The sequence below is a fragment of the Melanostigma gelatinosum genome, assembly GCF_949748355.1.
Source record: "Melanostigma gelatinosum genome assembly, chromosome: 13".
Taxonomy (NCBI): domain Eukaryota; kingdom Metazoa; phylum Chordata; class Actinopteri; order Perciformes; family Zoarcidae; genus Melanostigma; species Melanostigma gelatinosum.
The window spans coordinates 672,803-744,891 of record NC_136646.1 but is presented as its reverse complement, the minus strand read 5'-3'; the positions used below and the strand labels follow the sequence as shown (position 1 = coordinate 744,891).

General features: G+C 42.9%; 2 protein-coding genes across 2 annotated transcripts; both read left to right on the top strand.

Moving 5' to 3' along the window:
* Positions 1-49,263: 49,263 nt before the first annotated feature.
* Positions 49,264-64,878, top strand: LOC306787295 (uncharacterized protein; the record flags this gene model as incomplete). The annotated part of the gene is made up of 9 exons (XM_079282411.1): positions 49,264-49,363; positions 49,475-49,573; positions 50,169-50,365; positions 51,988-52,086; positions 52,214-52,312; positions 52,430-52,528; positions 52,637-52,861; positions 54,425-54,526; positions 64,870-64,878. The coding sequence occupies exons 4-9, from the start codon at positions 52,039-52,041 to the stop codon at positions 64,876-64,878; spliced, it is 582 nt and encodes a 193-aa protein (XP_079138537.1). The 5' UTR covers positions 49,264-49,363; positions 49,475-49,573; positions 50,169-50,365; positions 51,988-52,038.
* A 686-nt stretch (positions 64,879-65,564) lies between these two features.
* On the top strand, positions 65,565-71,880 carry LOC306787294 (apoptosis regulator BAX-like; the record flags this gene model as incomplete). Its single annotated transcript, XM_079282410.1, has 6 exons — positions 65,565-65,592; positions 67,627-67,657; positions 67,977-68,054; positions 68,927-69,065; positions 69,799-69,903; positions 71,737-71,880. 6 exons carry the CDS (start codon positions 65,565-65,567, stop codon positions 71,878-71,880), a joined length of 525 nt encoding a protein of 174 aa, XP_079138536.1.
* Positions 71,881-72,089: the final 209 nt, after the last annotated feature.

Genomic DNA, 72,089 nt, shown 5'->3' with positions numbered 1-72,089 from the left:
AGATATTGTGCAGGGCCGAGATCCTTCTTGTGGCACTGGCACCTCTGCGTCACTCGGCGTCAGTTTGTGTCACTCGGCGTCAGTTTGTGTCACTCGGCGTCAGTCTGTGGCACTCGGCGTCAGTCTGTGGCACTCGGCGTCAGTCTGTGGCACTTGGCGTCACTCAGTGGCAGTCTGTGTCAGTTCAGCGGAAAGATTCAGCTGTGGCAGGCGAGCATAGTTCGGCAATCGTCAAGAAGCTGCGGAGCTGAGGGGGCGGAGACACATTTCCTGAGAACACCCGTTGTTGTTACGACAGATCAGCTTCCATAAATCAGTTTTATGATTTTAGTTGAGTCACCGGAGCCCCCTGTTCTCTGTATGCATCCTTAGAGTAAGTACGTTGTACTTTTTTGTTTCTCATTCATTTTATTTAAGTATGATTTTGCTGGTTGTGCAACAAAATGGAACATGATACACTTTCCAAATTATTACTTTTATAGTAATTTACAACAATCGGCTAAAATAATGAAAATAAATCATCCGTTTTATAATCATTTAAAAGTATATATACAAATTAAAATTAAAATTAAAAGACATAAAATGTCCAATCCAAAAATACATGTTTGAAAATATCTTCACTCTTCCTCTGCTTATATGTACATGTATGTCAGTAGGTGCCACAAGCTGCCAGAGAGTGACGCAGGGTGACAGAGGGTGACGCAGAGTGCCACAAGCTGCCAGAGAGTGACGCAGGGTGACAGAGGGTGACGCAGAGTGACACAAGCTGCCAGAGAGTGACGCAGGGTGACGCAGAGTGACACAAGCTGCCAGAGAGTGACGCAGGGTGACAGAGGGTGACGCAGAGTGACACAAGCTGCCAGAGAGTGACGCAGGGTGACAGAGAGTGACGCAGAGTGCCAGATACGGATGTATTTAATGCAGGTTATTTCATCTGATATTTGATGTTGATGGTTAATTTGCAACCAAGTTGTATAAATCATGTATTTACTTGTTATTTGTATGTAATAGAAAAGTGAGCATGTGTAGTTCATGAAGCAATAAATAATGACAATTGAAAAATATAGAGAGATGTTTGGTTCATTCTTTTCAACCACTAAACCTAATTTACCTAAGTCATTGATTTAATTGTCACACTTAAATCCTGAATTGACTGGTGAAACAGAAGAAATTAAAAGGCCAAGATGAGAAGATATAATGTTGGTCAAATACTGTGGTCCAAATACAATTTATTCAGTTTTATTGGCATTGAGATATAGAAAGTTTGACTCTAGAATATTCAAACAATTCCGAATCTCACAAGACAAGAGCAAAAACAAGATGAATGTGTTCTCCTTTCTTCGTTGCTGTCATGTTAACTGTCTTGTGACCGCTAAGATTGATCTCTGGAGCTGTAGGTGGATGCAGACTGTCAGAAGTGTTACTATTTTGAAAACGTATCACTGATTGTGTTACTATGGTAACTAAAGCAAGGTCCACTGGAGGCTGTTTAATAATAGAGTGCAGTGATGAGATTAACGTGTTATACATTTATAATATTAGCAATTTCCTGCCACGTTTTTTATATTTTGTAATACTATATTGAACGTAATTTTCTTTTCTTTCTCGGAACTGAATCACGCTGCAAGCAATCGGTCCATTTTGTAGCCTCAGATGGCTTAATTGTTCCTGAAAGAGCACTCTTCTAACGTGCATTTATTAATATAGCTGTATAGTAGTAGTGTGATGGCCATAACATAACATAACGAAAATAATGATGTGGCCTGCTGTACATGTGTTAAGTAGTAGCCTATGTAACGTAGCCTGTAAAACAATCAATACATATGGTAACATTTACTAACAATGATAATAATATACTGTGTTGTCAAGCTTGTATTCAACTTGTTTATCTGCTTTTCATATATAGTGCTATATATTGTGATGACTTCCATAACAGGACAACTACGTTTATTTAACACAAGTACACCGCAAGACACTGCATTTTTTTTGGTCAGAATTTCTTGCCATGTTTAATTATTCATTTGTAAAATTCTCATGTTTTATGTTCAATTGGAGTTTATTCTATTTTTTGACTTGTTCAGTTTTATTTTTATTCCAATTAACATATATATAAAATAGGTTCTCTCAACCCTGTTTCCTGACTGTCTCTGCGTCTGGTTCTATTCCTCGTATGTTCCCACCCGTGACAACTGCAGCTTTATTGATTCAGCAAACACTTGTGCTTTCATTTGTAACAGAATTTTGACTATTATTGAATTGTTCACCATCACATTAATTACATCCAACAAGTTTCAACAGCACTTTTCATCGAAAACAACAAAACAGAACCTAAATCGAGCTAAACAGAACCTTACAAAAAGTATTTTTCAAATAAACTGACATCTAGTGGCAGTCCTGTGGCAGCTCTGACTACTGTCAGCAACATTATATCTTCTCATCTTGGCCTTTTAATTTCTTCTGTTTCACCAGTCAATTCAGGATTTAAGTGTGACAATTAAATCAATGACTTGGGTAAATTAGGTTTAGTGTTTGAAAAGAATGAAGCAAACATCTCTCTATATTTTTCAATTGTCATTATTTATTGCTTCATGAACTACACATGCTCACTTTTCTATTACATACAAATAACAAGTAAATTCATGATGTATACAACTTGGTTGCAAATTAACCATCAACATTAAATAGATGAAATAACCTGCATTAAATACATCCGTATCTGGCACTTATGATTTACATGATTTAATTTGATGGTTTATTCTCAACTCCTATTCTCCGTCATGTAGCGACAGAAGGCTGCAGTGTGAACCATGTCAGCAGAAGCCCATCATGTACCTCACGTTGCAGCTGATCTTTTTTCCAGAAGTTCCGTAGTTTACTAGTTTAAGGTAAAAGTGAAATGTTCAGATGGTTACTGCTGGTCTCATGTACTGTAGTCTCTGCAGTAGAAGATGATTCAGAGTGACGCACTGTTGAAGCGGTGCTGATGTGGTTTTGTCTGCCTGTAGCTGCGTGGGGGGGTCCAGAGTCCTCGCCCGGCCCGTCTCTGCCTCAGTCTTTAACAGACCTGAAGCCACAGTGGAGCAGCAGGTCAGTCCTCTGGCCTTCAATCATCCTGCACCCAATGTTTGAACAGCCTCAATACAGCTGATGCATCCTGGGGCGTGTGTGGATGGCTGAAGATGATCTGCTGCAGTCCATCTCTTGTATTGCAGTGTTGATGTAGCACAGTGTTTGGCTCAAATAGGGATAGCTGCCTCAGTCTAGAGAAACACATGTCGCTGGATATTGCATCATTTCACCCAAATCAATGTGAGAGAACTGGGCTGACCACAGATTCTGTCTAAATATCTGTAAGAAGTACTACACATGTGTGGTATAAGACTCGTCTGAGAGCAACGACTCTGTTCTCATCGTTCTAACACAGCCGGCCTGTGCGCAGCACCGTCTGGAGCTCACGGTCACAGGCAGCATTATGCTGCGTTCAAGCTCTACTCAGTAAAAACGAGTGTTAGGCAGAGGTAACTTATAACGTGTTGAATGTAATCTTAACTTCAGCTCTAAACAACCATAACACATAATTGTTGTTGAAATAGTAATTATTTTTCCTAATCGTTTTTATGCAAAGGACTACTCTTAGATGACAACATAAAAAGGTAAGACTGGTTTGATTCTTGTCTTCTCCCTGATGGTGGTGAAAGATGTTCTCTTGAGCCCTGTGTCCAGCTGCTGTAACACAACACACAATGACCGTCTCGCTCATCGGGGATCTGTATCGGCAGCAGAACTGCGATCGGCGCTTTTCTAAATGGAATGCATGAACTGCATTAAGAAAGTCAGGCAGCATATTCACTGCAGCTGTTCCTGCGCTCCCTCCTCCCAGGCTCTGTTGCCAGTCAGCCAGTCTGCAGTCCTGAGCCGGTCCTTCCAGACCAGCGCCGTCTCCCGGGACATCGACACCGCCGCCAAGTTCATCGGCGCTGGCGCTGCCACGGTGGGTGTGGCCGGCTCAGGAGCTGGAATCGGAACGGTGTTCGGCAGCCTCATCATCGGCTACGCCAGGTAAAGGTGTAACTGGTTAGCCAGGTGCAGGGTTCTATCCACAGCACCCTGAAGTGCTGCTCGTTCCAGGCGTCTATGAGAAGGAAAAGACTGTGACCGCTTTCACCACGGCGGAGTGATTCTTAGCCCGGTGCTGTATATGTCACAGGAATAAATAGGTTTTGTGATGTCAAGGAAAAAAGTCAAAAGGATGGTATGCCATTAAAACAAAAAAGTCATAGTATGTCACAGAAATGACAGTCATAAGAGTATATTATAGAAATGTTATGAAGTCATACTATCGTGTGATATGAATGTCAGAAAGTCTTAGTATGGTATGTCATTAAACATGTTACAGTATAAGATGTATAGTATGTATAATATGCCATAACAATGTCATTAAAGTCAGTCTGCCATAAAAATGTCATGTTATAGTTTGTCATAACAAAGTCATAGTATGGTTTGTTATAAAACGTTAGTGTGGTATGCCAAATGTGATAGTATAGTATGCCATACAAATGTTGCACTAGATGCTTTTTCTGCATAGTCACTAGATATGGAACAGAACATCTGTCTCGAGCAGGTGCAGTTTTTTATTTTTGCTCTATACAGTTTAGCTAAAGCTGGCCCTCAAAGTTTGCAATTACAAATACTACAAAAGGAGTTCTACCTCCTGAACGCATTTTGCTGTTAAAACTACATTTGGTGGACATATGTAAATATGATTCTTAGGTGACCATGACAAATTGGGTGCTATTTGGCCAATAGATGGCGCTTTAGCATTTTAATTCAATTTTATTTGTGTTGCCCAATATCACAAATTTGCCTCATAAGACATCCTCTGTCCTTGGACTTGTATTGGATGAGGAACAACTCCCCAAATAAAACCTTTAACGCGGAATAAAAGAAACATCAGGTCTCTGTCTATGCATATGTACGTCCTTTACATAGCAGTTCTCTCCTGAACGCAGTCACTCGAAAAGTAGGATTTCACATCCTGCTTCGCTCTTCAAGTCCCTCTAGCTTCCTCTGGAGGACAGTGCCTTAGTGGCTTTAGTGGCAACATCATTGTTCCCACTAGGTCAGTCACTTATAAAACTATTGCTGGAATAAACAAGTGCGCTGCTTTTAAACCATATTGGCTGTTCATGAAAACAAAATACATAACACACATGTGACAACACCATTGGTTTGCATCACACTCACATGTTATCTTTGTGCTAGATCAAATGCACATCTAGTGCAGATGGACACCAATTCCATACAGCACTGAACAACGAAAATAAACATTATTTTCGGTGCAGTACACGCACATTAAATGCTCTCGAACATGAAGGATAACAGAATCTATAACTGTAGGATGGTCTTAAAATGCTAAACGTTATTAGCCTTGCAGTTCTCTCCTGAACGCAGTCACTCGAACAGTAGGATTTCACATCCTGCTTCGCTCTTCACGTCCCTCTAGCTTCCTCTGGAGTACAGTACAATGAAAACAAAATACATAACACACATGTGACAACACATTGGTGGGCATCACACTCACAACATGTTATCTTTGTGCTAATCACAATTTCATCACTTGTGGGTCGCACTATCCAGTCACAAATTACTGTATGGGAACCACTAATGAAATAATCGCAGCGACAAAGCCACTAGCAAACAATCCTGCTGTCAGTAGATTTGTGGCACAGGGATACCACCAACTCCTGGTCTCAGCAGCTGGAGCCGACAGCTCGTCCCACTCGACACCATAATCATTCTGGATTGCCTGTAGACGCTGCCCAAGGTCAATAATTGTTTGCGACTTGAAATCATTGTCACGTTTCTCCTCATGTATACACAGGCAAAGGTCAATAATTTTGTCCGACTTGAGAGCACTGTCACGTTTGACGGCCTTTAGACGCTGCCCAAGGTCATCAATTTCAGCCGACTTGACATCACTGTCACGCTGGAATGCGTTTAGACTCTGCACAAGGTCATCGATTTTGTCCGACTTGAGATCACTGTCACTCTGCAACGCCTTTAGACGCTGCCCAAGGTCATCAATTTCAGCCGACTTGACGTCATTGTCATGCTGGGCCATCTCGAGACGCTTCTTATAGTAATTCGAACGGAACGAATGGTAAATATTGACATTCTTAGCCTCCTTTAGAAGCCGCTCAAGATCAAAAATTTTGGCTGACTTTACATGATTGTCATGCTTAGCCTTCTCCTCAAACTGCTTCATACGCTGCTCAAGGTCATCAATTTGGGCCTGATACATATTTATCTCTCTTCCTTCCATTGTAGGTCTACTGGTGTCTCTTGAAAGTCTGTAATAACTGTTTGGAGAAGTAAAGTGGGGTATAGAGTTTCTTTGCATTTTATCTGGACAACTGATGATGTCATGGCATTCTATAGTCTGTTCCTGAACTGATGTCATTTGGAACGCTTTGCCGTCTCTGATCTTTGTGTGACGTCATGCCATTCTATGTGCCAGCTGTGTCCCAATCCAGCGGGAGGCTCCGTTTGGAGACCGAATGCGTCACCGCGGCTGCGACGAGGCTGTCCCTATGGTTACATCCCAAGTCTCTTAATTGCATCCCCGTTTCCCTCACTTGCGTCCTTTCCTTGCGTCTTAGTCCCACCCACCAGGGATGCATGGAGGAAACCAAGCGAGGAGAGAGGAAACGAGGAATTATGTTTGAAGAGACATGAGACTTCATTTTCTCAGTTGCGTCACGTGAAGCGACGTCTTTTTCTGATGACGGCAGCACAGCTGGAGCTACTGACAGCGCACACGGGAGAAGTTTCCCTTAAAGGCTATCTGCCAGAAAGGGTGTTATTTCAGCTCAAAGCAAGCAGGTTTGTAGCTCTAACCCGTGGATACTTCTAGCAGAAATCCCTGAATGACCGCTACATTCACACACAAGCAATAGATAAATGAAGTTCTGTCAGTCATTGGAAGGGTGGCCAACTGTGCCAAAGTGCACTGTGCTTACAAGCCACTCTAGTTCATTTAAACATCAAAGTGGTTGATGTTAGCTGTTCTCACAATGCTCACCAAACATATCCAACTCTCTACCGTCACTAAACTTGGCATCGAGTGCTTCCGAGCTGTCTGCGCCCCTCCGGAGGGCTGCAGCGGGGTTGGGTTACCTTGCAGACAGCAGCGCTCAAGTCGTGGATCACGGAGTATTTTTTTCTTTTTTTTTTACAGCGTAATCATCATAGTGTGTAATGAAGTTCTACTGCTGCTGTTCCTTTTCAAGTAACAAGTCCCCGAATATCAATGCAGAGTGTCAGTGAACAGATAGAAAGCAGTAGTGTGTTCACGTGAACGCAGCAGCTTAGAAGCATTTAACGGTGACGTCATGGCGAGCGGAGGAACGTCAGAAGCCGCGGCGTCATTTAAGTCGCAAGTTTGGGAACATTTTGTCTTCCGTGTAACGTATAATGACGGATGAGGGTGGTGGACGAAACCGTTACAGTATGTAGGCGTTATTTAAAACATAAACAATAAAACATTCCGGAGCCACATGGACGACAGATACTCAATCACATTTGTAAAAAAGTAATCGGCATTTAGTGGCATGAATGTTTTCCAGATGCATGTTTTCCACACCAGGTGATCGGAGCTGTCTCTCCACAGATCAACAGTTTTTCGGAGCTGGAGGTGGCGTCCGTGCAGAGTGTGTCGTCGCTGAGCTCCCACAGCTACGGCCTCATCGTCATCTTTATCACCGGCCTGGCTCTAGGGAGCTTCATCACCTGGAGACTGACCAGATGGCACTGAGGCTCGCGTTCTCACACACGCGCACGCGCACACGCACGCACGCACGCACGCACGCACGCACACACGCACGCACACACACACACACACACACACAAAGGGAAACTGGGAATCACACCAATGCAGAACAGCAGAGGGTGGAGCAGGCAGGAGCCTTCTTCCAGATGTGTGACATTAATTTAGTTGATCCAAAACATGAACCGGTAGCTCCCACTCACTCATCACCATTGTGTGTGTGTGTTTGTGTGAAACATTCATCCTAACTTTTTAATATTCTCACACTCAGAAATGTACCTGCAAGTCGGCATTTTGTGTATAATCTGTAAGATTTGGAGAGCGAGGGAATAAAGATAAGAAAAGAAAAGAAAGGAGAATAAAATTCCCCCTCTCGAGCTTTAGGTGGAGGAGAAGATGGAGCAGAGAGGACTAAAGGGAGACAAGGTGTGTATATGAAAAAAGAAAAGGAGGGAAAGAAGAGGAGCAGAGCAGGTTATGTGAACAGCCTCCACTCTGACCCGTGGAGCTGCGCCCCTGGACTTTCATACAATACTTTCCACCGGGGAGAAGAGGGGGATACGGTGCATGGAGAGACAGAGAGAGAGAGAGAGAGGGAGAGAAAATGAAATTAAATCAGAGGAGCGGAGGAGGAGAACGAGAGGAGATGTAGGAGGACGGAAGTGGTTGATTGGGTCCCCCCAGAGATTCTTCTGTTTAGATTGTTCTGCATTTCACTTCTTTCACTCTCTCCCCTTCCACCTCCCTCTTTTCTGACATCTGAGGTAGATTACAACAGAGACCCTGGGTCACATTTATGACTTAAATCAGGAACATATGGCGTGTGTGTGTGTGTGTGCGTACACGTGTTTGTACGTCCATTTCAATGCAGTGGGATTCCCCTCCGGTCCCTGAGTGGTGGTCAAATTTATTTTCTTGTCCATTGTCTCTTGCTGGGACATCAAAGGACTATTGTTTGTTGATCAGCAAGGGTCCCGCAGGTTACTTGCAGGTCTCGGACAAGAACATTTCGCCTCTCCTTCACATCTTCCTTTGGTGAAACTGAACTTTTAAGCCTGTTGGATCTCCGCAGAAAATCCCAAACAGGGAGGATCAGCGCTTCCACAGAAACCATGTTTTGGATTTTAAGAGATTAAATTGTGGTTATGTCTCATTCGTTTCATTTAGGCCCTGGCGAGGCTTGTTTAATGCACCACTAACGCCACACTCTCTATTTGCACAGCATGGATTACTCTGTGCTTTAACACAAACCTCATGGACAAAAAACTAAATGTACCACATATTGTGGTTGCTGCCACACATAAGCCTTGAAATTCATTGTTAGAGGTTAAAAGACGAAATCTCCCCCATTAACTTCAGCACAAGAGCACGTCTGTAAAAGTGTCAGTTGACTTTATTGGGATCGGTTTCACTCAGTTGAAGAAAAAACAACTTTTGTCTTTGGAACGTTTAACTAGGAAGAAAAACAAATCTCCAAAATAAGTTGTTGGACGGACAATATACAAAACAATGGCATCAAAATATCTTTGACAAGAAAACAAAACCAAAGAAAAAAGGCTCAACATTTTTTGGATGCAGGGCATTTTACTCTTTTTGCCCTTTTGTTTACAAAACAATAACAAAAGCGGGAAAAAAATCAATAGTTATTTACAGTGCATATATTTACATTAAGGCATTTTTGCTGGGGAGAAAGACGGTTGATCTAATACAACCCCCACTTCTACACAATCAAATAAATAGTCCGATTTACCATGATACATTCCAGTGATATATTATCTTTATGCTACCTGCAGTGAATGAACAAATACAGTTATAGGTGCAGGCAAAATCACACCATCAAAACGGACATTCAAATGTATATTAAAGGACAACGTTGACATTTTTTCAAGTCGGTCTTAAACCAATCGTCTCATGCAACAAACAAAGAGTTTTTGATTGATGCAATTGTTCCTCTTGTGACGAGATGATTTCAGTGCAAGTTATGTTGAACACAATCTTTGTTTTAGTGTAGAATGACTTAAACCAATGTTACTATGCGCTAAAAATCAACTCAAATGGGTACTTTGCAAAATTAATTATTTTTAGTACTTTGAACTCCCTCATTGTGTTATTCCACACAACAGCTCAACAACAACACTACCGGTAGTCGTGTTTCCATCCAATTGTCAAGCTAATTTTAAGCTTTTTTTGAAATGTTGCAAAACAGAAATGCAAAATAATGTGTTTCCATCAACTGGTTTGGAGGGAATGAACATCAGTACTTGGCGGTATACTCGCTTTACGCATGGCCGTAATCCGCCGGTTTACAGAAGAAGTAGAGGCTGCAAACCGGAAACAAAACAAGTCGCCTTGGCTGTTTAACCGTACGGCTGAAATGCTAAATCTTACCAGTATATTTGTCCGATTACTATATAAGACAAAATCACCTATCAAATACAATTCCAGTGAGATATAGGGATCTATTTTTAGACAATGCGTATCTTGAATATCGTTTTACATCAACGTTTTTTCGACAAAGTCAAAAACCAGCTCGAGCGAGTGTCAAGTCTTTTTTGTGCAATTGAGGGAGTTTCGTCACATTTTTCTGTTTCCCTACAGATTTTCCAATGAGATACTTCAAAGTACACCTCAACATATGTTTATGGAAACACAGCCAATGTCTGGCAAAGACGGAATTTTGCACTAATGATTGAAATACGACGACACCTCACATTATGTTCCGCTTAACATAATGCATTTTTACGAGGACCGTCGATTTTCTCTCCTATCACTTCCACTGAAAACGTTTTAAACAAGGATCGCTTGAGGAACACTTGCAGGAACAAATAACTCTTGGTATGCTCACATGGGCATGTTGTTTTAAGAAAGACTGTGAAAAAATGTGAACGTATCCTTTAATAAAACATACGTCCATGTTCGACTGACTGATAGAGCCGAATTTGAAGTTAGTTGTGTACAGAGTCAGAGAGTGAAAAACATCTGAATTCTAAAAAGTTCCACATGATCTCAAGATGTCTGTGAAGTGGTCTGGCCTGTTGAATCACAATGAATGATGGGTAAACCTTGTAATTTAAAAGAAATTCACTTTTTCTGAGAGATTTCAATCGATTAAGAAATAAACACAGCACCACGTGTGTGTTTTAAAGGACTACGTTGATCACAGCTCTGCTACCACTGAACAAAACCACATGAATCAGAGAAGGAGGCACTTAATAGTGTGTTGGTGATGAAGATGGTACTTTGGTTAAAACATCTTTTAACACAGAAAAAAAATGAATCAAAAATGGATGAGATAGATTTTTACAGTAATTGGATTTTGAAGACGCTTAAAACGCAAGCATGTGCATCAAATACGGTTAATTCTGTTTAAACTGAATGAATTCTCGGATGTGTCTACAGGTTCTGCTTACACTTCTCTCGGTGGAGATCCATCGAAAGACAACATGAATAATTCATCACCTAATTGCTGCTCTTTAGCAATCCTCTGTTTTCTCAGTCGTCCTCAGATCTCCTCTCGCTAAAAACTAAAATCTCTTCATCTCCACCCCTCCCTCATTTTTTTCCTGCACTATCTTCCCTCTCTCCAGAGTATAAATGCCTTCAATTTTTTATATCTGAACAGCAATGATTTGTCTGGCGTGCACAGACATTCAGTCCAGTACTGATAATGATCGTTTCAGTAGTGAATGAGACACATGGGCCAAAAAGGCTCAGACTTACATGACCAATTCTAGTGCAAACCAAAGGATTTGGTTAAAAGAATTTAAATAAAATAAAAACTGGACATTCCAGTTATATGAACAAACTATCAAACCAAAGACTAAACAAAGATTTGGCTTGACTAGTTTGCAAACAAAAGCTTCTCTTTTATAAAAAAAAAAAGTTTTATGTTAGAGGGACGAGACAAAAGATGTACAAGTGTTGAGTGCTTTCATTCCAGTCACACAAAGTCCAATTGCACTGGAGACACATTTTGAAGCTCCCATTTCCTTTTTGTTATTTTTTTCTTCTTTGTAATTGTCCAAAGAAATATATAGCAAGTATATCTGGAGGTTAGGGGACACAGGACTTCATCTGCCTGCCCATTATCTTTCTACTTTACAACCTCCGATTTGTCCCACTTTGGAGTTAAGAGCAACACGCTTGTTAGGCTATCGTACCGTTTCAGCACAGGATAGCAGCACCAGGAGCAGCTGTGGTGTCGTCGGGCAGCTTGTAACATCGCTGCTGTGGGAGATGGAGTGAGTGCTTTGTGTGTGTGTCAAGATAGTGCTTGCGTATTTGTAGTGTGTGTGCGCGTGCAGACGCCGCTAGTTCTGGTGTCTCTTCATGTGCAGGGCGAGGTGGTCGGATCGGGAGATGGAGCGCGAGCAGACGGCGCACTGGAAGGGTTTGGCGCCTGTGTCCTTCCGGAAATGGCGCGTCAGCTCATCCGAACGTGCGAAGCGCCAGTCGCAGCCGTCCCACGTGCACCTGTACGGCTTCTCACCTGCAGGAACGGGAGGAAAGAGTCAGTGTGATTTAGTGCAGCTGCTCTCTGAATAACTGAGCATGCAGCAGCACGAGCTGAGCATTTCTTGTCCGATCACATGATCTCCGGCGCTCTATAAAAGAGCAGAGATGTGTCGATGGTTATAAGAAGTGATCATTATTAAAACAGACGTTCCCTGAGACACATGATTCATGCAGTTGGGTGGAGGAACTGGGAAAACAGGCTTTACAGAAAAGTCCAGTTGTCTGACAACATATACAGTCAGACTACTGTCAGACATTCATCAAGCACTAACGCTGCACAAGTTTCCCACGGCTGACTCATCCGCATTGTCGGGCCTTTGCCTCGGTGTATTTTTCTTTGGTGGAGGTAGTCGGCTTCTCTGTAACTCTGTCATTCCATTAATGTACAGCTGCAGCACCTGGCACTTTGTGAAAAACAACAACTTGTGTGACCTTTCCCCTTCAGCCCATGACTCAAACCCCCCAACCCAGCTTAAAGGATTTGTTCATCCGGTGGTATCCATCCATACAGATCATTTCGGTGACATTGGTCCAGGTTTTGAGATACCTGCCTTTGACATTTGTGCCACCACCCAAATACAACGAAGGTGAATGGAATGTTATTGTGACATTAAAATAATTCGACAACATGACCTCATTACACCCTAAATACAAGTCTTACAGTTTTTCTCAATTGCTAAAACACTAAAAACCCATTGGCTGAACAAAGTTCTCAGTTGCCTGAACTCATTTAGCTAATTGTGCAGTCTGTTGTCAATACCTTAAACCAGCGGTTCCCAAACTTTTTAGGCCACGCACCCCCTTCTACATCCCGACCGGGTTCACGCACCCCCAACCCCCCCCCCCCCCCCCACACACACACACACACCTTAAAAAAAAAAGCAACAGAGCCGCATAAAAATCGGACGAATGAGAGAACAGTTTGCTCGCGCGTGGCGTTTGTTTACAAGATAAAAAACACAAAAACTCTTCCTGCACCGTGCCTTCGAAAAGGTAACGGACGTAACGTTACGAAGGTAACGGACGATTGGCCAGATTGGCCACATCTGTAGGCTCGTCTACTTGCAGAGAGTAAAACTCACTCTTCTTCACGCGACCGACCAATGTAGCCAGGATGTCTTCGGACAAAGCATCGATGCGGCGACACCGTGTTGTTGGACACCGGGATCACGTCCAACTTTTCGCTTCTCTCTCTCCAATCATACATTCCACCATCTCTTTAACATTTTTCCCTCTCCACCACCGCCTCTCCTTCTCCCTGTTACGCGGTCAGAATACTACCACAACACGGCGCCTGTCTCCGGCAGAAATGCGTTCATCCACGCACGGAACAACACAGAGTTGTAATATAAACCTCCATAACACCCCGCCACTCTCGGCTCATACCTCCGCAGCAACGAGGCACATCACCCGGTCACAATACCTCCAGAATGTCCCCCGGGTGAAATCCGGGACTTGGTTTTATGGTTCCGAGTGGCGGGCGCTCACTCGTTGGCGCCGGGACGCGAGGTCTCCAGCCGCCCCCGCCGTGAGGCACCCGATCGTCAGGTCTGTCAGCCCTCGGAACAGGCCGCGGGTCAACAACTCGTGGGTGGCGGGGTAGAGGCGAGGCAGATCACAGAAAAATAATAAAGACTAGAGTACAGCAAAGATATGTTGATGAGAAACGTATTTGTATGTCAAACACAAACGTAATCAGGGAGAAAATACATTCGTGGTAAAACGTAATTGAGACTGCATTTTAGTTTTGGGGGAACGTAATTTTTAGGAGACAAGACTGCACCGCCATTACATTTTTCATCTCGCGCACCCCCTAGAGGCAGCTCGCGCACCCCTGGGGGTGCGCGAGCTGCCCCCCACTTTGGGAATCCCTGCCTTAAACTGTGTCACATGGTAAAACACAATTTGCAGATCTCACTTAGACTTTTCAGCAAAACTCTAAACACATTCTCAGTCTCAAAACACATTCTGCACTGTAATGCACATGTCATCCATACTGGCAAACACAAGTGGCAACGATCAAATACAAATAGAGAACACATGTCATTGATTAAACACAATCACTCAAAATGGATTTCATTTGTATCAAATGATGTGACACAACCAATATAAGCCAGTTTAGAGAGCAAACAGGTGGTTGAAGGTGATGTCGACGAAGTGCTCTGGCCTGACCCAGCCCAAAGACAAGAGGAAGCACATTGATGACATGTTGACTCCTTTGATTTTTGTCCCTTTTACTGTAGTATTGTATGCTGTAGTAGGCCTACAGTGCATTGTAGGATGTATAATGTACAATAAACAAATTGTATGGCCTTGAACATCGTGCTTTCTATTTGTTACAGTAACAGTACTGACTGCTCAATAGATTTTGACTGGTTGCAGGTTCATATCAACAAAGAACAAGAATTACAGTATCACAGAGACAAAGGACACGTTTGTGAGATGCAGGGTACAGTACTGTAAAAATAGGGGTACAAGGAGGAGGAAGAACAAAATAAATTTCAAAGAGCAAAGCACAGTAGTCATTTCTGATCAATTTTGAGCTACTGTAATAGAACATGTTTTCGTTCATATGAAATTAGTTTTGAGATTAAAAATCTACTTCTCCCTGAGAACTATATGTTTTGAACAATGTGTTTTCTATTTATTGGTGTATTGTTTACTGACTGCTTGATGGTGTATATTATTTTGATCACTTTGTTTATGATTTGAGAGCAGTGTTTGATTTTGAGCACAGGTAAAACTGTTTTTAGGCGAAAGTTTCATTTTGCAAGATGATTCAGAGGTTTTGTAAATAGTGCTTGAAGATGAGGTTTTGTGTTTACAGTTTTGAGAGAATGGGTGACCGTTTCAAGAAATGTGTCTTAGCAATCGAGAAAAACTGTAACAGGAAGCATATCTCTATTAGCTCTATGTATTTAGCGGTCTGGTAACAATGGATGTTAATTAAATATGGCCGGTTGGTAAGGAAATTGATTCTCGCTGAGCTAAATCGCCCCCTTTTATCCTTCTGTCTTTGCTTATTCTGGTCCCTTTTGTATGTGCATTTTAAAGACTAGGTGAGATAACCTCCTTGTAGTGGCCATTTGTCGGCTAAATCAAACTTAAACAAATAATAATCAAACGCCACTGATGCACCGTGGTCGGTATCCTTACGCAGCCAGAAGAGAGTAAAATGTTCAAACAGGATTCCATTTTTGTGTATTTATTAAATAAAGCAAATAAAACAAGCAAACAAACTAATTAACAAAACTCCTGTCGTGCTGTCTCTCCTGTCCTGTGCAATACTGCTGTGCAGCTGGTAAAAACTATACGCCCACCCCGGTGCATGCTGGTCCTATCTTTCTACTCGTTTAAATAGCAACAGGTGCCCACAGTAATTACCCAAAAAATAATAGAACCAAACAAATTACTATTAAAGAGAAAAATAATCTTAACATATGAAACATCTACAATAATTAAACAATACTACTTATAAATGAAATAACAAAATACAATATCAAATAAATAGCTCCAACACTCCTATTCAAGTTAACACATTTCTTTGCTTCTCCATGTAATTGATTAAAGATGTTTGAAAAAGATGAACTTTAAAGATTAAAGAGTGCCTTTGCCACAGAGAGCCACAGCGCTTTAAAAGCTAATTGTAATGGAATCTAATAGAAACTGTGCTGTCTGCTTTTAAATTATTTCTTCTTCTCCTCCTTTTATCTATTCATTTATTTCTAATGATCAAAAACAGTGTGGGATATCTATATATATATATAGATCTATATATATATATATAGATATAGATATATATAGATCTATATATATATATATATATATATATATATATATATATATATATATATATATATATATATATATATATATAGATCTATTGTGGTTACACACACACACACACACACACACGAAACTGAACATAACGAGGAGACACAACGAAAAGACAGAAAAATAGAGAGAAGTGAACCGAGCGAAGGGTTCAGTTCTTACACTGGCAAAAACATGTACACACACACACTTACACACACACAGACATACACACACAAACAATCAGGATAATGGATGTTGATGGAGATTAGAGTGGGAACTCCCACAGGGACCCAAACGCATTAGGAATCATCTCATATAGATTACTGACAGGTGTGTGTGTGTGTGTGTAAGTGTGCATTCAAGCAGCTGAATAAGAGAAGTAGAATGAGTAACAGACAAAGATAGAACTGGGGAGGGGTTGAAGGTGGGAGGAAAAGCACAAAGTAGAGAAGAGGATGATTAGATGAATGAAAGCAATAGAAAAAAGGGGGAGAAAAAATAACGAAGCGGGACTGACAAAAGCAGAGGAGGATAAGGAAGTTGCTGCTACATCCCCCTTTACGTGTCGTGTCCTCATCTTGTTGTCGATAATAACTGCTATAACCACAATCAGCCTGCAGCATGAATGACGCCAGAGCTAATTGTCGTGTCATGTTCCCAAAACTGAAATTCAAGGCACGCACACCACCAACGATGTTCTGTTCAGATTCATAAGGGGAACACAACTCTGGATCGTAAAGTGGTACGAGTGAGTTTTGTGTGTGTGTGTGTGTCAAGATGAGTGAGGAATGCGTAGATATCAACAGAAGCTTGATTGTGTTAGCTGGAGTGAGGTGGGGCCCCAACACCTAAGCGCTTGTTTGTTGACTTTGCTCATTTTAAACTAATAGTTCAAATCTAAAATGTGAAAGAAAGAGACAGATTGAAAGAAAGACTAGAAACAAGGGGACGAAAGAAAAAAGGAAAATGGACACCAGAGTGCACACAGTGAATACTGAAGTGGAGAGATTAGGATCAAGACGATCTAAGATATTTTTGTATCTGCACAGACGGATCTTGTATATATTTATAGTGGCGAACAAGACACAGAAGCATATTAAAGCTTTTAAACATCAATGTCCGAACAAGCAACGGTATCTTAAGAGAGAGAGATGGCTCCATTTGTCTCGCGCTGACCACATAGTCGGAGAGTCATCCCCTGGCAGAAGTGTGTCACTTCCACCTGTTTTGATGGAATAGTATATTGGGCAGAGGATGGGAATGGGGTAGGATACATTTACACACACATGCCAGGAACACAACACTCTGCCTAGCAACATGGTGCCAGCGCAGATACCGAAATACGAGTCATGTGGGCAGTATTTTTTATTTATTTTTTGACGAGTCCCTGTTTTAAAAAGCTGCATTAACTAGAGGAATGTCTTACCCGTGTGAGTCCTGAGGTGGGCTTTCAGATGGGACAACTTGGTGTAGACTTTCTTGCAGCCTGACGACAGACGGGGTGATAAACACAAACAGAAGGCTTAATCCAAATGCAAATCATTCACGTGTCACATATGTATTTAATAAACTGAGCTGTGTGAACTAATGAGGAACAGAAGTTGTTTGAAATGAGATACAGTAAACTTGTGTTTTTGCAGCTGACTTTCAGTCTTATTTGGTATTTAAACTGTTTCCAATCAAATTCATTCAACTATTCATTCAAGACATGTTAAGTTCAGGATTACAAAACCTTTTGCACTTGATGTTATGCACTGTAATTCTTCAGGTTTATTCAGACTTTATATAAGGAAATGATAGAAGTTTATGTATTGCAAAGATTTAAACCGTGAGCAGCAGCAGCAGCAGTGTGACTAATACACTCTTGGGTAAAGTGTGGATGCGTCCTTGTGTGGATATGATGGAATAGAAGTTAGACATGTGGAAACATGCTGCAGGAGGCTCCGCTTAAGCCTATTATACACGGTGCCACAGGCTAGTTGACATTACATGCCCTACAAGTAGCTGCACATTGTACAACTGCAATCTGAGCACAAGATTTAAAGCGTGACTGTATGCAAATGATGTGTTGGGGGGGGGAACATCCATTTAATGAACACACACACAGGTTCATTCCACAAACATATACCAGTGATTGCTTTGAAGCCACAACAATGAGTGAGAGCGCACGGCGGAGAGCGGCACGGGACGTTTGAGGTGAGCCAATAAATGCAAAGTAGTTTATAAACTACGGTAGGTGGTTAGTTGACAGGCGGTGATTTAAGTTAAGTGATTTAATTCCAGTGCAGCAGGAGCTCGGCCATGGCTGTGGTACATTGTGTGACTCACGTGCCTGGGAAAGTCATTCTATACACATGTCATTTTTGGGGTTTTTTAAATGCACGGGCATCTTAAAATAAAGCCGGTTTTGTGAGTGACCAGATAATTCACCTGACCGCAGCGTAAAAATAAAACACCCAACAGCGACAAGAATCAGCGTGCATAAACAGTTGTTCTCACCTGGGTAATCACAGTGGTGGATCCGCCGTTTCTCCAAGTCCGGGTTGTTCCTCCGGTTGTAGCGGGTGTAAATAAAAAATATATTCATTCAATGTTAAATAATAGGCGCTATACTTGTAAGCTTATATTGCGGAGTTGTGAGGTCACTGTAAGTAGGTCAAAAACTCCGAGCAGGGCATTCCGTCGCCTGTTCGCACGATAGAAACAGATACAGTGGCCCTGAAAGAAACACTTGCTTAAACCACCAGATTAGGGTGGAAACTGCCATCTTAGAGTAGGAGTAGAGTTCTCTTTATCTATTCACACAGAGACTTCGAAATAGTTTAGAACTGCACCCTTTCCGGCACCTTGAGTGTTAACAACATATCACACACACTGACGTTCCAGAGAAGGCGGGATCCGGAAGTGAGCCAGTGTGGGTGAAGATGCCCAGAGCTCCAACAGGCTGTCTGAAAGCTAGAAACAGATCCGCCTCCAACTTTGCTTAAAGCAGTTTTGTGACTTTTGTCGCCCGACAAATAAATTGTTCTTACTTACTTACTTATTTACATACAAAGCCTTTCATAACCTCGCCCTTCATACCTTTAGATCTCCTGCAATGACACGTTCCCAACCGAAACCTCAGATCCGCCGATGCCAACCTCCTTATCCCCCCCTACTCTGTCCAAGCATCAGACCTGGGGGAACAGAGCCTTCTCCATCGCTGCCCCCTCCCTCTGGAACTCCCTCCCCCAGCCCCTCAGACATCCTCAGTCACTTCATTAAAAGTCACCTATTTAAATCTGCTTTTAAGCTGTAAAGTTAGTTATGTATGTCTTTGTGCTGTTCCTTTCTGTTATGTGATATATTTTGTTTATATTGTAATTGCTTCTATTGTTTCTGTTTTTACCATGTAAAGCGTCTTTGAGTACCTTTTAAAGCACTATACAAATAAAATGTATTTTTATTATTATTATTAGATGTCGACAAATCCCTCTCACTAGACCTATAAGAGTTTTCAATCAAAAAAGGCCAAAATAATCAGAATCAGAAGGGTTAGGGTTAGAAGCATTCCCAGGCCAGACGAGATATATAATCTCACCAGCATGTTCTGGGTCTACCCTGAGGCCTCTCACCAGTCAGGAATGCCAAGAAAACTTCTGAAGACAATATGACCAAGAGGCCTGGGAGTTGAGGACCTCATGGACAGGGGCCTCAGCTGGACATTCCCAGTTCACCCTGAATACACTTTTGGTTTTACCAGGTCTGTCCAGCAGCCTCTCTCCCTGCCATCTGATCCAACTCACCACCATGTGATATAAAGAATGTCAGAATATGTGACGAAAATCGTTGAACTTCCACACACTCCCTGACTGCTCTCCCCATAACACCTCAAATGATTAACAACCAGAATAAACAGCTTTTGTTCCACTCTGGCATATTGCTGAACATCTGAACTGTGTGTCATAGTACAATGATTAACTATTGTAGAGAAATGTTTTCTTGAGGTAGAATGTTTTCTTATTGGCATAGAAACCGTGGGAGGGGTAAAGTGAGGAGGGACGGAACAAGCATCCGTCCAAGCAGGTTCTTGTGAGTATAAATCAGATGTGTGTCAGTACTTACTGTCAACTTCATTCCAGGTATGTTTCATAGAAATACTGCGATCACACTAACTCTCATTTGAAACTTGAGATTTTCCGACTTGCAAGAAATGGAGGAGCATATCGGCCATGGTAAGATGTTTAATGTAATCTGTGATGTTAATATTCATATGTGCTTACAGTTTGGGCTTTTGACTACTGTATTAGTGTGGCACAATGTAGACAAAGCTGCTCTCTATTGTGATCCAGCCGTATCTTAACAATATTTATTAATTATTTTTCCTGCTAGTTATCCCAGCACCAGTAACTACGAAGGGATCATTTGTGCATGGTTTGTCCCCTGAGAACTGTGGCATTGACATTCTAGACAATGGAAGGACCATCAGAGACTTCCTAGACAGTAAAATAAAAGAGCGTGGTTCAGCGGTGAGTATCAGAGACATCATGTCACCTAAGCGTTCCTAACTATGAATCTCTGTGTAATTGCCTCCATGTATCGTGTGATAGTTGAGCTTTCTTGAGATATGAACTAAATGTTGACTTTGCTCTATTTGTTCAGGACAATGAAGAGCCATTCTATGTGGCAAGTCTGGATAGTATATTTGAAAGGCACCTCAGGTGGCGTACTAACTTACCTCGAGTCACGCCTTTCTATGCAGTGAAGTGCAACAACGATGCATCAGTTTTGAGGATGATGAGTGCTCTGGACACAGGTTTCGACTGTGCTAGCAAGGTACCGATGAAGCATTTGAAAGAGAATCCAGCTCTGTGTTTTCTTTGTTGTGGAGAAGCAGTTTGCTCATTTGAAACGCGCTTTGATCGATCACAGGTCGAGATCCAGCAGATGCTGTCCCTCGGGGTGACACCTGACAAAATCATTTACGCACACACAACCAAACCACTGTCGCACATCAAGTATGCCTGTACTCATGGAGTCGATATGATGACTTTTGATAGTGAGGAAGAACTCCTAAAAATATCTCTTAGTCACGCCAAAGCCAAGTGAGTGAACAACTACTGATATTTTCTGCTCCTTTGTTTAGTTGATTGTTAAATTACCGATTAATACTTTTGAATCACTTTTTCCAGATTGGTACTCCGCCTCGCAGTGGATGACTCTGCATCCAAGATAAGACTCAGTTCAAAGTTTGGCGCCAGACTGGAGTCAGTTGGTAAGCTGCTGGGATGTGCTGGAGAGCTTGGCTTGGAGGTCATTGGGGTCAGCTTTCATGTGGGCAGCGGGTGCACTGGAAGTTTTTCCGTTCCAGCAGGCCATCGCAGATGCCCGACGTGTCTTTGACATGGGGGTAAGTCATCGTCACAGCAATAGAACACAAATTTAGTTATGTCGTTAGTCCAATAAATATTTCATTCATGAAAGCTTGATCATTTGATTTGTGTGTATATGAAATAATAAGTCACTACACCGTGATAACAACTCCATAGCAGCCCAGAGATTGAGACTTGAAGCTTTTCCTGTTTCCAAAATTGAGTATTGTCCTAAATTATATGCAAGTTATTTTCTTTAAATAATTTTACTTGAACTCATTGTGTTTTATGGCTGAAGCCATAAATGTGCCATGACTCTTTTTATACTAATTCATGGGTTTATGATCCATAATTAAGTTATTGATAACCATTTTACTTTGATATTAATTAGTTATTATTTATTATTATTATGTGTTACAAGCAATAGCACTACAGTAAGTACAGTATAACATTTTGAATTATATGACTGATTGATTAGAAACTTTTTCAGAATTTGCTGGGATTCCAGATGAGACTCTTGGATATCGGTGGAGGATTCTCTGCGATTGAGAGTTTTCAACAGAAATTTGAAGAGGCAACATTTTTCAAAAACATATACAATACGAGTGCTCATTAATGGATGTTCTGCATCTCCATTGTCCTGGTAAAACAAAGAGCAAAAGGAGCATAAACAACAAAATAGAATGACACGGATTACACAACCTTTTTCCTGTTTTACCTTAAGGGCTATGTAGACCAGGGGTGCCCACACTTTTTCGGCCATATATATATACTGAGTATACTTTATATTTACAATATATGTTGGCGTCCCTTGCATAACTGCATGAACCCTTATGGCACAATGCAATTCTGTACATTTTTGGTCGTTCCCTTACTCTGATGACTTGCACTGAATGGAATTGGCCAGAGTTGCATAGTCCGGACAGTAGCTGCTGGTATCCGCCTCAAGCAGACTTCAAATGATCATCAGTCATGGTGGAACGGTGTTTGGACGTAATGTTCTTCATGTGGGAAAAGGCTGACTCACATAAATGAGTAGAGCCGAATAATGCAGTCAGAAAGGTATCACATGTCCTCATGTTTGGGGACTTTTCCTCTGTGAGAAAACTGTCCGTGAGCCCTGGACTTCAGCTGAATGTCAGCTTGCAGTGTCAGAATCTCATCCTCCACTCCAGACGAGTTCAGGTGAAACAGCGTTGACATTTTTGATGCGAGTGAATCAACCTCAATATCTTCCCGAAATGTGCAGCACATAAGTGTAGCAACTGGCTCGAGTAAAGCAAAGTCTCGAAAGCGTTTGTCAAACTCTGACAGACGCTTGTCAATCTGCTCTGTCACGTTACGCACACACCTTCCGTTGAGTCTCCAGTTCTGATGCGAGGTTTTGGAAGGTTTCCCAAATCGTGGCGCTACAGCTTTAGCTTCTTTAGTACAAATAAATTGGAAGGCTAACTAATTAGCTCGCCGGAGTTTTGCAGTAGCTCGCGCGGTTGACCGCGCATACGTGGTGACCCGTGTGTTAGAAAATCAAGTGGCAAATGCCATGCGGACATCTCATTTTTTTTGAATGGCATGCGATCTACCCGCACTACCTCCACGATCGACGTATTGGGCACCCCTGATGTAGACTGTCAAGGAACCTTTAAATGCATATTAAAGAGGCAAACTTAATCAGGAAATATTCGGAGGACTTGCACCTCGCTGCCCCTGGAGGAACTCTCAGGTCCACAGAACACGTCGTTGCCCTTTCATTCGCTCGCTGCTAGCACCACATTGTTTCTTATGCCGTGTTCACACCTAATCGCGTCATTCGCGCCGCCGGTCTCGCCGGGGACTATTTGTGTTCATTCGCATGATTCGCGCTGGACGAGCCTGAGAGGGGGCGTGGCTTATCGCCCTGAAAGCCGCCATCAACCATGGAAAAAATGTTTCTGCTTAGTACGTATTGTGGAAGTCCCAGATATCACGGGAAACTAAACGCCGTCATGTCTTGGTTCATAACATAGTCCGGAGGAGCTCCACGTATTCATCCAACTCCATTTGTCATTCAAACCCAGCGAGGCATTCACATTAATTTGGAAGGCAGTGCTATCTACGATACCTAGATTTAGGAACACAAAGTGTTTTAGCATTTAGGCTCTGTGGGTGTTTAATGCTAAAGTTAATTGTGTATCCGCCCCGCTTATGTTGTGCTGCTCTTGTTGCGGGAGAGTAAAACAATAGGCCGTGTCCTCGGTTTATTAGCCCCTTAGCAGCTCGATAACAAATGCTTTTCTTGAGAAGCTTACAATGTTGAGACTGTAAGAGAGATGCTGACTTAACTTTATTTACCATTTCTGGGGCTGTAGTTTGTGTGTTTTACTGGACTGAAAATGTTATAAATGTCTGTCACTTGAGGCAGCATCAGTTTTTGCTGAATACTACAAGTTTGAAAATGAGAAAAAATGAGAAAAAATGGGGCTGTGTGAGTGAGAAAGAAGTGATCTCTGTAGCCCGCTCCTCTCTCTGCTTAAGGCTAACGGCTCACGGCTACGTTAGCTGCTACTAGCATAGCAAACCTGAATCTCTGAGCAAACGGTCTGCGATCAAGTTGCAAGTTATTGCATTATATTGCATTTTTTACACTTAGGATGATGACATTGTGTCCAACGTGTAGAAGAGGCATTTACATTTTACAAATCTAGATCAAGCATCTATAATAAAACATAATCAGTGAGCTCAAACATAACATAGTAACACAATTTAAATGTATAGTTCAGATCATAAGCTAATCGAACAATTGCTTTTACTGTTTTGTATTCCAGAAACGCCTTTAGACTCAGTATAGCACACATACTCTTGTCTTCAGCTACATTATATACCAACCAGCCTCTCAGTCTCTTTATTCATTTTCCCAACTATCTGATTTCCTTGCTACAGTATACAGTACATGTGACAGATGGTCACTATTGCGTAATGTTAAGGTGGAAATTTTACCTCACAACAAGAGAGAAGGCCGGAGCCATGTGGCCGGCTTGTGCCGTCGACACACACGCTGCAATAATAACGCTACCAAAACTGGTTTACAATTATAAGGAATTTAATTCCACTGATGTAAGTACATTTACAGTTACACATTGGAGTATATACTCCTATGACATATTAAAACAATATAACCCCATTTGCAAAAAACCTCAACTCAGCTTCTCAGGTGAAAAACACGTCCGTCCTCCGAGAGCCATGGCACGAGAGAGCAAAAAGGCTTTAAATTAAACCTCCCACATCTGTTCGAAAACACCTCCTCCTCCGTTTATCCAGATTCCTATTGGCTAACTTCCAGGAGCGTATTCACTTGTCTGGCTCTGAGTTTATTATCACATTCAATGACTGTCAGTTACGTTTTAAACCCTTCTATAATAATCCTTCAAAATGAAAGTTATACTTCTGCAACTTGGCAGAAGTTTCATGCTTCTGCATGTTTATGTTTATGTTTATCTTAATTATGCATTCTCAAAACCCTTATGATTATGACTAACTATGAATTATTAATTATGAATTATTAAACACTTTTATTATATCTACTAACTACAGTTTTTTACTCAAATTTCTTACAATTCCCCCCTAACTCACAGTTCACTGTGAGTTAGCTACTCAAATGTAGTTAGTTATTCAAATGTAGTTGGTTATTCAAATGTAGTTATTTACTCAATGTCCCTGGAGACCTCCCCCCTACTCAATCCAGGGAGAGGCTTCCTATCTATCTAAACAGAGGCAAACAATTCATGCACACAGATATCATTTCAAGTATTTCTGTTCAGTTCGTTTCAAGATAGAGTGCGTTGAAAATCACTGCCTTCCATGTCTTGGGGCTGGCAGGATCAGGATACAGCCTGTAGGTGGATGTTTTAGAAGTCCATCTGGGCCTTTATCAGGTCCTTCAGGATCTCCGAGAGGATGGTCAGGAACCGCTTGTGAAGTTCTGCTATGGCACCGCTGGTGGCCTCATCTAGACTGTGGCCATCAGAAGCTCCAATTCGTCCTCATCCTCGTCACATAACTGGTTGCCTGGACTGGTGTCTGGCTCATCGGTGAAGCAATAAACCCCTGTAGAGGTCCACGGATGCAAGGGAACCCCCATCCACAGACAACTAGGAGGCTTATGACGACAGCACACAGAATAATTACGATTGCCAAAAATGTATGTTTTCACTGGCCAAGCATACTTCCCAACCAGTCGGTGAACGGATTCGTGACACCAGAGTTGTCTGCTAGCTCTTGGCTGAGTGCTGTCAGTCCCTCCAGAGCCCTGGTCACCGATCCATCAGGAGCTGTGTTATTTGGAATGAAAGTACAGCACGCAGACCCAAACATCTGGCACACGCCACTTTTCTCTGCTAAATCATATCTAATGCCATTCTGTTCTGCAAGGTCATTAAACTAGTCTTCGCCAGCTGTGCATGCAGTCCTGATATGGCGTCACTGGTGAAGTTTACTAAACGCTGTTGGTTATAGTAAATGTAGTTGATCCAATCGACATTTTTATTAATCATCACCCTCTGAGAGAAAACAGATTCTAAATCTGCTGCTATTTGATTTCTGGCTTGAAAGTCATTAGACACCCCCCTTGGCACTCTTATGACATCTTATGTACACTTGGTCATCAAAGGCTCCCTTCGGGCCACCGGCATCTCTTTTGGATCTTCTGTTAGCATGTGGGCGTGGAGAGATGAGTTCTCTATAAGTTGCATCAGTGACAGGCAAGATATAGAATGACAATATAAGTTGTACCCACACACATCTACCTGTCCAATCTTTAGGCAGGATTGGATGTATGGTTCTTCCTCCACACCACCACCATAAATCAGCTCTAGGTGCTGTCTGTCTTAACACACTGTTATATAGATAGTCGCTAGCATTGTGACTGTTGCTACAATTTGCAATAATTTGCAATAATACTACCTACATTGGGCCCCTTAGCTGTATCTGAGACTATACAATCAAATGGACCCTCTGTAACCTTGAACAGAGGTGGGGTATTATATTATACAGGTGGGTAATTCCAGTGTAGCCTCTGACAAGTGTGATGGAGGGGCAAAGTGTCATCAGTAAACAGAGTTAAAATACAACTAAATTCAGGACTTATGAGTCTGAATCTTGAAGGAACTGGTGTTGCTAGGGGTTGCTAGGTCCTGAACACACAATACAATCTGTACTACTGACTCTTAAAGGATTACATCTACCCACCCCCTTTGTACACATCACAGGCATAATATGATAACAGCTTCCCATACTTATGTGTGGCGGGCCCACACTGGTCAGTTATGATGCACAAGGTTTTGGACATCCACCCGTAGGTGTGTTCATACTCGGGACAGGAGACTACTTCACAGAAGTCGAACTGGACCGTTGATGTTGTACCTTCTTTGAACATAAGAGTGAGAGTTACATTTTCATAGGTGAGTGTCGTCAGAGAAGCCTCTCTACGTGGTCTGAGATCGGTTTGATTAGCTACTGAGGCTAAATGTCGAATCCTGATGTAGTCATGCATGTGATCTGGTTCCTGTCTGTGGTTAATTCCACATACTAAGAGGTAAACTACTGAACTCAGGAATAAAATAATTACCGACTTCCATAACCCACTGACCTAGAGTCTCCTACAGGACGCCCTCGCTTAAACTGTGGGGGAAACGTCATCTTCAGTACTGTCTAAACCCCTCTTTTGAGGTGTCTTTGGCTTCAAATTTTCCGGTCTGATGTTCAATCCTGTCTCTGCGAGTGTCTTACTCGTTACCCTCGCTGCTGCACAGTGAGTGAGGTGGTGCCAAGTCGCTCCCATTTTAACTTTTCTGCATGTGAGGTTGCCAATACTACCTCCCATGGACCTGTCCACCTTGGTTCACTCCACCTGCGCTCGTGGACTTTTATCCACACCAGACTGCCTGGTGACACGTCAGCCTGCTTCCTTTCGTCAGCTGCTGCTTCTGCGTTTGTCACCTGAGAAAACAACACTCGGCTCATGTTAGTTAGAGCTCCCGTATATTTCTCAATTTCTAGAGTTAGCAAGTCTAGTTGTGGTTTATCATGACGTTATTAAATCTCAAAAATTGTGAGTAGCACCTTTACTGAAAACTATTCTAAATGTGGATCTACAAAAAATGTTTGACACCTTACCATAAATGTTTGACACCTTACCATATCCCCCCTTCACCTCGATATCTCTGCTGTAAGGGATCACATGGCAACCATCTATGTATCTTGGCTATACACTGAACCTCCCCATGGTCCTGGTGACAGCATGGGCATCTGTTGATGTCTCATGGGAGGAGGTCCAGCTGGACCTGGTCGTAGGTACTGCTGATGTTGTGGTGGGAACGGAGCATGTTGTGGTGGTGCATTGGGCTGTCTTCCTCTTCTTTTATGTGGGCAATCTCTCTGCCAATGACCTTCTCTCCCGCATACGTAGCACTCTCCTTTACTTACAAGACCCCCATGCCCCCCTTTATCGTTACCTCTCCCTCTGTTGGATGCACCACTTCTGCATCGTGGTGGGGGCTGATTGTACACCACTGTGTGGGCTGGTACTGCTGGATTTTGTTGCTGCTGGGCTTCTGCTGCTCTCATCTGTTTCTTGGCCTGAAATTTTCTACTGATTTCTCTGTCGATCTCTGCTACTTGAAGTTTCAGCAGCAGCCGCGTCATTCCCTCTATGTCTTCCTGTCCTTTCGTCTTCTCAGTTAGATGTCGCTGGTTGTAGTGAGTTAGGTGTTTCCTCCACATGGCATCTTTCATGTTGCTCAAGCCTACTACTTCTCCCAGCGCTGTCCGTACCGGTGGAGGCAGGCCCTTTTGCACACTGTGTCGCCATACCACAGTGGTGGCTTCATTGCTATCATGTCTCCCCCCTGTGGCCCTCTGCCACTCTTCTTCAGCTCTCCTCAGATACTGATGGGTTTCTTCTTCTGGTTTTATCTTCAGTCCCGAAAGAGAGTTCATTTTTGTTTTTTTGGCCCAGATTCTCCGCATTGCTGACCAGAAAACTCCTCGGAAGTTGTCAAATGGGGTTTCATCCCCCCTGTTGGTCGTTCCTGTACTTACCTCCAAAATGTTCAATTTGGCTGTTCCTTCGGTGTGGATCATCACGGCACGGATGTCTCCCAATGCCAATTTATCAGCTGCTGTGAGTTTTTCAAAGACACGGATCCACGGATTGGCTCCACCTGCCAGCGGTGGCAACGCCTTTTCCAGTGCGTCCATGTCTCGATGTCCCCATGGCACAAACTCAGCTTGTCCGTTGGATTTTACCAGCTCTCCTACTTCCTTACTCTGCTTCTTTAATGTAAACATTATGCAGCCTAGGAGTATTCAAATGTGTGTATTAAATGTGCATGCTTGTCATCACATGAATCAAAATCAACTCACCCTCTGTGCTGTATGGCGTGTGGCCGTTGACTCCAAAACTGGGATCCACTGCTTCACTTCCCAGATCTGGACCCACTCAACCACGCACCTTGACTAAAACAAACACAAAACTGCCAAAAGTTCAGCAGTAAATGTTAGCATACGTCTGTAGTGTAAGAGAGGTCAACGATCTCTCAAATATGTTTGCGCCGTCCGTGTCAAAATTGATTCTTAGGAACGATGTAAAATAGTAAATGTACCAAAATTAGTCAATACTGGATATGTGAAGGAATCTCGAATCCAAAATTGAAGCTAGAATTCCGAAATCAAACTCAACATCTAAATCAGAATCACAATCACAATCCAGTTCCAAATCAGAATTCGAAAGGTTTAAAATTGGAAGTAAAATGAAATTAAAAAACAATGAATAATTAATCAATTAAATATTAAATTCAACTTTAAAAATCAATAACTGTGTTCAAAGATATTCAATCAGAAATACCAATGCAAGTCAAACTGTTGAACTGCACTTACACTCTGGTCTGCACAATAATGAATCACAATTAAGTTCAAGAATTGAAGAACAACTGAAACCATTAATCTTTGTTAAAATGCTGAATTAAAACCAAAGTCAACGACTAAAGTTATAATGCTTAATTAAAACCAAGGTCAGGATATAAGCTCACAGCTCTTAGACAATGAATCTCTGAAAAATTTACAGATTCTAAACGCTTCGCCGAACCGGAAGTTGTTGTGCGCCGAACCGGAAGTTGTCCTGAAACTGGCTGTGGTAACGGATATGTTAACCGCTATGCTAACGACAAAAACGGAGCTTCTAATAAAGCATACGCACACACAAGTATCACCAAAATCCCACACTTTAATTCCACTGGTACGCCCTCTGTCTCCTCTCACACTCTACTGGTTATTTTATTTTATAAGCACTTATTTTACATACAGAGTACCGCAACACCGGAGCTACACGTAGCTAGCGTTAGCTCCCCACAGCGCGGTTACAGATCATGCAATGTTAATCATTTTAAACGTATTTCCACGCTGCTAAAACACAGACTAGTCACACGTATTATTGGACTTATTGTCCGGTTTTATTATACCTTAAACCTCCGGTTAACAGGCTATTAGCTCCTCCAGACCCGAGTTCACTGTTACGTATATGAAACGCGAGTTATTCACTGCCAACGCCACAACCACTCACCCAGTCTGCCTAGCACCACCAAAAGCCCATTATTCTCCGTCTTCTGAATCATCCACACGACCCACTATTTTATCCATTCACAGCCAAAACAAGCGAGAGTGTCTTTCCTGAAGCCGCAGCCTCAGAAGCTAACTCCCGCTAGGCTAGCTACGCTACACAGCGTACGCTTCGAGACCTGAAAAGTCATGAACAAGACCCGCGAAGGGTTGCACGCCTGGGCCGGAATGTCACAATATTTCAGTCCGCCAAGTTACATACCTGCTTTTGAACTAGTTGTCAACAAAAGCCCAAAATTGCACTCACCGAGCCAGAGGGTCTCCCAGTATGTGCAACCTTAGTCCGCTTCAGCCAAACAACTGCTTGATACCAATGTGATGATTTAATTACAGCGCTGTCTGCCTTTAATTTCTTTATTCTTAGGATCCTTATACTCTTGACTAATCCCTTAAGTTCATCATACTTCAGACAGTAAATCGTAGCTTACCTCAGTGGAACGTGGCCTCCTCCATGGAACGTAGCCACCGGCAACGCAGCGTTAGCCGTTAGCAGCGCTTAGCCAAGCAGAAATACCTCTAACGTCCTAGAAGCTAACTCACAGATTTCATGAAACGGCTCTGCCTACCGATATTATGCGCCCAGGATGTCTGCTTGACCAACGCCGCCTTCAGCACACACAGCGAGGCCGGTAAGACTGTCCCTTCGTGTGTTGCCAAATTTGTTAAGGTGGAAATTTTACCTCACAACAAGAGAGAAGGCCGGAGCCATGTGGCCGGCTTGTGCCGTCGACACACACGCTGCAATAATAACGCTACCAAAACTGGTTTACAATTATAAGGAATTTAATTCCACTGATGTAAGTACATTTACAGTTACACATTGGAGTATATACTCCTATGACATATTAAAACAATATAACCCCATTTGCAAAAAACCTCAACTCAGCTTCTCAGGTGAAAAACACGTCCGTCCTCCGAGAGCCATGGCACGAGAGAGCAAAAAGGCTTTAAATTAAACCTCCCACATCTGTTCGAAAACACCTCCTCCTCCGTTTATCCCGATTCCTATTGGCTAACTTCCAGGAGCGTATTCACTTGTCTGGCTCTGAGTTTATTATCACATTCAATGACTGTCAGTTACGTTTTAAACCCTTCTATAATAATCCTTCAAAATGAAAGTTATACTTCTGCAACTTGGCAGAAGTTTCATGCTTCTGCATGTTTATGTTTATGTTTATCTTAATTATGCATTCTCAAAACCCTTATGATTATGACTAACTATGAATTATTAATTATGAATTATTAAACACTTTTATTATATCTACTAACTACAGTTTTTTACTCAAATTTCTTACAGTAACAGCACTTGTCGAATAACAGAGCCCAGTATCACGCGGCCAGGAGAAAGGCTGGGGGTCGAATCTGCCTTCACAAGGACCCGTACCGGTTCATAGAACGCCTCCTGTAGTGTTATTTATGGCCGAGGCTCAAGGGGAGCTCGTTTATGTGTGGGACGCGGAGCATCGGAAGTGACACATTGTTGGCAGAGCAGGTATGGGGATGCCAGAGCTGGAATGACAGCAGTACAAAAGTGTGGTTGGCATGGGGGGGGGGGTGCACATGGAGACTGACATGGATATATACAGACACACATACACACACACACACACACACACACACACTGGACAGGTGGTGCAGAGCTTAACACACATTCCTTTGGCTGTTCCATGCTATCCAGAAAGGAAACACTGCTCTGCACATAGCTTCGCTGGCTGGCCAAACGGAAGTCGTCAGAGAGCTAGTCACAAATGGAGGCAATGTCAACTCACAATCACAGGTGGGACACACTCAACACACACGTACACACGCAACAATGTCAAAATGACAGTGAGGTCCCGTTGGTCTACATTTAGGACCTGAAACAACTTAACTTGTGTGATATGGCATCGTGAAGTCAATGACACTGAGGGGAATCACTCAGTGGAAAGATCCTCGCTGACACAATCTGGCATCACGCCAACTGGGCCTCTGCCTCTCCAGGAAACTGATGTCCTTGCATTTTAAATTAAACTATCAGATCAAGGTGAGAAGAAAGATTACAAGCACCTTCTTTCTCTCTGCTCTGATCAAACCCAATAGAGATGTAACAGCAACGCAAACATCTTTCAGACTTTACCTGAACATTTTGTTTTGTGTCTGGGTTTGTATAATTTTTAATTACATTTAATTTGATATTACAAGTGTCCTCATCTAAGGCATATTGAGACATTTTGCATTGCTTTCAGTGTAATGTCACAAAGAAAAGATCAACCAGAAAGGACACATTCATCTCTTTGAGTGGCAGCAGAGTATGTTCTAAGCCTGTATGTAAACGTGCATGTGTGTTCTGGTCTATGTTGGGTCCAGAATGGCTTCACTCCTCTGTACATGGCCGCCCAGGAGAATCACCTGGAGGTGGTACGGTTCCTTCTGGAGCACAGCGCTAGCCAGAGTATGGCCACTGAGGTACTGTACGCGGGCTTGTGTGTATGTGTGTGCGTTTGTTACCGTGTGCGCACGTGTGCCAGTCCTGTCCACCTCTCTATACCGTTACAGTAAGTCTCCATGCGTTTTCTCTGCCTCGGTCATGTGTGGTCTTTATATCTGTTGTACGAACCACCTTCATCTCCTCTCTTTCCTCCCCTTCCTCCTTTTATTATCCCGACCCCACTCACTCTGCATCTGCCTTTGTCTCCGTCTGTTTCCACTCTTCCTTCGTCTCGGTGTCCTTTCTGTCTCACATTCCCACTCTGTCTACCTCACTGTCTTTCCACCATCCTCCTCTGCCTGCTCCTTCTCCTCTTCCCCTCCTCCCTCCCTCCCTCCCTCCTCATCTCCTCATGAGGGACTAGGCAGAGCGTCATACCTTGATATGAACATGATATATATTCAGGCACACTACACAAATACTTACTGCACACACACTCACACACACACACACACACACATTGAAGTGTGTAGAAACGCACTGCTGTGGCAGGGAGCCTCCAGCTGAATTATGCATCATGAGAGTAATGTGTGTAGGAGATAGATGTGAGCCTTTTCCACCCCAGCATCTCATTATGTAACTTACATCAGTGTCCTACATGGTGAGAAGGCTTGAGAATACACAGAAAGTGTACAGTAATCTCTACATCTGTTTGACAAATGGGCTATTATGTTATGATTTACTATCCTACATGTTCCAGGAAGATCAGACTGTCTAAAGGTTAAACTTTCTATCCAGATGATTCTTTTTCCTCAGAGAGAAGATATTTGATTCTGGCAACATAAATATAGAAAATGTAACCTCCAGGTACAATCGTAAAGTAATCTCTGGATCGTTTCTGAATAAAATGATCACACAAATACAAAATGTTTGCAGTTTGATTTGATGGAGAATTAGGAAACATTTTACCGTTGCGCTCATGTTTCCCATCGCTTTTTCTTGACATTTTTGCGTAACAAAAATGAAGTTCTACATCAGGCATGTCCAAAGTCCGGCCCGCGGGCCAATCACGGCCCGAGGTCAGATTTTATACGACCCGCGCCTTCTGTCTTAAAATGCATTATTCATGGCCCGCCAGCACAGTCAAAACGGAATGAATAAATCATACAAATTCAACATGCAATTCCTATTTTTACCTCATGGTGGCAGCACCACTCTGTAACTGTCTGGCTGTTTGAAATTGTCTCTGACCCTTGAACTGTCATGGCTACAGCAAGTAAAAAAAGGAAAGTCGATAATGAGGGCCGCCGCTTCCAGGAGAGGTGGAGATCGCAATATTTTTTTCACCGAAAACCGAAACAACTGTGTCTGCCTAATTTGTCATGAGACTGTTGCTTGTTTAAGGAATATAATGTAAAGAGACACTACGAGACCAAACGTGCTAATGCTACAACAAGCTATCAGAGAGCGTCCGTGCTATAAAAGTGAAGCAACTCCAAGATAACTTGGCCACACAGCAGCGGTCCCTTTCACATGAAAACATCATCAAAGTAAGCTACGAAGTGGCCGGGGTAATTGCTAAACATGACAAACCTTTTACGGAATGTGAGTTTATCAAAGACTGTGTTATGAAAATAGCAGAAAACATTTGCCCCGAGAAGAAGACAGAGTTTGCTAATGTTTGCCTGGCTCGTAACACTGAAGAGCTATCATCAGATATGAAGAGACAACTTGATTTTTTTCGTGAGCCTGTTTCATGTGTTGAATTTAAATGTTAGACAACTTTTCATCACCCTCACTAAGTCATATTTAAGATTGTCTTGAGGTGAGAATATTGATCGGTTTCTATGTAATTAGCTTTTAGATGGCTTGTTCTTTGTTATCTGACTTTCAAGATGTGAAAGAAAGGCAGAATAGTTGTTGAGATGTGTTCATACATGAATGCTTACATTTGGTTACATTGCTATTTGCTGTCATTGAAAATAAAATGATTAAATAACAATGTATGTATAGGCTACTTGTATTGTTTAAAATAATGTTAGCAGGGACTGTTGGCCCTTGGGCATTTTCACATTATCAAATTTGGCCCTCTTTGAAAAAAGTTTGGACACCCCTGTTCTACATAGTTCTCAGACTAAAGTACCATTTGTACACTACAAAGAAGATGTTCTAAAACAAAAGATAACGTGCTGGAGTTCATTGGACCATTAATAACCTTTTAAATGTCTATAGGACTCAGGGGTCTTGCTTTGCTGTCCCCTCTGCCTGCAGCAAAATGATAATTCAGTCCGTCCATGCAGTCACACTAACCATCTCGTATCCGCCCCGTCACCGGTAATGCATTGCGGCGCCCCTCCAGCCCCAGTGACTCCTCTCTCTCTCTCTCTCCTCACACGCAGGATGGCTTCACTCCTCTAGCGGTGGCCCTCCAGCAGGGCCATGACCAGGTGGTCTCCTTGCTGCTGGAGAACGATACAAAGGGCAAGGTACGCCTACCTGCCCTGCACATCGCTGCCCGCAAGGATGACACCAAGGCCGCGGCCCTGCTCCTGCAGAACGACCACAACGCAGATGTTGAGTCCAAGGTGAGTGACGGCGCTGGTGCAGCCAGGTGGTGGATCTTAAGTTGATTGTTTCTTTTCTTTTTTTTTCATCTCTGATTATTTAATTGTTGTTTAAATCTTTGGTTTACAAAGCCAGTTTTTATTTCCTTGCTGCCTTTTTCTCTTCTTCGTTCTTGGTTAAATTTGCTTTTGAATATCTTTTTGGCAGAAAGGGGAGAGATGCAGAAGTACATTTCTTTGTTTGTATTTATTAAATCACATTGTTGATCAGAATAACAGTCAATGTATATAAAAAGTGTCAGATGACAGAAACAGGGATTTGTGAATGTCCTTCATGATCGTGCTGGAAAAGGACTCTGGTTTGAGAATGTCTTTCTCAAATTTAAAATCATAGATAACATCAGTACTTTTTTGCCATAAATTGTTTTGTACTGATCTCCTCCCCTCTCTGTGCTCCTCCACTTCATGTCAGTGGAGGACCTTTTCTGTTCTTTTGCTCACTAACTGCCCATTCTCTCCTCTCCTTGGCTGACTCTGTAGATGATGGTGAATAGAACAACAGAGGTACACCTCTACTCTGTACATTACCTAGTCTCTCCATTGCAGCTCATGAAAAACTCTGAAAAACCAAACAAACACTTCAGCGCCCCTGACTTGATGCAGTAGTGTTTCTGCAGCCCTTTGTCGTCGTCCCCTCAGTCTCATCTTCCTCTCCATCTGTTCATTCATGTAGTGGATACCTCTAGTCATTGAGAAAGTCAGAGTAAAAGCGCATGTTTTACGAATACTGATTCAGTAAGTCCTGAGGCTGGAGGCTTGGGTATCAAGCTGATTCTAATGGTTTCATGGTGTCCAAAGCTTCGGCTGTTATTTTTCCAAAATTCATTGTGACTGTTGACAAAATGTTGTCCTAATGTGTCCTGACACAGTCCTTCCATGAAACCGATTAACATGATACCCAGTGTTAGCATGAAAAGTGGTTATCATTCATTGAAAAGCAGCGGTTTGTACATAACCTGCATGGCAACCCAAACCCCCATTAAGCCGTAAAGGAACCCAGCCTTCTAGCAACAGACAGTTAGTCGAATTAGTTCACTACGCTCGATTGATTTTAGATCGTCGAATCTAATCCTCAACCTCTTGCATCTAAAGCATTTTGCATGGGACCAAAGCAACAAGCTACCTCGACACTGCTTGTATGGTAACAAGGCCCCCTCCGTCACACCAAAGCCAGGTGGCCACCCTCTGTGTGTGCCTGTTTTGGTTGGCATTGTGTCTGGCTTCGGCAGACTGGAAAGTTATCTGATGTGATTCATCCAGAAATGGCTTCGTGATCTGAGGCTCCTGCATCGTGGTGAAAATATTTACATAGCACTCTGATGGGAGATGGAAAAAAGTCACTGACTGACGATAAAAAGATGGATTTTTGTGGGTCCTTTTAATTTTAGGTTGACTTACTTTTTTAATAGGATTTTTTTGAGTGTAAGAATATATTTTGAGATTATTTAAAGTCATAGTGTTTTTGGTTAGGGTTGCTAAGACACCAGATATCAGCAGAGTGGATACACATGTCTGAGACACCTGCTCTCCTCGGGATTGTTGGTTAGTTAAAATTGGTATGCCAATGATTGGATAGCTTAATGTGAGATTCATTTACTTATTGGACAGATTGTTTGCAGTGTCCTTCTGTTGCTTTCACAGCTGTTGCCCACTAAGCCAGGGGTTTTGCCTGGGGACATTGCCTTCATATAAGATGGTAACGAATGGACATTAGGTTCATCTGCAGGACAGATTTTTACACTCTAAAAGTATCAGGATGTTGTAAAGGAGATGATCTAGATTCCCGGTAAATAACTGGAGTCGTATTTAACACATACGCCTATGTAGTTTTACTTGACTTTGCCCAGTGTGAGCATGAAAGCGCATAGAAGCCCATATGGTATACTGAATGTAAACCCATCTCGTGGTCAGTAGACCATTGGCTCCATGTTCGATGCTTCGATTAAACGACTTTCTCTGCCACTGTGGGGAAAGTCAGGTGTTAGTGTAACAGTGTATAGCTGTGTGTGTCTGGCCTGTGTAGGCTGCTGTAAAGCTCCAGATCTGTACAGCACATGTGTGGTGGTTTCATCGTTTGTAACGTAATGTGTGTGCCTGTCTGTTTGCACGTGTGTGTTGTTCGCCTTTCTCCGATCCTCCAGAGTGGTTTCACCCCTGTAAGAAATTTGAGCAAAAAACTGTAGTTAGTAGATATAATAAAAGTGTTTAATAATTAATAATTCATAAATAGTCATAATCATAAGGGTTTTGGGAATGCATAATTAAGATAAACATAAAGTGATGTAGGAATAGTAGCTAAAGAAACATGAAGCTTCTGCCAAGTTGCAGAAGTTTAACTTTCATACTGAAGGATTATTATAGAAGGGGTTAAAATGTAACTGACAGTCATTGAATGTGTTCGTAGACTCGGGCAGACAGCCGAATACACTTATGGAAGTTAGCCAATAGGAATCGAGATAAATGGAAGAGGGGGTGTGCCGAACAGGGGTGGGAGGTTTAATTTAAAAGACTTTTTGTCCTCTCTCTCTGTGATGGCCCCCGGACGACAGACGTGTTTTTCACCGGAGGAGCCGAGTGAGGTTTTTGCAAATGGGGTTTTATTGTTTTAATATTTCATAGGAGTATATACTCCAATGTGTAACTGTAATCGTACTTACATCAGTGGAATTAAATTCCTTATAATTGTAAACCAGTCTTGGTAGCGTTATTATTGCAGCGTGTCGACGGCACAAAGCAGACACACGTGCTCCGGCCTTCTCTTGTTGTGAGGTAAATTCTACCTTAACAAATTTGGCAACCACGAAGGGACAGTCTTACCGGCCTCGCTGTGTGTGCTGAAGGCAGCGTTGGTCAAGCAGACATCCTGGGCCCATAATATCGGTAGGCAGAGCCGTTTCATGAAATCTGTGAGGTAGCTTCTAGGACGTTAGAGGTATTTCTGCTTGGCTAAGTGTGCTAACGGCTAACGCTGCGTTGCCGGTGGGTACGTTCCATGGAGAGGGCCACGTTCCACTGAGGTAAGCTACGATTTACTTTCTGAAGTATGATGAACTAAGGGATTAGTCCAGAGTATAAGGATCCTAAGAATAAATTAAAGGCAGACAGCGCTGTAATTAAATCACCACATTGGAATCAAACAGCTATGGACCGGGCGAACTGCTTTGCTCATGCTGGGAGCCTCCTTCGGCCCAACATAAGTATTGTTAGGCCTGCAGATAGCTAGTTTAAAGCAGGTATGTAGCTTGGCGGACTGAAATATTGTGGCATTCCGGCTTTGGCGTGCAACCCTTTGCGGGTCTCGTTCATGAATTTTCAGGTCTTGACGCATACGCTGCTTAGAGAAGCTAGGCTAGCGGGAGTTAGCTTCTGAGGCTGCGGCTCCGGGAAAGACACTCTCGCTTGTTTTGGCCGTGAATGGAAAAATAGCGATCGTGGGGGTGATTCGGAAGAGGTAGAATAGTAGGCTTTTGGGGAAACTAGACTGACTGAGGAGAGTGTTGTGACGCTGGTAGTTTGTAACTCGCGAGCATAAGTAACGATGAACTCAGGTCTGGAGGAGCTATTAGCCTGTTAACCGGAGGATTTAAGGTTTAATAAAACCGGACAATAAGTCCAATAATACGTGTGACTAGTCTATGTTTTAGCAGCGTGGAAATACGTTTAAAATGATGAATAACATTGCATGATCTGTAGCCGCGCTGTGAGGAGCTAACGCTAGCTACGTGTAGCTCCGGTGTTGCGGTACTCTGTATGTAAAATAAGTGCTTATAAAATAAAATAACCAGTAGAGTGTGAGAGGAGACAGAGGGCGTACCAGTGGAATTAAAGTGTGGGATTTTGGTGATACTTGTGTGTGCGTATGCTTTATTAGAAGCTCCGTTTTTTGTCGTTAGCATAGCGGTTAGCATATCCGTTACCTAAAAACAGCCAGTTTCAGGACAACTTCCGGTTCGGCGCAGAACAACTTCCGGTTCGGCGCAGAAGGCAAGGCAAGGCAAGTTTATTTGTATAGCACATTTCAACAACAAGGTAATTCAAAGTGCTTCACATAAAACCATTAAAAGCATCAAAACATAAGGCAAAAGAAAAGGAGATTTAAAAACAATTAAACAGAAGAAGGAGTAACTGCTAGATAACCGTAAATAAGTGTGTAGAATCTGTGAATTTTTCAGAGATTCATTGTCTAAGAGCTGTGAGCTTATATCCTGACCTTAGTTTTAATTAAGCATTATAACTTTAGTCGTTGACTTTGGTTTTAATTCAGCATTTTAACAAAGATTAATGGTTTCAGTTGTGCTTCAATTCTTGAACTTAATTGTGATTCATTATTGTGCAGACCAGAGTGTAAGTGCAGTTCAACAGTTTGACTTGCATTGGTATTTCTGATTGAATATCTTTGAACACAGTTATTGATTTTTAAAGTTGAATTTAATATTTAATTGATTAATTATTCATTGTTTTTTAATTTCATTTTACTTCCAATTTTAAACCTTTCGAATTCTGATTTGGAACTGGATTGTGATTGTGATTCTGATTTAGATGTTGAGTTTGATTTCGGAATTCTAACTTCAATTTTGGATTCGAGATTCCTTCACATATCCAGTATTGACTAATTTTGGTACATTTACTATTTTACATCGTTCCTAAGAATCAATTTTGACACGGACGGCGCAAACATATTTGAGAGATCGTTGACCTCTCTTACACTACAGACGTATGCTAACATTTACTGCTGAACTTTTGGCAGTTTTGTGTTTGTTTTAGTCAAGGTGCGTGGTTGAGTGGGTCCAGATCTGGGAAGTGAAGCAGTGGATCCCAGTTTTGGAGTCAACGGCCGCACACCATACAGCACAGAGGGTGAGTTGATTTTGATTCATGTGATGACAAGCGTGCACATTCAATACACACATTTGAACACTCCTAGGCTGCATAATGTTTACATTAACGAGGCAGAGAAGGGAAGTAGGAGAGCTGGTAAAATCCAACGGACAAGCTGAGTTTGTGCCATGGGGACATCGAGACATGGACGCACTGGAAAAGGCGTTGCCACCGCTGGCAGGTGGAGCCAATCCGTGGATCCGTGTCTTTGAAAAACTCACAGCAGCTGATAAATTGGCATTGGGAGACATCCGTGCCGTGATGATCCACACCGAAGGAACAGCCAAATTGAACATTTTGGAGGTAAGTACAGGAACGACCAACAGGGGGGATGAAACTCCATTTGACAACTTTCGAGGAGTTTTCTGGTCAGCAATGCGGAGAATCTGGGCCAAAAAAACAAAAATGAACTCTCTTTCGGGACTGAAGATAAAACCAGAAGAAGAAACCCATCAGTATCTGAGGAGAGCTGAAGAAGAGTGGCAGAGGGCCACAGGGGGGAGACATGATAGCAATGAAGCCACCACTGTGGTATGGCGACACAGTGTGCAAAAGGGCCTGCCTCCACCGGTACGGACAGCGCTGGGAGAAGTAGTAGGCTTGAGCAACATGAAAGATGCCATGTGGAGGAAACACCTAACTCACTACAACCAGCGACATCTAACTGAGAAGACGAAAGGACAGGAAGACATAGAGGGAATGACGCGGCTGCTGCTGAAACTTCAAGTAGCAGAGATCGACAGAGAAATCAGTAGAAAATTTCAGGCCAAGAAACAGATGAGAGCAGCAGAAGCCCAGCAGCAACAAAATCCAGCAGTACCAGCCTCCACGGTGGTGTACAATCAGCCCCCACCACGATGCAGAAGTGGTGCATCCAACAGAGGGAGAGGTAACGATAAAGGGGGGCATGGGGGTCTTGTAAGTAAAGGAGAGTGCTACGTATGCGGGAGAGAAGGTCATTGGCAGAGAGATTGCCCACATAAAAGAAGAGGAAGACAGCCCAATGCACCACCACAACATGCTCCGTTCCCACCACAACATCAGCAGTACCTACGACCAGGTCCAGCTGGACCTCCTCCCATGAGACATCAACAGATGCCCATGCTGTCACCAGGACCATGGGGAGGTTCAGTGTATAGCCAAGATACATAGATGGTTGCCATGTGATCCCTTACAGCAGAGATATCGAGGTGAAGGGGGGATATGGTAAGGTGTCAAACATTTTTTGTAGATCCACATTTAGAATAGTTTTCAGTAAAGGTGCTACTCACAATTTTTGAGATTAATAACGTCATGATAAACCACAACTTTGAATTTAAATACAGCACAATCCAAGTCCTCTAACTCAGTGATAGGTCTTAGCCTAGACTTGCTAACTCTAGAAATTGAGAAATATACGGGAGCTCTAACTAACATGAGCCGAGTTTTGTTTTCTCAGGTGACAAACGCAGAAGCAGCAGCTGACGAAAGGAAGCAGGCTGACGTGTCACCAGGCAGTCTGGTGTGGATAAGAGTCCACTAGCGCAGGTGGAGTGAACCAAGGTGGACCGGTCCCTGGGAGGTAGTATTGGCAACCTCACATGCAGAAAAGGTAAAATGGGAGCGACTTGGCACCACCTCACTCACTGTGCAGCAGCGAAGGTAACGAGTAAGACACTCGCAGAGACAGGATTGAACATCAAACAGGAAAATTTGAAGCCAAAGACACCTCAAAAGAGGGGTTAGACAGTACTGAAGATGACGTTTTCCCCACAGTTTAAGCGAGGGCGTCCAGTAGGAGACTCTAGGTTCAGTGGGTTATGGAAGTCTGTAATTATTTTATTCCTGAGTTCAGTAGTTTACCTCTTAGTATGTGGAATTAACCACAGACAGGAACCAGATCACATGCATGACTACATCAGGATTCGACATTTAGCCTCAGTAGCTAATCAAACCGATCTCAGACCACGTAGAGAGGCTTCTCTGACGACACTCACCTATGAAAATGTAACTCTCACTCTTATGTTCAAAGAAGGTACAACATCAACGGTCCAGTTCGACTTCTGTGAAGTAGTTTCCTGTCCCAAGTATGAACACACCTACGGGTGGATGTCCAAAACCTTGTGCATCATAACTGACGAGTGTGGGCCTGCCACACATAAGTATGGGAAGCTGTTATCATATTATGCCTGTGATGTGTACAAAGGGGGTGGGTAGATGTAATCCTTTAAGAGTCAGTAGTACAGATTGTATTGTGTGTTCAGGACCTAGCAACCCCTGGCAACACCAGTTCCTTCAAGATTCAGACTCATAAGTCCTGAATTTAGTTGTATTTTAACTCTGTTTACTGATGACACTTTGCCCCTCCATCACACTTGTCAGAGGCTACACTGGGATTACCCACCTGTATAATATAATACCCCACCTCTGTTCAAGGTTACAGAGGGTCCATTTGATTGTATAGTCTCAGATACAGCTAAGGGGCCCAATGTAGGCAGTATTATTGCAAATTATTGCAAATTGTAGCAACAGTCACAATGCTAGCGACTATCTATATCAAGTTCAAGTTCAAGTTCAAAGTTCAAAGTTCACTTTATTGTCAAAGTTTCCACATGTGTTATGCATACAGAAAATTCGAAATGCCGTTTCTCGCAGTCCCACAGTGTAATATAGACATGAACATATACATAAAATAGAATAAAGTTAAGAACATAAGGGCCTAGATAAAGGATTAAACAAGTAGCAGCAGAGAATAAAAAGTGACTGGTGCTGATAAAAAGTGACTGGTGCTGATAAAAAGTGACTGGTGCTGGATGAGGGAAGGGGTGTGAGGGGGAGTAGATGTCCTGGTATGTTCCATTTGAGGCAGTGGGGAAAGGTGGGTGAGGGGGAGGGTAGAGAGGTCAGGGGAGAGATGGCAGGGGGGGAGAGAGGGGGAGCGAGAGGAGAGAGGGAGGGAGAGAGTTCAGCATCCTGACCGCCTGGTGGAAGAAGCTGTTCCTCAGCCGGGTAGAGCTCGAACGGAGACTGCGGAACCTTCTCCCTGAAGGCAGGAGGCTGAAGAGGCTGTTGGAGGGGTGGGTGGGGTCACCCGCAATGCCGAGTGCTTTGCGGGTGAGGCGGGTGTTGTAAATGTCCTGTAGTGTAGGGAGTGAGACTCCGATGATCCTCTGGGCAGAGTTCACAATGCGCTGCAGGCTCTTGCGGTTGGAGGCGGTGCAGCTTCCGAACCACAGCGTGATGCAGCTGCTGAGGATGCTCTCAGTGGCGCCTCGGTAGAATGAGAGCATGATGGGGGGGGGGGCTCCTGCTCGCTTGAGCTTCCTGATGAAGTACAGGCGTTGCTGGGCCTTCTTTGCCAGTGCAGTGGTGTTGCTGTTCCAGGTGAGGTCATCTGTGATTGTCACACCGAGGAATTTGGTGCTGCTCACCTGTTCCACAGCAGCACCATTGATGGTCAGAGGGAGGGGGGGTTGGGAGTGGGTTCTCCTGAAGTCAACAACAATCTCCTTTGTTTTCCCCACATTGAGGAAGAGATTGTTATTTTGGCACCAACGGACCAGCTGGTTCACTTCCTTCCTGTAGTTAGTCTCATCGTTGTGGCTGATGAGACCTACCACGGTAGTGTCGTCAGCGAACTTCACGATGTGGTTGGAGCTGTAGTTGGGTTTACAGTCATGGGTCAGCAGGGTGAAGAGAAGGGGGCTGAGCACACAACCTTGGGGGGCCCCCGTACTCAGTGTTAGTGTGTTCGAAGTGTTGTTGTTGACCCGAACAGCTTGTGGTCTCTCTGTGAGGAAGTCCAACAACCAGTTGCAGAGAGAGGGGCTGAGGCCCAGGTCTGTAAGTTTACACACAAGCTGCTGGGGGATGATTGTATTGAATGCTGAGCTGAAATCTATGAACAGCATTCTGACGTAGGAGTTCTTAGTGTCCAGGTGTGTGAGGGCTGGGTGTAGAGCGGAGGAGATTGCATCCTCTGTGGACCGTTTAGTTCGGTAAGCAAACTGAAACGGGTCCAGGGAGGGAGGAAGGGTGGATTTGATCTGCTTCATGACCAGCCTTTCGAAACACTTCATGATGGTAGAAGTCAATGCGACGGGGCGGTAGTCGTTGAAGCAGGCTGGAGATGACTTCTTCGGCACAGGAATGATGGTGGTTTCCTTGAAGCACGTGGGAACAACAGCCTGGCTCAGGGAGGTGTTAAAGATGTCGGTGAGGACATCCGTGAGCTCCTCTGCGCAGTCCCTCAGCACACGACCAGGAATGTTGTCAGGTCCCGCAGCCTTGCGGGTATTAATCCTCAGCAGTGTGCTCCTCACACTGGCTGGGGACAGGCACAGAGCCTGGTCGTCGGTGGGGGGGGTGGTTTTCTGCGCAGGTGTGTTGTTCTGTGCTTCGAAGCGTGCAAAGAAGCCATTGAGGTTGTTAAGCAGGGAGGTGTGACTGTCACAGGTCTGTGGCGGTAGTTTGTAGTCCGTTATGGTCCTAATGCCCTGCCACAGGCTCCGTGAGTCCCTGCTGTCTTTGAAATGTCCTGTGATTTTCCTGGTGTACAGTCGTTTAGCTTTCCTGATGCCACGGCACAGGTCAGCCCTGGCTGCTCCCAGCCCAGCTGGGTCTCCAGCTCTGAAGGCGGTGTCGCGAGCCTTGAGCAGTGTGCGGACCTCCCCTGTCAGCCATGGCTTCTGGTTGGCTCGGATGGTGATGGCTCTGGTGGTAGTTACATCATCAATGCACTTGGTGATGTAACCTGTGACTGTCTCTGTGTATTCTTGAATGTTAATGTGATGGTTGTAGGTGGCTGCCTGCTTGAACATGTCCCAGTCTGTAGTACCAAAGCAGTCCTGAAGTGCAGCTGTACTGTCCTCTGGCCACACCCGTACCTGTTTTGAAACCGGTTTGGTAACCTTTACCCTTGCTCTGTAGGCCGGTTTCAGCAAGACCGTGAGGTGGTCGGAGAGGCCAATGTGGGGGAGGGGGGACGCCTTGTACGCTCCCTTGATCGATGTGTAGACTAGGTCTAATTTGTTGTTTTCCCTGGTTGGAAAATCAACATGCTGGTATATTTTAGGCAGAACAGTTTTTAGGTTAGCATGGTTGAAGTCTCCAGCAACGATGAGAATGCCGTCTGGGTGTGCTGTCTGTTGCTCACTGATGGCTCTGTAAAGTTCACTGAGTGCCTCCTCTCTGTCCGTGTTGTTGGGGCTCGGAGGTATATAAACAGCCACCAGTAGAATGGCTGAAAACTCCCTCGGCAGGTAAAAAGGACGGCACTTTAAAACCATAAACTCCACCAGCGGGGAACAGTGTTGGTTAACAACAATAGCGTCTCGACACCAAGCATCACTGATGTAAACACACACACCGCCGCCGCGGGACTTTCCCACGCTAACTATGTCTCTGTCTGCTCGGTAGCATGTTAGCTTGTCCAGTTGAATAGCGGAGTCCGGGATGTTGTGGTGGAGCCATGTTTCCGTGAACACGTAAACACAGCAGTCCCTCACCTCACGCTTGGTTCTGAGTAGCCGTATATTGTCCATCTTGTTGTCCAGTGAACGGACATTTGCCATGAGTAATGTTGGAATTGCCGGCTTGTGTGGGCTAGCCGCTAGCCTAGCCCGGATACCTCCACGTTTTCCCCGCTTTTGCTTCCTTTCGCACCGCTTGCGCGGTCTCCTTACCGGGTGGGGGTTGACACAATGGGGGGAGCAGAGAAGTCCCAGGCTGCTAAGATCCACGGAGAGTTTGGCTTCCAAGTTGAAGAAAGTTGTACTTTTTCCAAGAAGAAACTCACGGCTGTATTGTTGTGTTTTGCGATATAAGTCCGTCGGGCATGACGAACACAGCGGCAGACTAGACAAACTAGACGAAAAAGACGAAAACACTGTTTTTCCGGGACCGCGAGTGGCCGCTGCGACTGCTCGCGCCGCCAACATGAGAAAAACTATATAACAGTGTGTTAAGACAGACAGCACCTAGAGCTGATTTATGGTGGTGGTGTGGAGGAAGAACCATACATCCAATCCTGCCTAAAGATTGGACAGGTAGATGTGCGTTGGTGCAACTTATATTGTCATTCTATATCTTGCCTGTCACTGATGCAACTTATAGAGAACTCATCTCTCCACGCCCACATGCTAACAGAAGATCCAAAAGAGATGCCGGTGGCCCGAAGGGAGCCTTTGATGACCAAGTGTCCATAGATGTCATAAGAGTGCCAAGGGGGGTGTCTAATGACTTTCAAGCCAGAAATCAAATAGCAGCAGATTTAGAATCTGTTTTCTCTCAGAGGGTGATGATTAATAAAAATGTCGATTGGATCAACTACATTTACTATAACCAACAGCGTTTTGTAAACTTCACCAGTGACGCCATATCAGGACTGCATGCACAGCTGGCGAAGACTAGTTTAATGACCTTGCAGAACAGAATGGCATTAGATATGATTTAGCAGAGAAAAGTGGCGTGTGCCAGATGTTTGGGTCTGCGTGCTGTACTTTCATTCCAAATAACACAGCTCCTGATGGATCGGTGACCAGGGCTCTGGAGGGACTGACAGCACTCAGCCAAGAGCTAGCAGACAACTCTGGTGTCACGAATCCGTTCACCGACTGGTTGGGAAGTATGCTTGGCCAGTGAAAACATACATTTTTGGCAATCGTAATTATTCTGTGTGCTGTCGTCATAGACCGCCGAGTTGTCTGTGGATGGGGGTTCCCTTGCATCCGTGGACCTCTACAGGGGTTTATTGCTTCACCGATGAGCCAGTCCAGGGCAACCAGTTATGTGTCGAGGATGAGGGAGAATTGGAGCTTCTGATGGCCACAGTCTAGATGAGGCCACCAGCGGTGCCATAGCGGAACTTCACAAGCGGTTCCTGACCATCCTCTCGGAGATCCTGAAGGACCTGCTAAAGGCCCAGATGGACTTCTAACACATCCAGTGAGATGTTGGAAGTTTGGGAAATAGATGGATTGTTTTGGATGAGTATCTCGAGATTTTATTTTTTGTTTAATTGGGTTATAAGGGGATTTTAGGGTGTAAAGATTAAGAAATGTAATTTTGTCAAGTGTAAAAGAACAGTCAAGGCTTCTCAGTATGTGTTCTCTAGCCTACAGGCTGTATCCTGATCCTGCCAACCCCAAGACATGGAAGGCAGTGATTTTCAACGCCCTCTATCTTGAAACGAACTGAACAGAAATACTTGAAATGATATCTGTATGCATGAATTGTTTGCCTCTGTTTAGATAGATAGGGAGCCTCTCCCTGGATTGAGTAGGGGGGAGGTCTCCAGGGACATTGAGTAAATAACTACATTTGAATAACCAACTACATTTGAATAACTAACTACATTTGAGTAGCTAACTCACAGTGAACTGTGAGTTAGGGGGGAATTGTAAGAAATTTGAGCAAAAAACTGTAGTTAGTAGATATAATAAAAGTGTTTAATAATTAATAATTCATAAATAGTCATAATCATAAGGGTTTTGGGAATGCATAATTAAGATAAACATAAAGTGATGTAGGAATAGTAGCTAAAGAAACATGAAGCTTCTGCCAAGTTGCAGAAGTTTAACTTTCATACTGAAGGATTATTATAGAAGGGGTTAAAATGTAACTGACAGTCATTGAATGTGTTAGTAGACTCGGGCAGACAGCCGAATACACTTATGGAAGTTAGCCAATAGGAATCGAGATAAATGGAAGAGGGGGTGTGCCGAACAGGGGTGGGAGGTTTAATTTAAAAGACTTTTTGTCCTCTCTCTCTGTGATGGCCCCCGGACGACAGACGTGTTTTTCACCGGAGGAGCCGAGTGAGGTTTTTGCAAATGGGGTTTTATTGTTTTAATATTTCATAGGAGTATATACTCCAATGTGTAACTGTAATCGTACTTACATCAGTGGAATTAAATTCCTTATAATTGTAAACCAGTCTTGGTAGCGTTATTATTGCAGCGTGTCGACGGCACAAAGCAGACACACGTGCTCCGGCCTTCTCTTGTTGTGAGGTAAATTCTACCTTAACACCCCCCTCCACATCGCGGCTCATTTTGGCAGCATTACCGTGGCCACGCTTCTGCTGAACAGAGGAGCTGCTGTGGACTTCATGGCTCGGGTGAGTTTGTTCTGCCCTCTGCTGTTTGGGAGGGGTACAACCAGCATACAAGGTAAACAGGTGTGAAGGTGGAGATAGGCTGCATATGCGGAACACAGTGATCCTGTACAGATGTGGAACAGTGGTTTAGTTTGTTATTGAGCAGTCCCTCAATGCTCCTTCAGAGGGCAGCTGTTTGGTATCTTAAGTTGCCCGAGAGGGTTCAATGATGAGGTCGATTATTCTGGATAAAATTTGGATTTTGGAAATGTTGTTAAAGGATGGCAAATCCACCTGAGATTGACTTTAAAATGAGTTCAAGATATTCATGAATATAAAGACATGGAAGGGATTTGAGTGTGATGTGTTGTTGAAAGATTAGGTTCAGAATTTGCCGCTTTGTATAAAAAAATGGAGATGATGGTAAAGCTGTTTTGTATACTTACTGTCTATGGTGCTCTACGAGTCACACGATCAGACTGATTTTTTTTGTGGATAAAAAATGACAGGGTGTGCAAAGTGTTTTGATTTTGATGGACTTTGAGGTGCTCACTCACGTCGGCACCTTGCTGTGTGTGCATTCTCAAAGTTACACACTGTGGTCATAATATGTGCTTCACGCTTGCTTAAATAATTAAGCTTTTTATCATAGGCAGAGTAGGATTACTTTTTATTTACTGTGCTATTTACATTGTAATGCAAGAAAGGGTGCCGTTCAAAATGTGTTTGTTTCCACATTATTAGACATTAGCTAAGCAGAGTCAACAGTGGCCCGTAATTATATGAGCTAGTGTGTGAAGGAGTGTTTGTGTTTGTGCTGCTTTTTGACACTGATTACAGGTTCAGGTCTAAAGAGTCATCCTACAGCAGTGGAGATAAATTAAACAATCACGCTGTTTTACAGCTGTTGGCTTTATAATAAAAGCCTATGTACCCTTAATAAGCAGAGCGTAGGGTTTGTATTACAACTTAAAATAAAAGATTACATGTTATATATCTAATGGATACATTCAATTTAATTGTAGACTTTTAAATGCCAGTGCATGATTTTGTGCAGACAATAAACCATTACATTTAAGTTGACGGCTGAATCATAACATCGGTCTCCTCTTTGTTGTTTAGAATGACATCACACCGCTTCATGTGGCTTCAAAAAGGGGCAACAGCAACATGGTCAAGTTGTTGCTGGACAGAGGGTCCAAAATTGATGCAAAGACCAAGGTGAGACCAATTATCCTCAGAAAGCTCAAAGACATTCAGAAGCCCATGAGGCTGATTTTTTTTACTCTTCTGTGATTTATTTACACCTGAGCTGTCTTTCTCCTCTTCCAGGATGGTCTGACACCTCTTCACTGTGGGGCGAGGAGCGGGCACGAGCAAGTGGTAGAGATCCTACTCGACCGAGGAGCTCCTTTCCTCTCCAAGACCAAGGTAGCTACTGGGACGATCAATTTAGGAGGCGCTGCTTACCACAGAATAGGAAAGGGAAGAAATTCATGTCACATGTTTGTTTTTCTCTGACTGTTATCAAACAGAATAGATCACACTTCACTTGAAACAGGGTACACATCGCTAATAACTATGTAATACAGATGTTTGTATAGACTAGCTTTCCTCAGCACACAGAGCTATTTGACATCTAACCAATCAGATAGCAGGTCTGTTGTTGCTGTAGTGTTGTCACATTGTCTCCATAAGGTCTGTGCGACCTCTCCAGAGCAGCCTGTCTCCGCTGCGTAGCCCCACAGTTTGACCGCGCGGGACGACCAGTGTAACAAAATAGACATTGTTGTAATGGCCTCGTTATAACAATGCTTCTGTAACCTTCTCAACAACTTCCTTCACAGTCTGTCTGTGCAGCGCTTGGCCGGCCACGTCCTAACTTACTGTGTCTGTCTGTCCATTTGTCCACGTGTCCGTCTGCGTGTGTGTTTGTCGCTGTCTCTCTGTTTGTCTCTTTCTTTGTCTGCCTCTCTCTTTCTCTCCCCCCTCCTCTCTGTCTTTACCTCTTCCCCCCCCACTATAGAACGGGCTATCACCGCTCCACATGGCCACTCAGGGGACCACCTCAACTGCGTCCAGCTACTGCTCCAGCACGACGTGCCGGTGGACGACGTCACCAACGACTACCTGACGGCGCTGCACGTTGCCGCCCACTGTGGTCACTACAAGGTGGCCAAGCTCATCGTGGACAAGAAGGCCAACCCGAACGCCAAGGCTCTGGTAGGGGTCTATAGAGTGGTCTCGTGTGACGTCACAGTTTAGCTGTCGGCCATGTTGGAGTACACACAAAGCCACTGGCATGCACGGCTGAGTCGCATCACCTATCGATCATGGTGAACTTTTGTGCTGTCTTTGGTTGTGGCAGCAGAGCTGATAGAGACAAGAAACCATTCTTTCGTTTGCCAGCGGTCATTACACATCAAGAAAATGACACGAAGGAGCTATCCAAGCGACGTCGCCAGAAATGGCTGTCACGCATCTCTCGAGATATAAAGGAATGGAATTTGGCGTACACTAGAGTATGTGCGGATCACTTTATAAGTGGTCAGTGATTTTATTTACAAATTCGTTTGTGAACAGTATTTAATAAAGGAAATATAAATTAAACTTGGACATGAGAAGGTTACCGAAGCTTCATCGGCCCGTGACAGCAGTCGGTACCAGAGACGTGTCGAGCGTGTATAACAGACGAAACACAGAGATGCAGCCTCAGCATTGCTTGATATGAGTTTAACGTCAGATCATATATATATATATATATATATATATATATATATATATGTGTGTGTGTGGGGGGGGGGGATGAAGTTAGGAGTTAGTTGAAAGTGAATTCCTACACACACGCACACAATGACGTGCATGTGCAATGTAAACAAACACACGTGTCTGTTTGCACTGAGTAAACATTGAATATTGCTAAATATCTGACCAGATCTGTATATATTTACTCTTCCAATGACGAGATGAGAATTCTCGACGACCGTTGCTTTGACGTCTCGGACCCATCCACTGACAAACTGATTATAAGCGTCGAGCCCTTTGTAGCACTCCAGCTCGTCTTTTGTGTAAGGACTGGGGGTGTTCACGAGATACGTGTAGATGTTGGTGTAGTTTACCGATGGAAGATAAGTAGGATCGGCACTGAAACCATCTGCACTCATCGTATAGGGATCCAAGTTACCAATAACCTTCAATTTGGCCAGGTAGCGAACCTTTGATGCACTATCCAGTGATTCAAAGTATGGTATTTTCACCGCACTTCCTTGTTTACTCGCCGCCATGTAGGATCTGTATGTACTCCAACATGGCGGACAGACCTCGTAACTAAGGAGATCGTGACGTCGGTGAGACCACTCTATTAAAACTACTAAACATTCAGTGTGTCCTACTAAATGTTTTTGCTTGGCAAAAAAAAGGGAATTATCTTTCATGAAGAATAATGAATTCAATTGAAACAAATATTTGAATGCTATTTTACAATTGCATTATGCAGTTTTGTGTTATAGCAGAATGAGCCAGCCATCAGGCTTTACTGCTGCACTTACTGTCTGTGATGGTTTGAAAGGAGAATGAGACACTAACTAAGGGGTACAAAGTTTTCTAAAAAAAAAAGATTTCAAATTCAAGAAGGGATTCATTCATAATTTGAGAAGTAGAATAATTAAGAGAGAAACGGTTTCTTTGTGACCTTTGTGGTTTGCAAATAACATTCTCTTTACCACCCATTTACTTTCTAGCAAATAAAAGCAGTCAGTCATCGATATCTTGTGACTGTGGAGAGATCATCCCTTGTGTGAGTGTGAGCTTCACACCAAGCCTTTCCTCTGTCTTTCTGTGTGCAGAATGCTTTCACTCCGCTTCACATCGCCTGCAAGAAGAACCGAGTGAAAGTGATGGAGCTGTTGCTTAAACATGGAGCCTCTATCCAGGCTGTCACTGAGGTACTGAGCACTATTTTCTGCTTGACTCTACCTGTGAAGTGGTTTCTTCAAACTGCGCTGCACTATTTTATACATTGTGACTTGTTTTACTAGAGCTTGTCTTTGTTTGGACTTGTTTTGTCTACAGTCTGGTCTAACACCCATCCATGTGGCAGCCTTCATGGGCCATGAGAACATTGTCCATGCACTGACACACCATGGAGCCTCACCGAACACGACCAATGTAGTGAGTGGATGAATTCATAATGCACTGTTACATGTTAAAAGTACATGTTTCTGTTAAGTCCCACATCATCGCATGTGAAGAGCTCCCACTGAAAACCGTTTTCCGTGTTTCTTCCAGCGAGGAGAGACATCTCTCCACATGGCAGCCAGGGCAGGTCAGGCAGACGTGGTCCGATACCTGCTGAAGAACGGCGCCAAGGTGGAGACCAAGTCCAAGGTGAGAACATTGAGCCTCGTTATCAATCACTGTGTCGGGGAGAGAAACAAAATGAAACAAAACCAGGATAAAATACTAGGCCAAATGTCACTTTCTTCTTCTCCGCAGGACGACCAGACAGCGTTGCACATCTCCAGTCGGCTGGGGAAGGTCGACATTGTCCAGCAGCTGCTACGGTGCGGCGCCTCTGCCAACGCCGCCACCACCTCAGGCTACACCCTCCTTCACCTGGCTGCCAAAAACCAGCGTATATACAAGGCTCAAACATATGTAGCTCAAGCGCAAGTTCAATCAGGAAGACACTCACTAGTAATCGCTGTCTTTCCTCTCCTTGTAAGAACTCTATCAGCTGATTGGGGGCGTGCACGTTTAAGTAACCAGCCAGATTCGGCACACCGGGTCCTCAAGCCAATCATATCGGTGCTGTCAATCTTTAAATAGTGTTCTCCTCTCTGCTGCTGTCAGGTGTCATTTCAGCGACGCAGATGCAACCCTCCTCCACCCCAGTCGCCTCCAGTCAGCATCACAGTCATGCTCCTGATGCATCATCAGATAGCAGCGACTCCTGTCATCACCACCACCAGTGTCTGGACTCCAAGGGGGGATTAGGCCTGTTGGACCTCAGTATCCCTACCCTCGGTGATAGTACTTCAGGATGGAGTCCAATCGCCAAAGACTTTGCACTTTTTCATATTTGACGCTTGTATAATAAATGATTGTTAAACTTATGAAACAAGTCTCTCCTGATTGAAGTTAAGTCACACAGAGGAGTCACTTGATTTTTTTAGTGCTCACATTCAGGTCAGTGGCAGTATTAGTGTTGACCTACTAATGTGAGACAGCACTTAAGTGTTTAAGTGCATATAGGTGCAGCCCAACATGGACGGATGATGTCAGTTTTTGGTGGTGCTGGTTGCACATGTGACTAATTGCACGGATCGAGGTCAAAAAGAGATTTAGAGTAGACTTCATGGAATTGGTTTGTGCATGTGTGTGCATGTATGTTGCTGTGGGCTGTCTTTGAAGGTGACCTCCGTCAGTGGAACAGATTAATGAACGTTAAACCCCATGGTGCCAGCGTTCTCGAACACACACACACACACACACACACACACACACACATCTTTTGGGAATTCACTTGTATCAGCTGTTCGACAGTTGTTCGTCACACGAATCTTGGAAAAGAGGTGTTGTGGGATGGAAACCATGAATTGATCCATTTGTGATGCTTATGAAACAAAAGTGGCCGCATTTGAAAACATTTAAAACTAGTCTTTTCTAAAATGACCCTTTACCGTATGAGCTGTAAGAATATTAACCAATCACACAAATGAGGTCATGTGTTTCAGAGCGTGGAATGGGAATCTGTGGGAGTCACATTCCTCAGGAAAATATGACCTAATGTCTTAAAATATCGTCACGCACACACAGGAAGGAAGCCAGGATTAACATGATCACATTATTCAACAGACATTTATAGATCTGGAATACACAAGGAAATAGGGGCCTTTGCCTTAGTTTCTCAGGGTATCACACACCTTATTGTTAAAACTAACTCAGTAATGCACAGATAACAGTCATTTATAGATCATAGCAACGAATATTGCAGGACAACAATGCCTTTGAAGGATAATATCAGGGGTCTAATTTCATCCAAAGAAAAAACAAAGTGGACACTGAACTTAACCATCCAGATGAGCTATTTACAACTATGTGAGAAACTATGTTGTTATGAGGAAGAGCTTCACCCGGGCCAGCAAAGGCTGACCCAAAACAAAGTAAATATTCACTTCCTGTTTATATATCTATATATATATATATATTATATGTCTCTGCTCCTCCTCTCCGTCTTTCCACTGTCTTTCATTTTGTTGATGTATTTCATTCTGTGTTCAGCAGAAAGGGTTCAGTCCCCTGCATGTGGCAGCAAAGTACGACAAGATGGAGGTGGCCAGTCTCCTCCTACAGAAGAGAGCTCCGCCTGATGCTGCTGGAAAGGTGAGATGTCTTTAAAGAGAGGAGAGGCTTAGTGCTTCCTCTAGCTGCTGCTTCCAGATTACAGCATGAAGTTTTTCCTCTGAACTGTCTGCTGCACTAACTATCTTTCATCAGTTTGATGTCCATCTCCCTTCATGTCTTTACATTCTGTTGGTTTGATGCTTTCATTTTACTTATAGGCGTGTTTGTGCTTACGTGTGTTCAACTTCTAACCTGGTGATGTGTTGCATGTGTGTGTGTGTGTGTGTGTATGTGTGTGTGTGTGTGTGTGTGTGTGTGTGTGTGTGTGTGTGTGTGTGTGTGTGTGTGTGTGTGTGTGTGTGTGTGTGTGTGAGAAAGAACGCGAGCCTCAGAGCCATCTGGTCAGTCTCCAGGTGATGAAGCTCCCTAGAGCCAGGCCGGTGATAAAGATGACGATGAGGCCGTAGCTGTGGGAGCTCAGCGACGACACACTCTGCACGGACGCCACCTCCAGCTCCGAAAAACTGTTGATCTGTGGAGAGACAGCTCCGATCACCTGGTGTGGAAAACATTCATGCCACTAAATGCCGATTACTTTTTTACAAATGTGATTGAGTATCTGTCGTCCATGTGGCTCCGGAATGTTTTATTGTTTATGTTTTAAATAACGCCTACATACTGTAACGGTTTCGTCCACCACCCTCATCCGTCATTATACGTTACACGGAAGACATAATGTTCCAGGTGTTCCAGGGAGTGTGTGTGTGTGTGTGTGTGTGTGTGTGTGTGTGTGTGTGTGTGTGTGTGTGTGTGTGTTTGTGTGGGAGAGAAAATAAGTAAGTGATGAAGAATGAAGCAGGCCTGAAGGTAAAAGTTATTATGATTTCTACAGAACTAGAAGCTGTGGAGAAGTTGCACAATAGAAAACATCAGCAGAGCCGCTGAGCTGCAGCTCGTCTTCAATGCTCACACAACCAGCACACAGCTCCCAGGGGCGGATAGACACAGGAGGGGCCTGATCGGTGGTGAGACAGACAGATTGAGTGTCATGCGTGAGGGGAAAATGGGCAGCAACACCGGCTGACACTGTAAATAGTTAATTAAATCTCATTTAATTGTTACAGTCTGGAGTGAGTTGAATTGATTTTGACACCTCTCGCACGATATGGATGCACTGCGTCCTGCCGATAAAGCAGCTGCTGAACTAAACGGAGACGGACAAAGAAAGAAAGAAGCAGACAGAAAGATAAACTGCAAATGAAATGCACGATCAGGATGTCATGTTGTAGCCAGTAGGGTGAGGTTCTGTCTCCTGTACAAGACAAATAAACAGCGGCAGGAGAAGAACTCAGATCTTACACTGAAGTAAAAGCAGCAATATCACTGTGTGGAAATACTCTTGTTACAAGTAAAAGTCCTCCATTCAAAATTCTCAAGTACCAAAAGTAAAAGTAGCATTCAGCATGAAGCATTCATGTGTAAGTATTTTCTTTAATGTTGCAGCGAGAGGTGAAGCTAATTGTAAAGAATGTTATCACCTTATCGTTTATTAGTTTATTGTGTTTTGGATTAAAAATCAAAATCTGCGAAGTAACAGATAAATGCAGTGGAGTAAAATGTACAGTATTTGCCTCCAGAATGTATAAATTAATCGGTTGACATACAAGAACCTCAACCTTGTACAGTCAGTGCTTGAATAAACAGACATCAGATATGTCTTTATATTCTCTTGTTTCAATGTCCCGACACTCTTTTCTCAAATAAATCCTGAAACTAAAGAAACTGCTCTGAATACAAGTGAAGAAAAGTATTTTGTTCAGAAGAATATACTGGGAAATACTCACTGTAAAGGGTCAAAACTCAGACTGCAGTGTAAAGTACAGCTGTACTGTTTTGTGAGACCAACACGAATCAGCTTGTAGCCTTGATGAAGCTCATCTATCATCCCGACATGAAGACAGGAGACTGTAATCAAGGAGTGCAATATAATATGTATTTTACAGTCACTGCTATATCAGTTCATCATCACCCATAAACAAACCACCTCCATGCAAACAACACTGAGACGTTCTTCAGAGAATTGTAAAAGTCACCTGAAATACATTGTAAAAGCAGACGAACAATGGTGTTTTGTGAGAAATGTCTTTCCCAAGTTTATAACCTCTGTCTCCACAATGTCTGGAGTCTCCACCCATCCTATGTGTGCAAGGTTAGGACATACGCAGCCCACACACTTTCAATCAAGCTCTTAACCCTGCACACACACACACGCGCACACATACACACACACACACATACACACTTCTACGGCTATCATTATGTTGTAATCAGTGGTCTTAGTGACACAGGGATAATGATTATATTTATGGTTTTCTTTTGATATCTTGCCTCAGGAGGTCAATGCCGTGTCATCATCTGCGGGAAGATGCGTCATTGTTCACAATCCTCTGTTTTTGGGAAGAGTGAAATGACATAAAAGCCTTTTTTATCAACATGACGTTTTTTTTTTTTTTTTTTTTTGGTGTTTATGTATTTATTTGTCAAAGAAATGAGCTGATTTTAGATGATGTACAATGATTAACCACAGTCTGTACGTTTCTATTTACACTATGGCTGTGGCCCTGTTGCAACACTGTCACACGTGCCTCGAGAGGAATTGTTTGGAAAATGACAGCCACTCATTTGGACATGAAATATGACTTCACGAACACAGCCCTTTAGAAAACCTGTTCAGATAAGGCTGTGTGTGGACTTTTGTCACAGGCAGGGTTAACACTATTTAGTTCTCTGTAATAATGAGTGCTTCTTAACACAGATGTCGAGATACTCTGCAGACTGCGTGTAGTCGTTTTCCAGTCAGGTGCCATGTGTGTGGTGTGTGTGTGTGTGTGTGTGTGTGTGTGTGTGTGTGTGTGTGTGTGTGTGTGTGTGTGTGTGTGTGTGTGTGTGTGTGTGTGTGTGGATATGTTATGGCTGGACTTTTCACCTGATTACACACCAGCATTATGAGAACTTAGTTGGTATATGCGGACCATGCTGAGGTCCTCATAAAACAAAGAGTGTAAACGCCGTTATAAGTGTCTAAATAACATACAATCTCTTTTTCGTGGAAAGTCCTTTTTTACCAGCAGCCCTGATTTCTGATCCTCATAAAACAAAGAGTGTAAACGCCTTATAAGTGTCTAAATAACATACATTCTCTTAAGTCCACCTTTACCAGTTGACCTGATTTCTGTGTATCCCTGTGTATAGAACAGCGCCTGCTATCGGCTTGACCATGCTGGTGCAGTTTCATACACATTTTGATACACAAGTTAAATTTTCGCGGGCTGGTTTTACGTCGAGGTACGTCGGAGTGACGTAGGGACGTCACGTCCTCGTTTTCCCGCGAGGGAGGGACGTCGGAGCGATGTAACGTTACGGACATCAAGTCCAAGGAGCCCTTTAATCACAGACAGGCATGGAAGAGACGCATGGACTCATGGAGGATTAGACACCACCACCAGGTAAGCATTTGTATTTGTATGTATAAAACGGAGCTCGCAACAGGTGATTCGGTTAAGACTGGAGGAGATGAGACAGTGTGAGGTGAGATATGATGGCATGCTTTGTGATTTTTAAGGGCAGTTGAGCCATGTGGTGTGCTAGCTAGCATTAGCGAACAAGCTAACATTAGCTGACAGACGATGTAGCGAACAAGCTAACATTAGCTGACACACGATGTGGCTCAACACTGGCCTTAACAATGACAACTCACGAGCTAGCGAACGAGCGCAAACTAGCGTGTTAGCGAGCTAGCGAGCGAGTGTTTTATTATAAAGTCTAATGGCAGAGGGCAGGAATGTTTTTATGAATCTGTCCTTGTGACAGCGGAGCTGGATCAGTCTGTTGGAGAAAGTGCTCCGCTGTCTCTGCAGGAGCTGATGGAGAGGGTGGTCCGGGTTATCCACTATGGATAATAGTGCGATAGTGCGTTTACTCTGTGCCTGCAGAGAGGACAGTTAATCTTAGATGGTCTAATGATATTCTTAAAAAGTGAAGCAGTGTCAATTCAAAATATGAATGGAGCAGTTATGCGTTTTCTTCATATTTTATAAGATAAGATAGATAAGATAATCCTTTATTCGTCCCTCAGTGGGGAAATTACAGGATTACAGCAGCATTGCTCACAAGTAAATAAAATAAAAGATAAAAATCAATTAATATAATAAACTAAACAGTAAAACAGTAATAAAATAAGACAGTAAAGAAGAGTATTAAATATACCAGTATATACAGAATATACAGACGGATCAGGTAAATACTTAAACGTATTGGATATTGCACGGATTAGATAAGATATTGCACCAGGTGAATGAATTAAAGTGTTCAGAGTGTTCAGAGTGTTCAAAGTGTTTGTGTACAGTGTGTTAGTGGTCCACCGAGAGCAGTTTGTTGTGCAGCCTGACCGCAGCAGGGAGAAAGGACCTCTCCCTCAGACACCGGGGGTGAATCAGCCGGTGACTGAAGGAGCTGTGCAGAGTGTCCTGCATGGGGTGGGAGGCGTGGCTCATCAGGGATGAGAGCTTCTCCCACCACCTCCACAGTATCCAGTGGACACCCCACCATGCTGCTGGCCTTCCTCGCCTTTATCCCAGTATATTACTGGTTTAAATGGCTATACAATGTTTTCTGAACATGCATGTTCTACAAATAAAGATGATAATCCTGACAACCATCTTCTTTGATAATTTCAGCAAAAAATATGCAACGGCGAAAACTCATAAATCCAAAGGATGATGCAAAATTACACTGACACTGGAGCGGACAAAGTGGGACTTGATGTCAAATACATCAATGCCTTCAAAGGTAAGTTGAATGTTCTGATTTTGTAATCATGATTTAAGTATGAATAAACTTAACGGATATTTTTCTGTGTATGAAATAGGTCGCGGCATCTTCACCTGTACTCTATTTGAAAAGGGAGAATTTCTCTTAGAATATAGAGGTGAACTGATAAGCAAGCAAGAATGTGAGCGGAGACAGATAATCTACCACCACAGCCTTAAGGTTTTCATGTTTGAGTATATATATATATATATATATATATATATATATATATATATCTCTATCTCTCCATATATATATATATATATATATATATATATATATATATATCTATCTCTCTCTATCTCTATCTATCTCTATCTAGCTCTCTCTATCTCTATCTATCTCTATCTATCTCTCTCTATCTATATCTATCTATCTCTATCTATCTATCTCTATATATATATATATATATATATATATATATATATATATATATCTATCTATCTATCTATCCATCCCTTAATTCATTGAAGATAGGATTGAAGATTGTGCTCAATATAACAAATACCAGATCTGTTAAAAAATGTAGCATTATTTATAAACTAAAACATAACATGACCGTAGTGAATTTCATTCTACCCCTTTCAGGCACACATGAATGAGTCTACTACACTCATTGGAACTATTTAAATGTTTCACCCTGATTTTCACTGTGACCAGAGACTCCTGGTCTGGTAAGAAAATTGCAGGCTTGACTAATCCTATTTAAAATATGTTGTAGTCCATACATATTTATACAGTAACCGACTGACTCACTTTTTATTGTTTTGTCTCTGAAATAACTGAAAGAATCTGATCTCTCACTCTCTGTGCATTGTGTATATGTATCCTGTTGCATGTAAGTATCCATCAGGTATAGAGCACATGGCAGACTACACAAGCCAGCTTCATTTTAGATTGCCTTGAGCCTCTCAAACCAAGCAGTACTCCTGGAATGAACCAGACCCAGTGAGGATCGCTGCATGCCGGTTAGTTTGTGGTCATTACGTCACATATATAGTAGGAAATATGAACCATGCAAGCTATTATCTTCAGTTGAAGCTAATGTTGAGCTGAGTGAAATGCTGCGTTTATGTTGTGCTTTTACCTATCGAGGGCTTTACTCACAAACACACAGAGAAGCAGCAAGGCGCCATGCACGGCGCTGGTCTTACCCATCATGGGGTTCAGTGTTTTGCTGAAGGACACTTCGATGTGTGGGCAGGAGGAGCCAAAGATCGAACTACCGACCTTGCGATTAATGGACAAACCTGCTGGGCCTCCTCCGGCCCCCCCCAAATGTCCCTGGTCCAGATGGAGCTCAGGGTGAATCTCCAGTGTTTGTCCTCACAGCAACTCCCTCATAGCAGCTCTCTATGGAGGACTTAAAAGGTACAGTCCCCTATTGAGAACCGCTATACTTCAAATCAGCAGCCACGATGAGGCTCTGATCTGATATTTGATTTCAAACGTCTAACGTTTTCTAACCGTAGCGTCTTGGAATTAAACCCTCCTCGATTTCTGGTATCTTTTTTTACTTTTTGATAGTATGTCAGCTGTTCTGGTATCACTTCAATCTCTGATAACAACATGTTCTATTCTGAGAATATTCGGAATGGTTGACTTTGGAGGGAGCTGTGTGTGTGTGTGTTTGTGTGTGTGTGTGTGTGTGTGTGTGTTTGTGTGTGCGTTTGTGTGTGTGTGTGTGTGTGTGTGTGTGTGTGTGTGTGTGTGTGTGTGTGTGTCTATCCGGGCTCCCCGTAGTCCTTCTATTGGTCTTCTGAGTGGGTGGTCTGTTCCAAGAGAGGAGCACTGGAAACATTATACCTACATACACACACACACACACACTCCCTGGAACACATCTCAAGACATCCATCCAACAGTTGTTTGTTATTTCAGTCTGAATCAAACTGCCATCCCTCGAGCCATACTGCTGGCTAATAAAACCCAGTGCCCACATCTACAGAACAGAAGTCTCAGTGACATGGACTGAACCTGCAGGCCTCTGGATGAGAGGCCAGAGACTGATCAGGTTGTACTTTACAGTCTTCCTTACAAAGTCCACTATATCAGTGTTGTTGTTAAATGCTCTTTGAACTGAAATAACCTGGAGTCCTCCTCTTCCTTCCTGTCACTTCCCCTACATTCCCTGTGCTAAGAATAAGCTCTATCAAGTTCATGTGTGTGTTCATGTGTGACTTGGCTTAACATAATTATACCATGACACCGCTACCTCTCTCTCTCTCTCTCCCTCCCTCTCTGTCTTGCTCCCCGGTGTCTCTTGTGGTCCTATAACCGGTAGACAATTAGCAGGGAAGGGTGGTTTTATGAATTAGCCGGTAACAAGGGATGAGCAAAAGAGGGATTGATTGATGGATGGAGGTGTTGAGCTTACAGAAAGTCAGATTTTCCGTGTTCAATGCTGTTAAGGGATAGTATTGTATTACAGAGCACATCAGAATGGACATGAGTGCAACAGACAATAGTCAGATAGAGAAAAACATCCTACTTCACATCAAATCTTCTCCTGGAGACTCCTAGAGAATGTATTTCCTCAATAGTAACAGGTGAGACCATCCTTTCATACATTTACACCAAAGATATCACTCAGGCGTTTCAATGAGAATGTATTGATGCAGTAGCTCTTCTGAGATCAAAGGTCCCCAACAAGGAAGTTAAGGCCATTTTTCACCAGTGCAATCCCAAAATGCAGTGCGGGAATTTAGTCAAATCTGCACAGTTCACGCATGACAACTATGCGCATCGGCTCCAGTGCGAATAATCTGCATTGCTTTATTCCATTTACTGGTAGAAAGTAGAACGGTTAATCACCTTCATACAGAGCCAGGCTGGCTGTTTCTTTGGGCTAAGCTAACAAACTGTTAGCTGTAAACCTTTGCAGGTTTCATGACTACATCCTATGAGTTTCCTCCTTCATAGTCCCCGTGTCCACAAACAATTAAACAAACCTATCCAGACAGCATGTCTAAGGGGCTAACATTAACCACACAAAACATCAAATAATCGCACCGAAAATTTGATGCTAATGCTAGCTGTTGTGGCTAGCCCTGTTCTGCGACCGACATATAACGTATGGTCTCTCTCAAGCCATATATTTTCCTTTATTTGGTTGTCGAGGCAGTCGTTACAGTATTTGTTGTTTAATATTTGCTTTTGAGAAATCAAATTGATCAAATATTCCCCCATTTTGTCAGCAGGCTAACTGCGACCCAAGATACTGAACCGTCTGGTCAATCCACCGATATCAAAGTCTGTTCAAATATACTTCCCCCCCCCCCGCACAAATGCTCTGCAGGGGCATTCAAGCATTCACAAGAGTCCACAAAATCAGGTTTTATACATTTTGAATGAAAATCCTTGAAAGGAATTTTGATCTGTTTTTACTGTGAATGGTCTACATGGCTTTGATGGAGGATTAAATCCTTTCTCTGTGTATTACAAACTGCTGTGCAGTGTTTATGATCCGACAAGCCTTTAAACTTGTGGATCTGTTACTCAAACCTAACTGAATGGTATTTCATCTTCTGACAGGTACTTTACCTGACACGCAATAAAATAATATAAGTTAAATGCTGAGCAGCAAATCATTTCAACGCAGGTGTGACATATGATCCATTAATGTGGGTGTGACTGGGTATCTGACAGTACTTTGTTTCAAGCAGCAGTGTGTAGCAGGTTTAAATTGCATTTCGATCGGTTATGGAAACTGGGCTTGTATATGGTTGTGTGCGTGTGTGTGTGTGTGTGTGTGTGTGTGTGTGTGTGTGTGTGTGTGTGTGTGAGAAAGATGCCAGTGATCTTTTTCCGTCTTTCTGTCTGTCTCTGTTCATTCATTATTAATCCCTCAACAGTGTCCCGCCCTACTCCCTGCTCATTTATTATGGCTGCGCAGTAGAAACGCACTGGTAGGGGCATCCTGTGCTAGGTGCACGTCTCAGGTGATGTAACATGCACTCTGGCGGCCATCTTGTAGATCCACAGCTCTCGACGACATCGGCTGTGAACAACTTAACAGTCTCAGCATGAAATCCACAAGAAAGGAATGGAAAAGATAAGAAATAACTGATATTGTGTAGCTTTAATTGACAATGTTATCGCAATACCTGACAGCGAACACAAGAGGGAGCTCCTCTGCACCGCACACATATGAGCTGGACACAGCAGCATATTACTGCCACCAATATCAAGTTATTTTCATAATAACAAGAACATTTTCTTGTATTAACGTACGCCTTTTCTCATTATGATAAATACGTTAACACTGTGAAACACCATACAGGAATTCACTGACATTAACTTATATCAGACCAAACGCCACAAAACTGCCCCAGGAGGAGAGCCGAGATGGAAGCTAAGCTAACCCAGCTAGGACCAGAGGCCGTTCCACTACCCAGCCTACTGCTGGCTGTCTGATGTTCGGTCGCAGAACAATAAGATGGATGAAAGCAGCGGGAGATCAGTGACTGTTGAGCCCACATCTTCACAGGGACCTGGATCCATCGTCCATCCCGGATCAAGCTGCACTCAGGTGGACATCAGGACAGAGCTCAGGACTCCGGTGGGACGAGAGGAGGTGGGCTCTGTGTTTACACCATCATGCTTGGTGCTCACACAGTCAAAGTTGAGGGACAATGTTTTCCTCAGGTTGGATTTTTAATGTTAAGATGTCGGTCATATTAGACTTGTTTTTGTTGCTGCTGTTCACAGGAATGTACAGCTACGTCCGTTTTGTTTGTCATGTGTTTGTCACATGGCATCAGTCGATTTGAGAACTTAGGAGTTCTTCTGATGTGAATCTTTTGCCTTCGAATGACACGCTGTGTTTTCACTTTACTCATGAAATGATGTTCCAAGAGAAACATCAGCATGTCAGCATATCTCCCCGCAGGGTTCACACACCAAATCCAACGCGGTCGAACCCTGAATGAATGCTCACCAGTGGCCGCCCTCCATCTGCCGGTTACTGTGATAACTTACTGTAATTTCATCACTGAAAAGAATCATTACTGCAAGGTCACTGGAGCAGCCTCGTGCTGTCTTTCTACCAGCTTTGGTGCATAGGGGCCTCCAGCTGCAGGTCCAGGTTCACCTCATTTACTTTACATTTTCAAGGCAGAAGGGGAATTTAACAATTTTATGTTTTACCTTCTTAAAATGTTTTATAGTGTGATAACATACTCATTTCTTTTTTTTATATATTTCTCATTATTTCAACACATCACTTAATACAAGCACTACTTATTAATACAATTAAAAGAAGTTCCAGTCAATGCTTTAACATGTAGCCTGCCATGGCCTGATAGATGGACAATGACCTGGATGTGTTGGTTCAACACCTGGATGTGTTGGTTCAACAGCTGGATGTGTTGGTTCCTGTTCCTATATGGAGCCTGTTAGAGCGGCAGTTTATAAAAAATAACTTTTTGTCATCATTGCTCAAACTGTCACTCTATCCTGGCAGTAGAGACAGATAACCTGTGGAACAATCTGCTTCCTCTGCCTCTTTTCAGTGCCACTAATGACATAACAAGATCCCGACGTTGGTTGGTTAGTTTTGGCTCCACTGTTTCCAGCAGGGCGGCCGGGTCACAGACGTTCTCACTGCCTGAAGTTTAAATATAATCCAGTATCTCCTCAATCCCTGTTTGACTCTGCAGCATGTGTGAGACTGATGGAGAGCCGAGGATATGCTGCTGGGTTATTTTATGTATTGCCAAAATAAACAAATAAATAAAAGAAGGAAGAAATGTCATTATGCAAATAAGTTGTGTTCTGGGTTGGTGGGCTTGGGTTTGAGTTTGTGGTGAGCAGGCTGACACAAGGGGAAGTGGGCCTGAGGCCATTCAGACACACAGCATTGAATTATGGATGATTCTGTCGAAGAGAAATGCGTGTTTACTCTGTTAGTATTATAATTATGTATTGTGCTTACATGTAGCTTAGCAAAGGGCCCCCCTTGGTTACTGTTGCTATGCCTATCAAACGTTAGGTTTGGACAGTTGGCTCGCTCCGCGCATATCGCTCAGAGGTTCACTTTCTATGTGTGTTTGTTGTAATTAGAAACGCATCATATGAGTCGTGTTTAATCAGTTTTAATACAGTTTTTAAAGGAGCCTTTATCCGACAGTGAAAGAAAGGAGGCGGAGTTTCTGAGGGACGAAGAATTCACTTCAGTTAACTTTAGAAGTGTTTCTAGTTGGTTGCCATGGCGTGTGAAGGTAGCGGCATGTCAGGTAAGCTCAACGCACACTTAAAGACGTCCATTCGAGTTAAAGTGCATATTCCTATTTATCATGGCTGTATTTGTGTACATCGCCTGGCTGTATCCCGCACAGTGACACCATTGTGAACATGTAGGTGGAGGCAGGGCCGGACTGGCGGAAAAAAGTGGCCCGGGAGTTACTGTCAGACCGGCCCACTCAATACACCCACTCAATGCATCGCACGTATCGACCAGTCAGTGGCCTACTTGGAAAAATAACATACACTTAACATTATTTTGGATGATTACAAAGAAATTACATCATACATGTTTTTTTTAATAACATTTGGATCCACCAATTTGCCCGGATTATTATTATATATATATATTATATTATTATTAATTATATATATAATTAATATATATATATAATAATTTATATAATATATATAATAAATAATATATATATATAATAATATATATATATATAATAATTTAATATATATATATATATATATATATATATATATATATTATATTATTATATATATATAATATTATATTATTATTAATTATAATATTATATAATATAATATATTATATATAATTATATAATATATATAATATATATATAGTATATATAATATATATATATACTATACTACTATACTATACACATTGTACTATACACTGTACTACACATTCTGTACATTCTGTACTAGCTGTACACCAGACAGGTTTGGCTAGCTGGATGACGTCATGTTAATAACGTATTTAGCTTTTTAAAACAACGGGGACGGATCCAGCACGGACAGTTACGGGAGTGAGGGATGAGGAGGTAAGGAAACATGAGAACACCAGGGTAGGGAGTGAGGGATGAGGAGGTAAGGAAACATGAGAACACCAGGACACACATGGAGAACTCTGTCAAGCTACATGTTAGACAAAGTGAACATCTTTTCTTCTACATAGCTGTCCTCAGTCTCATCTGCTTAACTTGGTCATGGAGGCATCAACATGTAATAGAGATGTTAAATTAACAGTGAAAACTCATCATAGCTTAATTTAACATCAGTATTCATAATAACACTTCATGTTTACTTCTCCTGATCTTTACCTCCTATAACAAGGTCCATAGGGGCATCTCAATGAATGAACATGTTATATTATATTATATAAGTGTTATTTACTGATTGTTTTCGTGTTGGAATACATGTTAAATATTTAACTGCCAAGTAATAATGCGTGTTTGATACTTACATTTTTTTTGCATTAAATCATACTGGGATGTTTGCTGAAATTGATAGGATGGCCCAACCTAGAACATGTTCCAACAGCCGCCACTGCAGGAAACGATACAATCTAACGATATTCAGGTTACCTTTAATTACACAAGTTGGAAAAATGAAATGAAAGAAAACCCCTCGTTGCTGGCAGGATGTCGCCTGAAGCGTGGAAGTCCAAACTCTTAGTCTGCTTCACTCAAGAGAGCAATAAGATAAAAGTGTGGTACCTTAGTTAATGCTGCTGAATCGGTATTACATTACTTATCCCCTCCCCCCAAAATAAAGGTGCCACACCAGAATGCCGGCTCCGGCGCTGAATCTATTTGAGGATGCTGATTGGCTAAATTGTATTTCACTCATTTATATCTTTAATCAGCATTAAAGCATCATTGGCTAAACTGCTTCATAGACCCGCCTCTTTGGGGCAGATTGCATGCTGGGTGTGTGTAGGGGTGCTGCCGGCTCACAGATGGAAACCACGAGTGTGAATACAGATCGCGAGGAGTAGTATAAATATCAGTCAGCGATTATGATCTTTAAGTATTAGAGTAAATTTAACGTGTTCTGCGAAGCATAGAATACAGTCGGGGTCGGCGATCTCAGAGCGAGGGCCGGTTGATGATGGAGGTGGTCCGGTATTGGACCGGCCCAAACCCCGTCGGCCTACCGGGGATACCGGGGGATCCCCGATGGCCAGTCCGCCCCTGCATGGAGGTTGTAACGCTGCCTTGTGTCATTTAACGCGAGTAACCCACTCATGCTGTTCTGTTCCTCCACAGACGCGAGGATCGGAGAGGCCCTGATCAAAGGGTGAGTCTCCTTTCTGTCAGTTGGCTGAAGTACGTTCTTCAGCTGCTTTACCTCACGTCAGTCCTTTGTGGAACTAAAGTCGTTATATCGCTCTCTTTAAAGCCACAACAATAGTATTGTTGTCATAGTGGAGCTCTACGCTGCTGTAAAAATCACATAAAGTCAAATAAAAGGAGGCATCACTTTGTCTGGAGCTTAATTTGATTTGTGTCGCATACACTCATCAATGCAGTTAAGAAGTTACCTTCCACAGCTTCAAACGGAGCCTCTGCACAGTATCGGGTTTGTGAAAGTGTTTCATCGTCCTGTTGTCCTGCAGGCTCATAGAGGAGGAGCTGAGGGACATGTCCTCGGAGGACGTCCCAGCGCTCACTCTGCTGGCTGTGGAGCATACTGAGCAGGAGCAGAAGATGGTGACCCAGCTGATCAACCGTATCCACAGCATCTGCGACACTATCCGAGCCGACGAGGAGTTACAAGAGTGAGTCTCTCGCCCGCTGTGTCTCAGCGCTTGTGATGCAATACGGAAAATAGAACCGGGGTAGATGTGTAATACGCGCTCCGTAGTTTCTTAACATTGTGAAGTTTTAGCCTGCTTCACAAAGAGGAGGCCGGAAGCACGTGTGTCCAGCTGCTTCCTACAGTTCACACGCTGCAATAATAAATCTACCAAAACTGGTTTACAATTAAAAGGATTTTAATCCCACCGATGCAAGTATGATTACAGTTAAACAATGGAGTACATACTCCTATGAAATATTACAATATTACCCCACTTTGGAAAAAACTCGTCCCTGGTCCCATGAGACACAGCCGTCCCGTGGCACCACACGCTAAAGAGAACGAGAAAAATGCTTTTCTATTCCCGCCCTCATATCCGTTCGCAACTCCTCCCCTTCCGTTTATCCCAATTCCTATTGGCTAACTTCCAGGAGTGTATTCGCCTGTCTGGCTTTCTGTCCCTGCGTTTACTAACACATTCAATGTCGGTCAGTTATTGCTTAATCCCTTCTATGATAAACATTCCATATAATAGATAAGGCTTTGCAACTTTGGCATAAGCTTCATGTCTCAAATTCTACTGTTAGCTACTAATCCTAAAACACTTTATGCTTATCTTAATTATGCATTTCCAAAACACTTATGATGACTAATTATGAATTCTTAAATATGAATTATTAAACACTTTTATTATATCTACTAAACACACAGTTCTACGCTCAAATTTCTTACAACATCTACTTAAACTGCATCCTGTCTCTCTTTCAGAGCGATTGACGGAGTGGCTTGTTCCTCCAGCTCGAAGTGGGACCACTTTAAGCAAGTGGCGGCCAGAGTGATTGAGGAGGGGATCACCTGGGAGAGGATCGCTCTGTTCTTTTACGTTGCCGCCAAGCTAGCCGTCAAGGTGGGTTAGCTTCTTTTCTTCTCAGAGCTTGCCTGTCCATCAGAAGGTCTGGCAGTGCTGTGACCTGCCTCGATGAGGAGGGTTGTGTTCCAGCTGGAGAGGCGATCAGCGCTGATGCTCACTACCAGAATGATTCTTGTTCCTTGGAATGCATCTGTCTTTGCATGACCTACTGCAGCTGCTAGTGATTTATCAGGCGTCCATCGGATCGCTCAGCCAACTTTTGGCGCGTTTCACTTTGTATTTTCCATTCAAAGCTTTACTCATCACCTCAAAAGTGTATTGTTTTAATTTGAAATGTCTTCATTTGGGGGCTTTTCCAAACAAATATTGATAAAAAGTGATTGTTTGCGCTTCTGTGTGTATGTCACATATACATATATATATATATATATATATATACATACATATATATATATATATATATATATATATATATATATATGAATATATATATATATATGAATATATATATATATATATGAATATATATATATATATATTCATATATATATATATATATTCATATATATATATGAATATATATATCTATATATGAATATATATATCTATATATGAATATATATAGATATATCTATATATGAATATATATATGAACATATATATCTCATATCAGACAACAGTCTGATGTTCACTGATCCAGCCATGTTATTTAATTTGGCAGCATCGTCTCTTTGTGTATGGACCTCTTTGTGTTTCTGCTGTCCATCAGATGGTGGAGGCTCGCCTCCCTCAGTTAGTGACGGACATCCTGAAGTGGACCGTGGAGTTTTTCACGAACAATCTGCTGGGCTGGATTGTGGATCATGGAGGATGGGTATGTTGGGCCTTCATTTCTTCCATGTGCTTACTCTCAGAGCACTTTCCTCTCTACCATGTTGGTTCTGCGGAACGCAGCGACTCTGCGACCTTTGTTCAGTTAGCCTCTCTGTATGAGATGATACAGCTGTATAGATGAAGCTCTCTGCGTTTCCTTCTTGGTGGGACTGCAACAAGGCGGGGCCAGCCCTATAAATGCCAACGTCTGGCCCTGATGTACGGAGTATAGTTTTGGAGTTTCCCCGTTGGCCGTTGCTCTTTTAAAATAAATAGGGGGGGACCCTCCTCCATAGAGTGCCGCAGGGATGACGTCATTTTGTAGAGCAAAGTTAGCTTAGCAGTGGTTCTCTTGACCAAAGACAGCCTACATGATTTTCCCATCCACGTTTAGTCTCATTTACCCACATGTTAGCAACCGGCTTAAGACACCTAAAAGCCTCAAAATTCACGAGAAGGGTATCTGCTGATGTATTTTATATTGTAGAACAAAGCGTAAACTATCATAAGCTTGTGTTAACCACAGACCTTATTTCAGGCATCCTACCAAAAACACATCAAAACAACCATTGACTTTGAGACGACTGAACAGGAAGTGCAAAAATGCTGAATCATTTCTGTGTTTTAGTCCCGCCCGTTTGCTCAGTGCTCCAATCAATTTCCCCATTTCCTGTTGTACTTCGATATGCTACGTCTGCTCAAAGGTAGCATTACTATGGAACTGAAGTTTTATTATACGCGCTCACTGTGTATGTAGACACATCTTAAGTTGGCTAATGTTAGCGAAATGCTAGCTAACTAGCTAATGTAGGGCTAAAGCTAAGTTGATCTGTTAATGTGAGATTCAGACATGTTAGCTTCCTCTGATCTCTGTGGTAACGTGAGAGATTATTAAGATGAATTATCGTTAGCCAGAAAAGATCACGCTAACGTTCCTTTGCTAATATTATCTCTACCTGCCGTGCCAACGTAACTTTAGTATTTGTCATTTATTTGGATATACACAAAGTCTGACACCCCAGCAGAAGTTACCTGTGTGTGTGTGTGTGTGTGTGTGTGTGTGTGTGTGTGTCCCTCCATCACATACTGTAGTCCTAACTGTTGTCTTATTGATGCTACATTCTGATACACAGAAATTGAATGCACCCGGCTAAACGACATTGACTAGCATCACCAGGCACAATTGAAAATGTAAATTAGTTCCACGTGTAGCTAGTACGTTGTACTGGAAGGTGGATTTACAACACTGCAGACCAGCCAATGAGAGAGAACCTTCACCACCTCGACACGGCACTTCCTGCACAAACCTGCTGTTTTTAAATAGCCAAGCATCAACAGCGACCGCAATATGTTTTGTATTCACTGGACCCAGATCTTGGGGGTGGGTGCACAGTGGAAAACGAATAGAGAAGAGCTGAGAACAGAGCTGTACCGTGGAGACGCGGCATTAGTCTGATACGGGATTGACAAACGATGGTAGTGTTCACACATGAGACAACACACTGGCTGCGCAGTACGTTAGGGGTTAAGTTCCGGTGGTGGAAAAGTTTTCAAAGGAGTTTGAGGGGCTGAACATCGCTGACCCAGCTGCTGCTTCAGCTTGTGAAGCTTTATTCACAGTTCTGCTCACCGTGAAGTGCACAGCAGCATAGCAAGGCGGATGGATATTTCTCATGTTTGTTGTCACTTCCTGCACCGACAATAAAACATTCCGGAGCCACATGGACGACAGATAGTCAATCACATTTGTAAAAAAGTAATCGGCATTTAGTGGCATGAATGTTTTCCAGATGCATGTTTTCCACACCAGGTGATCGGAGCTGTCTCTCCACAGATCAACAGTTTTTCGGAGCTGGAGGTGGCGTCCGTGCAGAGTGGGTCATCGCTGAGCTCCCACAGCTACGGCCTCATCGTCATCTTTATCACCGGCCTGGCTCTAGGGAGCTTCATCACCTGGAGACTGACCAGATGGCACTGAGGCTCGCAGGAAGAGACACACACAGACATGAAAGGGCGAGGAGATGAAAAGGGGAGGAAAATACAGCTACGCATGCTGACGGGCGGCCTCATCTTGTTGAGTCACAGTTTCTGAAAGAACTGTTTGTATAACAGTGCATTTTTAAAAGAATTTTGAATAATTGTGCAAGAAAAAAAACTGTATTTTTAGCATGCCATCTTTGATTATAA